At 42.9% G+C, this 72,089-nt stretch overlaps 1 long non-coding RNA gene across 1 annotated transcript; it reads right to left on the bottom strand.

Annotated features, from left to right (window-relative positions):
- Positions 1-14,930: 14,930 nt before the first annotated feature.
- On the bottom strand, positions 14,931-41,832 carry LOC132424996 (uncharacterized). The gene is made up of 3 exons (XR_009519321.1): positions 41,754-41,832; positions 23,303-23,407; positions 14,931-15,125 (listed from the first exon to the last, which is right to left on the bottom strand). It is a non-coding gene; the product is annotated as an uncharacterized lncRNA (long non-coding RNA).
- Positions 41,833-72,089: the final 30,257 nt, after the last annotated feature.

Consider the following 72,089-nt stretch of genomic DNA (forward strand, 5'->3'; position numbering starts at 1 on the left):
AAAAGAAAGGAAGCTAAAGAGGAAAGAAACTACAAAATGTGTAACAGGAAAGACACAATATTTTCCATTATAAACAAAATTCGGGCAAAGTAATTGATTTCACATGGTCAAAACTCAATAATATTTGTTGAATGAATAAGTAAATGAATGATTAATTTTGAAGCAACTGCAATAAAACTAAACTCATCATTTTCTCTTCAAAACTCAGTTTTTCTTCTGTTAATAATATAATCATTTTCTCTGTTGCCCAAACTCAGAACCTCTGGTATGACCTGTACTATCCATTTTGCTCTACCATGTCAACTTCAGCCTTTCAGGTATAATTAATTCTTTCCTCGTCAGGCCTTTTTATCCGTCCTTCCTGTGCACTCTGACCTACTCAGCCTGCATCTTAATTGTGGATTCAACGAGTGTTTAGTGTGTACACATTACACATTCTTGACCGCATCTTACACCACAAGATGCTCTCGCCTCCAACGAGTTCAAATCAGACATATAAGCAAATAATGCAACGTGACAAAAACCACCTGGGAGCTATTTACTAGAAACTGCCTGACCAGCTCATAACTGAATTATTATTATAATCCCACTCTCTAGAGCCTCTTCCCTTTGAAATAATATTTTCAGCTCCCCTATCCTGAGGGATTATTATGTGTCCAGCACTCAGGAAAGTACCAAGCGTTTTACATACTTCACCTCATTCACTTCTCACGATAACGCTAGAGTTGTTTAAAAATGAGGAAACAGTGTTTTTCACCACAATTAAAAATACAAAGTGATTAATTAAGTTTTGTTAATGAGGGAACTGAGGCCCAGAATGGTTCAACGTCTCGCCAAAGTTGACGCTGGAGCAGCAGTCCTGCTCTCATCCTCTGCGCGGACTGTTCATGGTCACCAGATGCATTTCCTTAAAACGCTGTGTCACTCGCTTCTCCAAAACCCACCCACTGCAGGACGCCAGGACTTCGATGCCCTCGACACCTAATCACAGCCTGCTTTACTAGCTTGACTCTCCCCAACACAAACTTCATTCCCTTCGGGATGAACTCCACCCACCCCTGCACCCCCTGCCACATTCCAGCTCATTCTAATCTGTTCCTTCCCCAAACCCCACGTGGCCTGCCCCTCTCCAACTACTTATATCTTGTCTGTGCTCCAAGACCCAGCTGAAGTCATAGCTCCTCCCTAAAAAATATTCTCCACCAGCAGAAGCCCACGCTCATGTCCTCTTCTCTGGAATCTCAAAATCTTGATACATAATTAACTTGTACAGAATCAGAGACTGCCTTGAATCGCTATTTAACCTTTTTTTTTTAATTGAAGGATGGTTGATCTACAATGTTGTGTTAGTTTCAGGTGTCTAGCAAAGTGATTCAGTTATACATACGTACATGTCTATTTTTTTCAGATTCTTTGCCCTTATAGGTTCCTATAAAATATTGAGTAGAGTTCCCTGTGCTGTACAGTAGGTCCTTGTTGGTTATCTATTTTATATCTAGCAGTACATTTTAATCCCAAACTCCGAATTTATCCCTGGCCCCCTTCCCCTTTGGTAATCATCAATTAGTTTTCTGTGCCCATGGGTCTATTCCTGTTTTGTACACAAGTTCATTTGTATCGTTTTTTTAGATTCCACACAGAAGCCGTATCATATAATATTTGTCTTTCCCTGTCTGGCTTACATCACCAAATTGCTATTATAATCTACAAGCATCTATCCTTCACTGTGAACTCCAAGAATCAAGGATCCTAATTTTGATATCTCTTTACATCTCTTACCTTTGCCTTTTACAAAGAAGCGACTTAACGAATAAATTGAACACTAGGACATCAATAAATGACTCATCACTCAGCTAACATTCTTTGGGGCTTATAGGAATCAGAAATATAAGAATTAATGCTTGTCGAAATGATAAAATGCATATCAGCAAGGAAAATGTCACAAATAGAGCACTGAAGTGCATAACTTATAATTAATTTTCCAGTGTATAAGTGTATTTTAATATATTAGCATAATCTCACTGATGAAAAAAGCTGTAAAAAAAAAATCCAGCCTAAAATAGTATTTCACCACAGAGTTACACATTTTTAATAACATCAAAATGTGCTCCACGATGTGCTAATTAACCCAACCCAGATTCGCTGTCAGCATCTAGACATCAGAAGAAAAGGAAAATAGAGGAGTAACTGCCACAAGATCCTTCTAATTCTTACTCCACTGAGGACAGAAGAAAAGGACAGAGGCAAAAGTGAGATATAAGGTAGAACTCCCTTACCTGACCTGGTGCTTCTGAGAAGTTATAGAACCAATTACTTTGGAAGTCTCTAAAACTACAGGAATAAGACGAGTCCTTTCAAACATCCGGATCATGGATTAAATGATTTCTCAAGGACCTTGCCAAATTATTCTTTTTTTCCTAAGACAGCAGAGTTAGAGACTTTTAAGGGGCTGTGCAACACCTCAACCCTTGCCCCGCTTTCCTTCCTGCTGCCAGCTCTCCACCCTCAGCTCCGGGAGAGCTTTGATCTTCCTAACGACACACCCAATACCCATCACCCCAGAAACAGTGTTAGCTGAGTTATGGACCTCTTAAAGTCCCCTGCAGCAAAATGGCAAATTCTGGTTCTGATTTTACTAAATCGTTAGTAGTACACCTGACACAGCGACCCAGGGTGAAGCCTCAGTACGAACGATGAAATGTATGCCCTACAGATAGAGCCAGCTTCCCGTGCGGTATCAGCGCACTCTATTTGCCCTGAAAATACTTTATTTGATCTGCAGGATATACTGCTATTCAGCCTTGCTTGGAAACAGCTTTCTATTTCATTAAGTGGTTAAAGACAGAGCTTTCATGACAAGAAGGATTGATGTGTGCCCCTCAACTACACTCTGAGAGCCATGAGTATGAAAATTAGGCCATTACAGCCGAACTCAATAGCACATTGTTTGCAGTCCCTGTCAGCAGTGTCAACCTGAGAAAGATTCATTCCCTGACACGCAGGAGAGAGGACAGCATGGTCGGGTCCAAAAGCGTATGGTATTAATGCCAGAACATCCTTGGCCAAATCGCAGCTGCACCACTTATGTCCTATGTGGCTTCGGGCAAGGAAATTGGCCCCTCTGAGATTCAGTATTTTCATCAGGAAAATGGGCAAGATAATTACCAACCTTGCATTGTTGAGTGGACTAGAGATCAATACGCGTGCAGTACTTGACAATTATTAGAAGCTACAAATATGGAAGATGGTATGATTGTTACTATTATGAGTGTCATGAGAATTAGAAAGGGCAGGAAGTGAGCACAAACCTACCCAGAGTGAAGTACAGTAAAAGGTGTCATAAATATACTTTCAGGAGTGTGTGGGGTTCAGAAGCTTCCTGCAAACTGATTTGATTGAAATTTTCTTTTCAAATTCCCAAGTGCCTCCTGGGCAGAATACAGGTGTGAGTGTTTTAAGAGACCAGCACAATAAGTAGACCAGGTAAGTGTAGTCTACCAGTACCATCAAGGTCCAATTTACAGTTCACAGTCGTCAATTTAAAGTGAAACCAGTCAGCAGAGTTATGTGTTAATATCAGAATATTTGTTTTTAAATACTTCAGCATTCTAGATGCTCACTCTATAGAGATTTAATTTAAAGGACTCTGTAGAATAATATTCTACTTTGAACAAAATGGTTAATATTATTAAAAATATCCAATACCTAGTATATTAGACGTATGAGCTTTTAGAAAGAGCCAAAAGTCTTTTCATCTACATTTCTGAAACATGTATTAATGATAAATTCAACTGTGTTTGGTTTTACTTTCATGTCAAAAAATGTCTCTATCTTGAATACCAATCTTACCCATCAATATAATTAGAGGAATCTCTAGAGATTATTAGTATGAAAAAAATAAGGAAGAGTTAGAGGAACGAATGAGGTTGCCAAATATATTTTATGAGTAAATTCTTGTACAACAGACTTGACAAATAAGATAACTCCTTACAGTTCAGAATCTGTGAAAGCTACGAGTTTAAACAAAAAGCTTGCTGAAATGTCTGCCATAGATTGTCAGTGATTTTCAGATACCGAGAACAATGGATTTTTGAGATCTCTCCAGGGTATGAATTCTAAAACTCATGTCACTGAAAAATAGTTTCCTAAATTACATTCTACTTTGTACAAAATGGTTAATATTACTAAAAATATACAATACCTTGTATTTTAGATGTATGAACTTTTAGAAACAGCCAGAAGTCTTTTGTCTACATTTCTGAACCACGTATTAACGATAAAGTCAACCGTGTTTGGTTTTACTTTCATGTCGAGAAACATTTCTATCTTGAATACCAATCTTACACATAAATATAATTAAAGGAATCTATGTAGAATGAGAAATAATGCCACTGACAATGGAACAAACAAGGCTCTGAGTGGCTTAGGAAGCACAGCCCTATGTCCAGTCCACACCCTTCAGTTGTGTGGGCTCAGGAAGTAACACAGCTGAGTGTAACAGAAATGCAGGCTGTGGGCAGGAAGATGGTGGCCACATCCCTCATTCTCCTGCGGGGCAAGACAACACGGCATGTAAGACATTTTGGAAATGCCTGACCAGCTACTCATACGACATGGCCAAACAATAAAGAACTGTAACTACTCAATGTCTTTAAAATAAAACAAAACAGGACTTCCCTGGTGGCACAGTGGTTAAGAATCCGCCTGCCGGGAGCTTCCGGGAAGATGGCAGAAGAGTAAGATGCGGAGATCATCGTCCTCCCCACAGATACACCAGAAATACATCTACACGTGGAACAACTCCTACAGAACACCTACTGAACGCTGGCAAAAGACCTCAGACCTCCCAAAAGGCAAGAAACTCCCCACGTACCTGGGTAGGGCAAAAGAAAAAAGAATAAACAGAGACAAAAGCATAGGGACGGCCCTGCACCAGTGGGAGGGAGCTGTGAAGGAGGAAAGGTTTCTAGACACTAGAAGCCCCTTCGCGGGCGGAGACTGCGGGTGGCGGAGGGGGGGAGCTTCGGAGCCGCGGAGGAGAGCGCAGCAACAGGGGTGCGGAGGGCAGAGCGGAGAGATTCCCGCACAGAGGATCAGGGCCGACCAGTACTCACCAGCCCGAGAGGCTTGTCTGCTCATTCGCCGGGGCGGGCGGGGCTGCGAGCTGAGGCTCGGGCTTCGCTCGGAGCGCCGGGAGAGGACTGGGGTTGGCGGCGTGAACACAGCCTGCAGGGGGCTGGTGCGCCACAGCTAGCTGGGAGGGAGTCCGGGGAAAAGTCTGGAGCTCCCGAAGAGGCAGGAGACTTTTTCTTCCCTCTTTGTTTCCTGATGCGCGAGGAGAGGGGATTAAGAGCGCCGCTTAAAGGAGCTCCAGAGACAGGCGCGAGCCGCGGCTAACATGGCGGCATGAGACGCTAAGGCTGCTGCCGCCGCCACCAGGAAGCCTGTGTGCGAGCACAGGTCACTGTCCACACACCCCCCCTTACGGGGAGGCTGTGCAGCCCGCCACTGCCGGGTTCCCGGTATCCAGGGACAACTTCCCCAGAAGAATGAACGGCGCGCCTCAGGCTGGTGCAACGTCACGCCGGCCTCTGCCGCCGCAGGCACGCCCCGCACTCTGTGCCCCTCCCTCCCCCACGGCCTGAGTGAGCCAGAGCCCCGGAAGCAGCTGCTCCTTTAAGCCCGTCCTGTCTGAGCGAAGAACAGCCGCCCTCCGGCGACCTACACGCAGAGGTGGGGCCAAATCCAAAACTGAGCCCCGGGAGCTGTGCGAACAAAGAAGAGAAAGGGAAATCTCTCCCAGCAGCCTCAGGGGCAGCGGATTAAAGCTCCACAATCAACTTGATATACCTGCACCTGTGGAATACATGAATAGACAAGGAATGATCTCAAATTGAGGAGGTGGACTTTGAGAGCAAGATTTATGGGTTTTTCCCCTTTTCCTCTTTTTGTGAGTGTGTATGTGTATGCTTGTGTCTGAGATTTTGTCTGTATAGCTCTGCTTCCACCATTTGTCCTACAGTTCTATCCGTCCGTTTTTTGTTTGTTTTTAATTTTTTTCTTTTTTTCTTAATAATTATTTTTTTATTTTAATAACTTTACTCTATTTTATCTTACTTTATCTTATTTCTTTTTTCCTTCCTTCCCTCCTTCCTTCCTTCCTCCCTCCGTGCCTCCCTCCCTCCCTTCTTTCTTTCTTTCTTTCTTTCTTTCTTTCTTTCTCCTTCTACTAATTCTTTCTTTCTACTTTTTCTCCCTTTTATTCTGAGCCGTGTGGATGAAAGGCTCTTGGTGCTGCAGCCAGGAGTCAGTGCTGTGCCTCTGAGGTGGGAGAGCCAACTTCAGGACACTGGTCCACAAGAGACCTCCCATAATATCAAACGGCAAAAATCTCCCAGAGATCTCCATCTCAACACCAGCACCCAGCCTCACTCAACGACCAGCAAGCTACAGTGCTGGACCTCCTATGCCAAACAACTAGCAAGACAGGAACACAACCCCATCCATTAGCAGAGATGCTGCCTAAAATCATAATAAGTCCACAGACACCCCAAAACACACCACCAAACGTGGACCTGCCCACCAGAAAGACAAGATCCAGCCTCATCCACCAGAACACAGGCACTAGTCCCCTCCACCAGGAAGCCTACACAACCCACTGAACCAGCCTTAGCCACTGGGGACAGACACCAAAAACAACGGGAATTACGAACCTGCAGCCTGCAAAAAGGAGACCCCAAACACAGTAAGGTAAGCAAAATGAGAAGACAGAAAAACACACAGCAGATGAAGGAGCAAGATAAAAACCCACCAGACCTAACAAACAAAGAGGAAATAGGCAGTCTACCTGAAAAAGAATTCAGAATAATAATAGTAAAGATGATCCAAAATCTTGGAAATAGAATAGACAAAATGCAAAAAACATTTAACAAGGACCTAGAAGAACTAAAGATGAAACAAACAATGATGAACAACACAATAAATGAAATGAAAAATACTCTGGATGGGATCAATAGCAGAATAACTGAGGCAGAAGAACGGATAAGTGACCTGGAAGATAAAATAGTGGAAATAACTACTGCAGAGCAGAATAAAGAAAAAAGAATGAAAAGAACTGAGGACAGTCTCAGAGACCTCTGGGACAACATTAAGCGCACCAACAATCGATTTATAGGGGTTCCAGAAGAAGAAGAGGAAAAGAAAGGGACTGAGAAAATATTTGAAGAGATTATAGTTGCAAACTTCCCTAATATGGGAAAGGAAATAGTTAATCAAGTCCAGGAAGCACAGAGAGTCCCATACAGGATAAATCCAAGGAGAAATATGCCAAGACACATTTTAATCAAACTGTCAAAAGTTAAATACAAAGAAAACATATGAAAAGCAGCAAGGGAAAAACAACAAGTAACACACAAGGGAATCCCCATAAGGTTAACAACTGATCTTTTAGCAGAAACTCTGCAAGCCAGAAGGGACTGGCAGGACATATTTAAAGTGATGAAGGAGAAAAAAAACCTGCAACCAAGATTGCTCTACCCAGCAAGGATCTCATTCAGATTTGATGGAGAAATTAAAACCTTTACAGACAAGCAAAAGCTGAGAGAGTTCAGCACCACCAAACCACCTTTACAACAACTGCTAAAGGAACTTCTCTAGACAAGAAACACAAGAGAAGGAAAAGACCTACAATAACGAACCCAAAACAATTAAGAAAATGGAAATAGGAACATACATATCAATAATTACCTTAAATGTAAATGGACTAAATGCTCCCACCAAAAGACACAGATTAGCTGAATGGATACAAAAACAAGATACATATATTTGCTGTCTACAAGACACCCAGTTTAGACCTAGAGACACATACAGACTGAAACTAAGGGGATGGAAAAAGATATTTCATGCAAATGGAAACCAAAAGAAAGCTGAAGTAGCAATTCTCATATCAGACAAAATAGACTTTAAAATAAAGAATATTAGAAGAGACAAAGAAGGACACTACGTAATGATCAAGGGATCGATCCAAGAAGAAGATATAACAATTGTAAATATTTATGCACCCAACATAGGAGCACCTCAATACATAAGGCAAATACTAACAGCCATAAAAGGGGAAATTGACAGTAACACATTCATAGTAGGGGACTTTAACACCCCACTTTCACCAATGGACAGATCATCCAAAATGAAAATAAATAAGGAAACACAAGCTTTAAATGATACATTAAACAAGATGGACTTAATTGATATCTATAGGACATTCCATCCAAAAACAACAGAATACACATTTTTCTCAAGTGCTCATGGATCATTCTACAGAATACATCATATCCTGGGTCACAAATCAAGCCTTGGTAAATTTAAGAAAATTGAAACTGTATCAAGTATCTTTTCCAACCACAACACTATGAGACTAGATATCAATTACAGGAAAAGATCTGTAAAAAATACAAACACATGGAGACTAAACAATACACTACTTAATAACGAAGTGATCACTGAAGAAACCAAAGAGGAAATCAAAAAATATCTAGAAACAAATGACAATGGAGACACAACGACCCAAAACCTATGGGGTGCAGCAAAAGCAGTTCTAAGAGGGAAGTTTATAGCAATACAATCCTACCTTAAGAAACAGGAAACATCTCGAATAAACAACCGAACCTTGCACCTAAAGCAATTAGAGAAAGAAGATCAAAAAAACCCCAAAGTTAGCAGAAGGAAAGAAATCATAAAAATCAGATCAGAACTAAATGAAAAAGAAATGAAGGAAACAATAGCAAAGATCAATAAAACTAAAAGCTGGTTCTTTGAGAAGATAAACAAAATTGATAAACCATTAGCCAGACTCATCAAGAAAAAAAGGGAGAAGACTCAAATCAATAGAATTAGAAATGAAAAAGGAGAAGTAACAACTGACACTGCAGAAATACAAAAGATCATGCGAGATTACTACAAGCAACTGTATACCAATAAAATGGACAACCTGGAAGAAATGGACAAATTCTTAGAAATGTACAACCTGCCAAGACTGAATCAGGAAGAAATAGAAAATATGAACAGATCAATCACAAGCACTGAAATTGAAACTGTGATTTAGAATCTTCCAACAAACAAAAGCCCAGGACCAGATGGCTTCACAGGCGAATTCTATCAAACATTTAGAGAAGAGCTAACACCTGTCCTTCTCAAACTCTTCCAGAATACAGCAGAGGGTGGAACACTCCCAAACTCATTCTACGAGGCCACCATCACCTTGATACCAAAACCAGATAAGAATGTCACAAAGAAAGAAAACTACAGGCCAATATCACTGATGAACATAGATACAAAAATCCTCAACAAAATACTAGCAAACAGAATCCAACAGCACATTAAAAGGATCATACACCATGATCAAGTGGGGTTTATTCCAGGAATGCAAGAATTCTTCAATATACGCAAATCAATCAACGTGATACACCATATTAACAAATTGAAGGAGAAAAACCATATGATCATCTCAATAGATGCAGAGAAAGCTTTCGACAAAATTCAACACCCATTTATGATAAAAACCCTGCAGAAAGTAGGCATAGAGGGAACTTTCCTCAACATAATAAAGGCCATATATGACAAACCCACAGCCAACATCGTCCTCAATGGTGAAAAACTGAAAGCATTTCCACTAAGATCAGGAAAAAGACAAGGTTGCCCACTCTCACCACTCGTATTCAACATAGTTTTGGAAGTTTTAGCCACAGCAACCGAAGAAGAAAAGGAAATAAAAGGAATCTAAATCAGAAAAGAAGAAGTAAAGCTGTCACTGTTTGCAGATGACATGATACTCTACATAGAGAATCCTAAAGATGCTACCAGAAAACTACTAGAGCTAATCAATGAATTTAGTAAAGTAGAAGGATACAAAATGAATGCACAGAAATCTCTGGCATTCCTATACACTAATGATGAAAAATCTGAAAGTGAAATCAAGAAAACACTCCCACTTACTATTGCAACAAAAAGAATAAAATATCTAGGAATAAACCTACCTAAGGAGACAAAAGACCTGTATGCAGAAAATAAGACACTGATGAAAGAAATTAAAGGTGATACAAATAGATGGAGAGATATACCATGTTCTTGGATTGGAAGAATCAACATTGTGAAAATGACTCTACTACCCAAAGCAATCTATAGATTCAATGCAATCCCTATCAAACTACCACTGGTATTTTTCACAGAACTAGAACAAAGTATTTCACAGTTTGTATGGAAACACAGAAGACCCTGAATAGCCAAAGCAATCTTGAGAACAACAAACGGAGCTGGAGGAATCAGGAATATAATAAAGGAATATAATACGGATAAAGACACAGAGCTGGAGGAATCAGGAATATAATAAAGGAATATAATAGGAATAAAGACACAGACCGACTAGAGAATGGACTTGAGGATATGGGGAGGGGGAAGGGTAAGCTGTGACAAAGCGAGAGAGTGGCATGGACATATATACACTACCAAACGTAAAATAGATAGCTAGTGGGAAGCAGCCGCATAGCACAGGGAGATCAGCTCGGTGCTTTGTGACTGCCTGGAGGGGTGGGATAGGGAGGGTGGGAGGAAGGGAGACGCAAGAGGGAAGAGATATGGGAACATATGTATATGTATAACTGATTCACTTTGTTATAAAGCAGAAACTAACACACCATTGTAAAGCAATTATACTCCAATAAAGATGTAAAAAAAAAAAGAAAAAAGAATCCGCCTGCCAATGTAGAGGACACGGGTTTGAGCCCTGGTCCGGGAAGATCCCACATGCCGCGGGAACAACTAAACGCACGTGCTACAACTAACTACTGAAGCCCCCGCGCCACAACTACTGAAGCCTGTGCGCCTAGACCCCGTGCTCCACAATTAGAGAAGCCACCACAATGAGAAGCCCGCGCACCGCAACAAAGAGTAGCCCCCGCTCGCTGCAACTAGAGAAAGCCCGCGAGCAGCAACGAAGACCCAACGCAGCCATAAATAAATAAATAATTTTTTTAAAAAAAAAGGAAAAACATTTTTAAACTGTTTTCCGAAAGAAAGCCTTCGCATTGTACTTTGTAGCGATGAATATCTACAGCGCAGAATCCACTGACAGCTACTGGTTCCTTGCAGAAAAAGCAGTTTGTTGGCTGGAACGGTTACGAGAGGGTACGTATCCCATGGGGATGCCTGCTGCGAAGAGCTTCAGGTCGCGATGCTCCAGGAAGACGCAGAGAGAGCTGAGAGGCAGATGGAAAGTCAGAGGCGATGTTGCTTCACTGAAAGGCAATTACATTGCCCCACTGCTACATTTCTAGGTCCAAGACTTAAGAACAAAGTTTGCCCAACTGATTATGTAAAACATCATGTGTATACAAAAATTTTTAATAAAAAATACACATTATTCATTAAGTATTTTTTTCTCCCCCGAAAAAAGAGACCTGCTCTTTGTGGCTCCTGCATGCTGACCCCGGGTCCCTGCTGCCTCACAGGACCTCTCAGGGTGCCCTTGCATCCCCGGCAGATGGGAACTTCTGGATCTCCTGCACACTATGCTGTGTGTTGAATAAAGGCCGCCTCCTGGGACACCTCTCTCTGCCAATGGCATTTCTATATTTTTACCGTTAGCCCAAGTGTTGTCAGGTGTAGTCGTGTGTGTGTGTGTGTGTGTGTGTGTGTGTGTATGTTTGTCTGGGTGAATAAAAGGGACAAGACATACATGCTGTCGCGTGATTTCTTTTTTCTTTTTCTTTTTGGCCACACCACACGACATGCAGGATCTTGGTTCCCCAGCCAGGAATCAAACCCAGGCCCCCTGCAATGGAAGTACAGAGTCTTAACCACTAGACCACTAGGGAAGTCCCTGTCACCTGATTTCTTGCTGGTCTCCAGCTGCAATGTCCTGCTGCTGTTCCCTGGGGAGTATAGCCTCTATCTTCCCTAAGCCACCATTGATGTCACTAGTCTTACCTGGTGTTTGGTAGTGTCAGCCTCCACTGTTGAATTCAAATGGCCTCAGGGACACCCCAGTAAAGATGCCCAGGAGGCCATTGGAAATCCTTTTTCTTCTTTCTTTTTTTAAAGCTATTTTTTCTGCATCTATTGAGATGATCATATGGGTTGTTGTTTTCTGTTTGTTTGTTTTGTTTTTTTGCGGTACGCGGGCCTCTCACTGTTGTGGCCTCTCCCGTTGCGGAGCACAGGCTCCGGACGCGCAGGCTCAGCGGCCATGGCTCACGGGCCCAGCCACTCCGCGGCATGTGGGATCTTCCTGCACCGGGGCACGAACCCGTGTCCCCTGCATCGTCAGGCGGACTCTCAACCTCTGCGCCACCAGGGAAGCCCTGGGTTGTTTTTTTAATAAATTTTTGAATTAATTAATTTATTTATTTTGGCTGCATTGGGTCTTCGTTGCTGCGCGCGGGCTTTCTCTAGTTGCGGCGAGCGGGGGCTGTTCTTCGTTGCGGTGCACAGGCTTCTCATTGCGGTGGCTTCTCGTTGCAGAGCACGGGCTCTAGGCACTCAGGCTTCAGTAGTTGTGGCACGCGGGCTCAGTAGTTGTGGTGCATGGGCTTAGCTGCTCCGTGGCATGTGGGATCTTCCCGGACCAGGGCTCGAACCCATGTCCCCTGCGTTGGCAGGCAGATTCTTAAGCACTGCACACCAGGGAAGTCCCAGCCGTTGGAATTTCTGATTCAGAAAAAAAAGTTCTGGAAGTCTTCAAAGTGCACAGTATATTTGATACTGATGGGAATGACTGAGATCACTTAAGGAAAGCAAGGCTGAATTCCTGTGCTCTTACACCCAACTCTGTGTAATCAATCCCCATCTTTCTGTGAACTCCAAGAGGATAAAGAACATGTCTTGTCGATGTCCAATTCTCCTTGAACTGTGCTGAGCACGGGAACAGGCTCAGTAGATCCCCAAGACTGAATTGCTACGTCCTTCCTTTCTTGGTGGGTGGTAAACAGGAAGTCCCATCGGTCCGTCTTTCCAGCGTAGGAAGCATATCAGCTTGGCAGAGATGGGTCTTCTCTTTGTGAGCCTTCTCTTAAGGTGATCAAGAGCCTGGTACCCGGAAAACAATGTCCGGAGACCTTGGGTGTGTGGGTGTGAATCAAGGTCTGCCCTGGAAGCCAGGGGTCCGGAGTTATGTCCCCTCCAGAATGAGTCACTCACTGATCTTTCTGCTTCAGCCCTCTCCCGGCCGCCACCACCACAAGCAAATAGGAACAGAATGCTTCTCCTTTGTCTCAGTCAATATGCTGTGAGTGCTTTAACAGGGTGGTTTATAAACATGCTAGAGAGTCAATGTAACCGACATTGACAACAGCTACAACAGCATGGAGGCTCCTGGGTGCAGAGTTTGTCTCCAATCACTGTTCATTTAACTCTTCAGGAAGCAAGAGACAGGAGACACCATAGGGTATCCTCAGAAGTAAAATGTAAGTGGGAGTCAAGCCAAAACAGTCACCCACTCTTTTAATTTAATTATTCAGAACAGTTTGCATTTCTCCCAAACCTCTTAGCTCCCCAAAGCTTTTTCACATGCTGCTCTCTCTGGCTGAAAGACCTTTAGGTTTCTCCTTCCCCTAGCAAGTTCCAGCTCGTTCCTCAAGGCCCAGATCAAAGTTTCTCCCTTCTGGGAAGGGGACCTGTGACACAGTGCTTCAATTGAGCATATTTTTAACCTTACATTCACACCTATTCATACTGGCTTCCCCCACTTACACTTTGAACTCTTCAAGACTGGGACTATATCATTCATTGTTTTAAACCCAGAACCTGAGTCTCAGAATTAATACACACTGTTTACAGAAAGTACTCAATAGTTTTAACGACACCTCTGGTCCTTTGCACGTGGTCTATAGTCTGATGCTTCAGAATATTCTCACGCAGCAGGAAAAAGTGAACCCGGGTATGAGCTGTACAACTCACGGGCTGGAACCCCTCCCTCCCTTTGTGGTAGGCGATATAGGATACTGGGCTGAAAGACCATAATGTCAATTTTTGGCAGGTTCAAACCCAAAGCTAAGTTTCCGGAGAAGCATCTCTGGTACTTTTTCAAGCATTTAATCTTCTGAGAATTTGAAGACAATAGAAGGATGTTTCTGGCATTAGCTGATCGTAAAGTTGTCATGATGCATTCTGGCATTTTCTAAATGTATTCAAAGCTGATGAAATGGAGATTTTAGATTTTGGCATTGAAAAAGGACCTTGAATTTCAGCCAGCAAGAGAAATAAAAGTGGTTTATATTGAAACCTAGGTAGGAAAATGTATTGGACATTCAAGAAAGATTTCAAGGTCCATAATCATTGACTTCACCATCAGGGGCTAAAACATCGTCCCAGTGGCCCGACGGGTTATAGTTCATTACAGTGTCACTTTAGAGTGACGGCTGTCAACCACTGTCTGCATCGGAACCAATGGGGAGGGGAAGAACTTATTACAAATAATAAAGTACTAACATTTGCGAACGATGTTTCTATATTAAATTACTGTTTAGGTTCAAGATATTTCCCATCGATATGCTATCGTAAGTATTCCCTGGCATTTTTCTGAGTTGCAGATGAAAATTACAGTTTCAGATAATTCTAAGGGATCAAACGTAAACTGCCGTCTACCTTGTCTGTATCACGATCCACGGTTAATAAGCTTTAAAGGGAATTAGGAATCACTTCCGTGCTTCATTTCTCCACAAATTGGAGGTAAGGAGGAGATTTGTCAAAATGTAAATATGCTCACGAGCATATGGTGTACCTTTGAATGTTACTTAATGTGTGTTAGGACAGAAAAAAGCATGTGCTTCTGAATTCCAGAATGTCTACCAGACTCATGAGAATAACGGCATAAAGAACTAAAGTCGACACCTCCTTGAGTCAACGTCCTGATTCCAGGTTTCTAGTGTTTTAGGATTGGAAGGAGAATCATCTTGAAGGAAGGTGTCTAAACTCAGTTAAAGTCAAGTTAAGATCTGCCAACTCCAAAAATGTCCTTTTTTCTCCCAGGAGGAGGGTTTGTAGTCATGCTTCAGGAATTTTATATGAGTAGAAGCTTCATAGTTATTTATAGGGATGCTTGATAGGTTTCGGTCTCTCCAAATATGTCCATTCTCCTGAAAAAAATAACAAAGGCAAACAAATTTGATATGCTGGGAAGATGGTGCTTTCATTTTTCATCAGTGATATCTTGAAGTTATCTGTGCACTTAACAGATCACAGTTATTACTGTAGAAATGTTCCCTCCTCACTCTTTGGGGCCTGGTTCTTTGGCCTCTTCCGTCCCTGTCGTCTTTGCTGCTCTCACTGTCATTCTTCCCTTGCCGCTTGGTCAATCACACACCCTTTTCCTTTTTGACCCATCCTTCCTGCTCTTGGTCTGAAATTAACATCCTCAAGCCCCAGTTACACCACGACTCTTCATTTTCAACCACCTTGCCTTCTTGCGCACTTTTTTGCCCTCTATATCCTGTATCTTCTATAAAATCCGTGAGGTCAACACTGAGACTCAAGTGGCAAGAGATGATGAGTTTTAAATGTCAGACGTTCTGAGCAAAAGAGCACTTTAAAGATGTGTTTTGACTCAATCTCCTTTCCTTGATATTTTTCTGCCGTCACAAGAAGTTACAATTCCAGATCTATTTTAATCCATGAGAGATGTCTAATCCTACAGGAGTCATGAAGCCTGCGTGACCTTAGGAAACATTAGGAGATGGAAAATTATGCTTTTGAGACCACGATAAACATATTCAATTAAAAACAAATTTTTTATGCTTCTCCCAGGTCTTTGTTTATGATTACTACTTAATATGTATTGATATTTTAACTAAAATTTCACCATGCAACAGCCAGCTTCCTTTCATATTGGAAAAGCAGTCATTTATCAACCACCTACTCTATACTTGACATTGCACAAAGCACTGGGAGATACAAAAAATATCCGATCTCATAGCTCTCAGCCTAATAAGACAGACCTACAAATATATAAGCGGTGCAATGTGATACCTGCATAACCCAGTATCTGCCAAAACAGTGAATGAACCATGGCAGGTAGGTGGGGAATTCAGAGATAAATCAGATATGGACCCTGCCCTTAAGGAATTTACAGTCTAGCAAAGAAGAAAAGATAGGTACACGAAAAATAAAACAGGTTAGAAAATGAAAATCTTGAGAAACAAGAGAAGTCACTGCAAAATGAAGGCTATCCGGCGCTTTTGCTCCTCCACCCACTCTGCATGGCCAAAACAGCTCTACTGCCTGGATCTTGATTTTAGGAGCCAGCTCTCTCTATTATTTCAAAATAATAATAAAGCTATTTTACAGAACGTGCTTGCCTTCTTTGAACGGTCGCTTAGAACACATCAACACCAATGGACAGATGCATCCAACACACACGGTGACAAAGATTCAAGTTGCTCCCTTCCCGGCGCCTGCCGGAAACTACATCAGTCTCACCACCATCCTCCACCCTAAACCAATGGCTAGAACGTGCCTTAGGAATCCTTTACGTAAATGCTTCCAGTACCTCCAGGAGCCCCTTATTTCAGGGGTTGGATGGGGCTTGTGGCAGTCACTGGGCTTGCTAGCTTAAGTCTCTTGTCGTCACGTATGTCACTTAGGTGACAAAAATCTGCCCATTTGTTACCAACCACTCTAACAATGCAAGTGCATTCTACAAAATGTCACTTTATTTTTATGGTGAAATATCTGATAGGAAAACATTTTACAGAAATCATATTATCATAAGAAGTCTCAGCATTAAATACATTTATAAGTGGAAGAGAAGGAAAATGTGTTGTTTCCAACAGAATTCAAGTGTCATAATTTTTTTTAATAATTGTAAAGAGTGGCTTAAAATTTTCATCATAGGGACCTCCCTGGTGGCGCAGTGGTTAAGACTCCACGCTCCCAATGCAGGGAGCCCGGGTTCGATTCCTGGTCAGGGAACTAGATCCCACATGCATGCCACAACTAAGAGTTTGCATGCCACAACTAAGGAGCCAGTGAGCCGCAACTGACCCAGTGCAACCAAATAAATAAATAAATTCTTAAAAAAATTGTTTATCATATAGTTGTGGGAAGAGAGTCTACTATCAAGGTTGACTAAATATCTTGAAGAGACTATTACTAAAAAGTCAGAAATTGCATAGAGCCATTTTAACTATAAATATTAATCTGATATTAAAAATGTATGATCAAGGGTACAAATGAACTTATTTACAAAACAGAAGTAGAGTCACAGATTTAGAAAACAAACTATGGTTACCGGGGGATAAGAGGGGGAGGGATAAATTGGGAGATTGGGACTGACATATACACACTACTATATATAAAATAGATAACTAATAAGAACCTGCTGTATAGCACAGGGAACTCTACTCAATAGTCTATAATGGCCTATACAGGAAAAGAATCTAAAAGAAAGATACATGTATATGTATAACTTATTCACTTTGCTGTACACCTGAAAGTAACATAACAATGTAAATCAACTATACTACAATAAATTTTTTTTAATTTATGATCATGAATGTAAGTTTCTCATTGACATTTTTGAAAATATTTTATTTGGTGGCTTTATATGTAATAGTTCCCCTAATGCTTTGTCATTTCTTTTCTTCTTGTAATCATTTAACACAAAATATAATGAACCCCCCTCCCCCCCATTTATTCCAGCGTGCAGTACAACTGTCACTTCTCTGTGTGTGCCGTGACAGCGAAAAAGGTTGACAGGCACCTGATTTACCAACTGAACATAAGATTTGCAGAAAATGCACAAAGGAGGAGCTGTTGATAGAGCATGGTGTCTCCATCAGAGCATTCCAGAAAAAAGACACACCCCTCTCTCACAGCTACAGGGAAATGGAAGAGAATTCCTGAGGAGTTACAGAAGAAACTCGATTCTTAAATTCTTCTTCCACGGGCTTCCCTGGTGGCGCAGTGGTTGAGAGTTCGCCTGCCGATGCAGGGGACACGGGTTCGTACCCCGGTCCGGGAGGATCCCACATGCCGCGGAGCGGCTGGGCCCGTGAGCCATGGCCGCGGAGCCTGCGCGTCCGGAGCCTGTGTTCCGCAACGGGAGAGGCCACAACAGTGAGAGGCCCGCGTACGCAGAAAAAAAAAAAATTTCTTCCTCCTCCTAATTCCTTAATGGTGCATTCTCACGTAATTCTCTGTGGCCTTTCAAGTACTACCAGGAAACTAAATTAATGTAGTATCTGCTCATCTAAAACAGCATCAAATACGTGTCTCGGGAAGAATGAAAGAGAAACTGCACTACAGATACATGGGCTCTGAACCACCGCAAGGGTTACGATTTCCCAGAGGAGGTTCAGAATGGTCCAAAATGGAAAAGGTCCACAGAAAGAGGTTGGGCCATCTTGGAAGCAGCTTTACACAAAGGATGAGGGCGAGGCGGGCCAGAGCACACAGAGAAGAGCCTCCGATCTTGACCTGTATAATCTTTTGTGACTCCAAGATCAAGTAAATAAACAACAGGCAATAACAGGTTCGTTTGGGTCCATTTAAGCTGATCGCCTCAGTCCTCAGCCCCGTAGATGCCCCGACGCAGATGGGACCTGACCACAGGCGTCTGCCAGCCAGGCTGTGGGTAGGAGGGCACGTACAGGAAGCCGTCGCCTGATCGCCAAAGCTTTCTCCATGGATGCCTGTTTTAAAACTCCCAGAGCCTTTCTGTGAACGATTAAGGGCGAGCAGAGTTACCCAAGGCGGCTGTTAAATCCATTAGCATGTGCTTGGTCTAGCTCAGCTTCACGCGGGGCAGGGAGCTGAGGTTGCTGTCAGAGGTCATAGTCCATAGCAACACGGTCGCTCCATCCCAAGCCACAGGGAGAGGCGGAAGGCTCCTCCTACACCATCTCTTTGAAAATAAAGATTCATTACTGTCTTTTGTATCTGCAGCTCCGCCAGCTGATCAGGATGTGCTGTAATGAACCCGCCTCAGGCTATGAGCTGATGACCTGAGGGGGCTGAGGAATGATGGTCTCCATCCAAGTCTGGGGATTTCACACATCCTGAAGTGTGCTAGGAAGTTGGGAAATTGTTCATGATTTAGGCCAAGTTCCTCACTGTAGGCAAGCTAAGCTGGATCTCATGTTCAGAACTGTGCCAGAGTTTGCTAATCTACATATTGCCAAACGCAGCATTACTTGGGTAAAATACTACTTAATCACGACTGGATCCCAACTGATTTATAAGGCTCTACCAAAATGCATGCATCTTGGGCACCTCCATTCAAGTCTATTTTTCCTATTATCAGAAAAAAAGACAGTGATGGATAATAAGTAGTCTTACGGTAGTGGTCACTGTGTTGTGTATACAATTATTATGTTTTACACCTGAAACTTATACGGTATATACCAATTGTACCTCAACTTTTTGAAAAAAGGAAAAAAAAGATAAAAAGCACTTCTGCTCTCTCTATAAAGACAATGATATCCTAAATATTCTTTAAGTAGGATTCTTCCAATTTTCTCAAATCTTGGGGTCTCAAGTTGTATGCTAATCACTTCATGGGAATGGAACTCGCTTTGTACTAACGCTTTCTTTAATTTCAATTGTATGTTGTATAAAGTAAATGGCCTAAAAGATAGTAACCTATATCTATGTGGAAATTTTAAAAGTAAAAACAAAAAAAATCGATCAGTCATTTAGAAAACTGGCAAAGGAATGTTACTACTCATCCAGAGATTTCTAAATATTATTTTTTTACTTCTCATCTGGAATTTGGGTTTGGATAGACTTCTCTTAGTTGTTTTGAGTATTTCCTTTCATCAGGTAAATTGTTATCATTGTTTAACCAGTTGCAACTTTGTTGCATGGGTCCCAGCAAGACTTGGGGGAAAGAATTTGAACACACTGGGATTTTTGTTATCCTTGGGAGGTGGGGACAGTTGTTTGCATTTCATTTTATTCCTTAAGAGTTTTTTTTTTTAAAAACTCCTAAATTCCATCCTCTGATCTCTCTCTCTCCTGCGTCCTTTCCTTCTCCTTCTTTGTTTTCTCATCTTCGCTGTTCTTTTATACCCTAGCCAATAATTATAATAGCTGTCCTCTAGTAAATGCGTAATATGATACAACCACTTATGCAGAAAAGCCATTTATCTGAAGTGTTAACCTAAATGACGCCAACCAGAAAAGTTACATAATGGGATCAATGTCGTTAGTTTCTGAGTTTTCTGCATATAGAATTTGAACCCAGGGCACTTTTATTGCACTGCCTAAGCCATCTCTGCTTCTGCTTTTTTTCTATTTCTTGACCTCAACTCAGATCCAATACAACTCACTTCATATATATGTTGCTCTAAAAGAGTTTGCACAACTCACTGGAAGTTGGGAGGCTTGAAACTATGCTGTAGAAAGAGAAGAAAATCACTCCCGTCCTCCGCACCAGCCTTTACGTGGTGCCCTGTTAGACTCTTCAGTTTTTTTCAGGTTTTTGAATCATGCTGTGTTGCTAGTGCATCTAAACAGAATTTCTGTGCCCATATTTTCGGTTCACAAGGAACTTTTGCATATATCATCTAACAGGGGTCACTTTTGATGCCAAAAAAGAGAAATGTTGCTTACAAACTGAAATTTTGTAGTAAGATGTTTAATAAATACCTTAAGATTTTCTTCTATCTGGTAAGTCGCCAGATTTAGCAAATAAAAATACAAGACATCCACTTAAACTTGAACTTCCGACAAATAACCAATACTTAGTTTAGTACAAATATGTTCATGTAACATTTGGGACACACTATACTAAAAATTATCTGTTTTTTATCTGAAATTCTAATGTAATTGGGCATTCCTTATTTTACCTGGCAACCCCATTGGTAAAGAATAACTTAAAAATTCTCTTCTAGCCATGCTTTTTTTTTAAATTTTATTTTATATTTTTATACAGCAGGTTCTTATTAGTCATCAATTTTATACACATCAGTGTATACATGTCAACCCCAATCTCCCAATTCATCCCACCACCACCACCCCCACCCGCTTTCCCCCCTTGGTGTCCATACATTTGTTCTCTACATCTGTGTCTCTATTTCTGCCCTGCAAATCGGTTCATCTGTATCATTTTTCTAGGTTCCACATATATGCATTAATATACGGTATTTGCTTTTCTCTTTCTGACTTACTTCACTCTGTATGACAGTCTCTAGGTCCATCCACGTCTCTACAAATGACCCAATTTTGTTCCTTTTTACACTAGCCATGCTTTCTAACAAGTCATTTTTTGAGTAGAGAACAGTAGGAAGCCTCCCTTTTTAAAGGAAGTCTGGGTAAGTATGTACGGAGCAAGGACTCCCTCTGTATAATAATCCTGCCCCAAAGTGTCATTTTTGCACAGTTGAATTTTTGTTTAGTGTTTTTCTCAAAGCATCTTACACCTTTGAAAGTGTAATTTTAAAATAGGGAGAAAGAGGGCTTCCCTGGTGGCGCAGTGGTTGAGAGTCCGCCTGCCGATGCAGGGGACACGAGTTCGTGCCCTGGTCCGGGAAGATCCCACATGCCGCAGAGCGGCTGGGCCCGTGAGCCATGGCCGCTGAGCCTGCGCGTCCGGAGCCTGTGCTCCGCAACGGGAGAGGCCACAACAGTGAGAGGCCCGCGTACCGCCAAAAAAAAAAGGGAAAAAGACTCGTCTTATCAGTTTCAGACCCAAACAACACAGAAATGCATATTCATAAAAGGATTAAGGCGGCAAAGAAAGTGACGAGCTTCAAGTATCATAAAGACAAAGACATCAGAACAAATGCGGAAGAAAAACTGCCTTTGCCAGACATCATTTTAATCAACCAGAATATGACGGACTCCACGGTATTCTGCTCTTTAAATATGATATACTAAGGTTTTACTCTGTTCTTGGCAGCAGGGATAATATGTATGTGAGATAAGCTTAAAGACTGTAGAAGCTAGGTGATTCAGAATTTGCAACACTGTGTTTCAGGGCAGATAACTAGACAGGTCTTAAGAGGAAATCCAAAATGATATGGAGGTTGGAATACTCAACATAAAGGGTTGAGGGACTGGGCTGCACTGGTGGTGCAGCAGTTAAGAATCTGAATCTGCCTACCAACACAGTGGACACGGGTTCGATCCCTGTCTGGGAAGATCCCACATGCCACGGAGCAACTAAGCCCGTGCACCACATCTACTGAGCCTGCGCTCCAGAGCCCGTGAGTCACAACTACTGAGCCCGTGTGCCACAACTACTGAAGCCTGCGCACCTAGAGCCCGTGCTCCGCAACAGGGGAAGCCACCAGGCCCACGCACCGCAACGAAGAGTAGCCCCCGCTTGCCACAACTAGAGAAAGCCCGCATGCAGCAACAAAGACCCGATGCAGCCATAAATAAATAAGTAAGTAATAAATTAATTTAGGAAAAAAAAAGAGTTGAGGGACCACTAGCAGAGGCCGTGTTATTCATCCTGCAGAGCATCCCTGACATCTGTTTCCATGGAATCCTTCATCACTGATGTCAGAAAAACAGCTTTCACTGTGACGTAGTGCTGAGTTCACCCAGCTTGACACACCAGGGTTGGTCAGGGTCTCGTATTCAGATTAAAAGTTACTTTTGCTGAAATTATTATTCTAGAATTCTATACGCAGAACTGACTTGGAGAAGGAAAAACTGAGGTCACATTCACCTCAGACCTAAACAGTGTTTAGAAAAGATAAGAGCAATGGCATTCTCCCAAGGCATCCTTGGGAAAGCCCAGCCACCTCCAGGGTATAAACAGGGCAGCTTCCCTCCCCAGGGGACTTATAGAATGAGTGTCCTCATCAATCATGGCTGCAAGAGGCTGCAATTGCATTGTTTTGAGGCTGAAGGTCATCAGTATTCTTACCAAATTATCACAGTTGTGATTTGATTTTCCTAGAACTTGGTTATTTAGAAAGGTTGTTCCATAATTGTTTCCATCTGTTTAGGACATGAAGCTCATGTCTGACCAACAGAAACCACCAAAGGGCAGGTCATTTATGAGAGATAAACCCAGAATAGGGGCAAAACTCACAATATTTAGGATCCAGATATCTTCTCTATGTAACAGTGTGAGACAGAAGGGGCTCTTGTTATGCCACGGTGGCTCCCAGAAATCTAAAATCTGTGGCTATTTCTGACGGACTGAATTATTTAAGTAACAGAGCGTAAAAAACTAAAACCTCATCTTTTCCTTCCTCAACCGTCTCTCTTTTTTAATTCTTTGAGTTCCAATACGCCTGCTTCTGACCCACTAGGAGTAGATAAAGATCATCGAACCAACCAAAAAGTACTTAGCACTTACCTTGAACTTGACCACAGGATGGGTGCAGCGAGGGAATAAAAAGGTAAACAAGGTATCGTTCTTGACCTCTCAGAGCGTAAGTTTACATTCTCGTAAAGGGTTGGCCTACAAAACAGAAATAGTTATGGTATAAATGAGAATGTGGTAAGTGCCAAGGAGAGAAGGAAAGTGCTGTGAGAACACACAGAAGGAAAATTTCATTTAGGTTTTCCAGAGAGATGGGTTCTGAGTCTTAGGAAGTGGGTAAGATCTCATTAGGCAGGTTTGGGGAAGAAACAAAAATTCTAAACGTTGGGTGTAGAATGGGTGAAGAACAGGAAGGATAATTCTGAGGACAGATTGTAAATAACAGATAGATTGCCCATCGGGAGGGAATTGTAGTCTGTGTTTTGTTTTGTGTTGCCGTTCCCTTACCCAGTATCTGTTTCCAGTATCCATTTTCCTTTTTCTGGCAACAGCATCTGAGTTTTCCTTTAAGGAACCTCTCCTCCCCGTAATCAGTCACAGCCCTAGTCAGGCTAAGAGAGAATAGATTGGGAAGAGGGGTGTTCCAGGAGAGAGCCTCTAATGTCCTCCAGCATCTAATGACTGCATGGAAGAAGGCAACCCACAGCGGGGATGGAGCAGACATGGCAGAAGATGGGGCAGCAGGATCAGGAGGGTTGGTACCATGGAGGCCAAAGTGTTCCTAGGCGTGGAAGGTCAACAAGTCACCGTAGGTGAGAGCCCAAGTACATGGTAACTGAAACATATTCGTTGGATTCGCTGACAGGATAATGTCATCGATAATGTAAGAGAAAAGAGGGAGAGGTGTTTCTACCCGGTGCTAAGGCTGGAAGCAGGGTCGAAGTGGGCTGGCAAGTAAGTAGGAGGTGAGGAAATGGAGACTGCAGGATGGACAATTCTTTCCAATCTTTAAGGGAATTCAGCTGTGAAAGAAAGAAGACGGATCGGGCAGGGACCCGGAGGGACGTGGGGATTGGTTTGTTTTTACTTGGATGTACGTAGGCATGATTAAAAATGGATGGGAAGAATCTGATTGAGACAAAGGGTGAAGATGCCTGAGAAAGAATAATCAAAATCATCAACAGTGTGAGGTTTCTGAAGGTGGGAGGGGATGTGACGCCGAGCAGAGGTTGGCAAGTCCTTTGACAGGATAGGGACAAGAAACAGGTGCAGATGTAGAGAGAGCAATATGTTTGGTATCCAGAAAAAGAGGGCATTCTCCAGCGACGACACCTATTTGCTCTCTTCAGCAGGAGGGGCGAGAGGGGTGTGGGATCAGGGGCCACGGTGGACAAGAGAGAAGAGGGGGAAATAAAGTTGGAGGAGAGGAATAAGCCGTGACAAGAGCCTCCAGAGGTTGATGTTTTAGTTTTTTTTAAGTCTGCATTGAATTTGTTACAATATTGCTTCTGTTCCATGTTTTAGCTTTTTGGCCTCGAGGCGTGTGGGATCCCAGCTCCCTGACCAGGGATCAAATCCATGCCCCCCACATTGGAAGGCAAAGTCTCAACCACCGGACCGCCAGGGAAGTCCCCAGAGGTTGATTTTTTCGATACAAGTTTTTACCTGCACATTGACTTGGAATACCCGGCAAAGCAGCTGAATGGAAGAAACATATCTGGGGATACTTCAAAGTGTTTCTCTCACTCTTAAAAATAATAGCACGTGTGCTGCCAAAGGCAGCTGGACCCACCCTTGAACACAGGTAAAATGTAAAGTAAAGTGAAATGATGTTCTTAACCCTCTAGCTTTAGACAATGTTCAGAGATCTGGGTAAATACACTTTGAAATGACAAACTGAAAACGAGTTTCGAAGACAACTAGAGTCAGAATTGCCCATTGGTTCGTATTCTCATGGTGTGAGATGGCTTCATTTTGATAAGTTATATGGACTGCAGCTACCGGCAACCACACCAAACATTCCAATTTAATCAGTATGGGTTAAGCAGATTGTTTAAATAAATAAAAGAATGGCTTTGTCTTTGGTGCTTGTTTATAAAAGACTTATTCCATCACAAATATTTTAAAGGTATCATAAACAACCATCCACTAACAGAAATCCTAGCACATACCTTGCAAAGCAATATCACTGATGTCTATTACCTGGCTGTGATTATCTGTTTACCCCAAACTCATCTAAGTGCCAAACCAGACTGCACACTTCTAGCAGGTTTGGTTCTAAAAATAGGGGGAAACATTTTTTTAAAGCCAATGCATTCATGGTTTATAATTTTTAATTTCTCGTCGTAAACCTATTCACCACTGGGAATAAAGGTAATTGTTAGGTTATAGCATCATGGTATCCAGAGTAACATGGGAGATGGCCAAGATGTCCGCATGATGCTCTGGAAGGAGGTTCCTGGGATACAATTTTAAAGGAAGCTTTGTTAGGGACTTCCCTGGTGGTCCAGCGGCTAAGACTCCGCGGTCCCAATGCAGGGAGCCAGGGTTCGATCCCTGGTCAGGGAACTAGATCCTGCGTGCCACAACGAAGACCCAGAGCAGTCAAATAAATAAATAAATATTTTAAAAACAAATAAATAAAGGCAGCTTTGTTAAATTGACCTTCAGTAAAGACCAAGAAACGGCTACTATTCAAAGTGCCAGGCGCGTACTAAACTTGCCGCGTATCAATTTTTCACCAAATCAATCATTTTATCACTAGTTTTTAAAAAATCTGTCAGTGATTATGTGCTATATTTAAATGTTCTGACTTTTACTCCTCTCTCTTGTTTAGATTTTTTTTTTTTCCCCTTTGGCTGAGCCACGCAACCTATGGGATCTTAGTTCCCCAACCAGGGGTGGAACTCGTGCCCCTTGCAGTGGAAGTGTGGAGTCTTTAACCACTGGACCACCAGGGAAGTCCCTTGTTTAGATTCTTTCATCTGTCTTCTCATTCGTGATTATCTTTTCATCATCTGTCAAAACCCAGTTTAAAATGCCATCTCCTTGGTGAAGCCTTCCCCAACTCCAATTAGAACGTTAACCCCACCTGCTCCTCCAATGTTGTTATGTATATAGTTATGTACGTCCCTCTGCCACTAGACCTTTTTGTATCCCTAGCACTGCAATTGTCATCTCAATAAATGGAGGATTTTGAAAGTCACAAGGATATATGTAGGCACTAAAATAACTGTTACAAGACATCTTAAGCAGTTACTTTAACTCCACCCGAGTTACCCATCACGTCTCCTCAGTCACACCCAAAATGCAAGCCCTTCCAGACACACTTCCTCTTGTGGACTCAAACAATTCTTTTTTTTTTACGATTTAATTTTATTTATTTATTTATTTTGGCTGCGTTGGGTCTTTGTTTCTGCACGTAGGCTTTCTCTAGTTGTGGCGAGCAGGGGATACTCTTTGTTGCGGTGCATGGGCTTCTCATTGTGGTGGCTTCTCTTGCTGCGGAGCACGGGCTCTAGGCACGCAGGCTTCAGTAGTTGTGGCACACAGGCTCAGTAGTTGTGGCACTGAGGCTCTAGAGCACAGGCTCAGTAGTTGTGGGGCACAGGCTTAGCTGCTGCGCGGCACATGGGATCTTCCAGGATCAGGGCTCAAACCCGTGTCCCCTGCATTGGCAGGCGGATTCTTAACCACTGTCCCACCAGGGAAGTCTCGGACTCAAACAATTCTGTATGTACAACCGTGTCCTCTCATATTCGTACCCGTGTTCCTCATGTTTCTCTCTCTCTCCCTCTCTCTCTTTCTCTCTCCAGAATTTATATCTCTACATCCGCAGGGAAGAGGTCAGTATTCTCTTAGCTTCTTTCCACTCTCAGACTATTCTCTTGCCCTTTTATCCACAAAACCCTCTTCCCCTGAAGCTCGTGCTTCTCCCTCTCCTTATCAATTTCAATTACCTGTGTGGAGCCACCCCCCAAAAGTCATGGATGCCTTTGGCACCCAGTTCACGCTTTTCCTTTCATCTCTTACATGATTGCAGGTGACTTCAACAATTGTGTGGAAGCGTTAAAGAAACAGCAAAAATACTAGCTAACACTTCTGAGCACCTTCTACGAGCCAAGCACTGTGTGAGTGTGTTCCTGAATTATCTTGTAGAATCCTCCCACCAATCCCATAAGGTGTGCTACAATTAAGCCCACTTTACAGATGAAAGGATGGAGGCTTACACACTCCATCTGACACTTGGCCAAGGTCACACAGCTAGTAGGTAGCAGAGCTGGGAGTGAAGCCCAGGCAGCCTGAGCACCAAGCTGCACGTTGAACTACCTCCTACACTGTCTCAAAATTAACCGAACGGCGTGGCCACACAGCTCCTGGGCTTCCCGACCATAGTGCTCTCTACATCCACGACAAGCTACTGCTCCAGACCCAGGAGTCTGTGGACACTGGGAACCGCTCCACACACGAAACCTTAATCTTCCAAATTGCAGGGCACGTTATCCTTCCACCACCCCCTCCCACTTGTTCCCCTCTCCCACGAGGGGCTCCAGTCCTTTTAACCACTCCCTCCTGGTGTTGAAAGTTTGGCTTCTGTGCACTGGTGCCAAGTAGGATCTCAGAGACAGAGTTCTGGGTGAAGCAGAAAGGAATAGCTTTAGAGCTGTGCCGGGCAAAGCGAGACACAGCGGCTCCTGTACCAAAAAATGATGTGTCCCAACCCAGGAGGATCTGATGAAGAGTTTCACAGCAGCGGTTGCTCCGGACGCACAGGCTCAGCGGTTATGGCTCACGGGCCCAGCCACTCCACGGCATGTGGGATCTTCCCAGACCGGGGCATGAACCCGTGTCTCCTGCATCAGCAGGCGGACTCTCAACCACTGCGCCACCAGGGAAGCCCTCAGATAACCTTCTTGATGAGCTTTTCTGGTTCCTGGCCTCAGGTGGTCTTTTTCTGGTAATCTTCCATTTATTGGGCTTTAATTCTATAAAGAGCTTGAAGACATTGTTATGTGTATCCCTTGAGGTGGAACCAGGGCCCTGCCCCAAGGCTGCACTGTTGTTTTTTGGCTGCCCCTCCCTTGTTTTTGCATCCCCTCTCTTCCTTGATTAGTAATTGTCTGAATCTGCCCTTTGGAACTCAGGGAAGGTCATAGAGGCTGGAGTCTGTTCCCTACAAGAATTGGGGACAGAAAGGCTTACATCCCCAGAAGCCCCACAGTGTCGTGCTTGGTTTCACTACTGAATCTCCCTTACTTTTACTTTCTGAACCATTAGTAACCATGTAACCAGCACCTTCAACAAGCTAAGCCCCTGTCCTCCAGCCTTACCTGCTCCCGGAACTGCTAACCATTCATTTTAACCACTTGCCTTTCCCATTCCGCATCAGGTCTCACTCCACCCCACCGCTCAGCAGCATCTAACTGGGATGCGGTCCCAGCACCGTACACTGCTTGGGCTGTCCTGGGTTTTCTTCTACTTCCTGCCCTCTCTTCCTAATAATCCTTATTTGGTTCTGCGGCCCAATCTTTTGATGTTGGTTTCTCAGGGTTTCTTCACTGGTTCTTTTACAAATTACAAACACAATAGAATTCTTCTGGGTGCCCCTCACTTACACTATTCTCTTGCTTCACTTCCCAGAGGTAGCCACCATTTTCACACTGGTGTTCACCACCCTCATGCTTATGTTTAGAATTCATGGCATTATTAACTATTTATGTACACATTTGGTAATTTTGCAGGTTTTTCAATTTTATGGTACCAGTGCTAAAAAGAAGTGAGCTGTCAAGTCTTGAAAACACATGGAGGAACTTGAAATGCATATGACTGAGTGAAAGAAGCCAGTCTGAAAAAGCTACACACTGCATGATTTCAGCTATATGACATCTGGAAAAGGCAAAATTACAGAGACAGTAAAAATATCAGTGGTTGCCAGGGATTGGGAGTGGGGAGGAGGTGAATAGGTGAAACACAGAGGAGTTTTAGGGCAGTGAAAACACTTTGTATGTTACTACAATGGTGGATCCCTGTCCTTATACATTTGCCCAAACCCATGGAGTGTACAACACCAAGAGTGAGCACGAATGTCAGCTATGGACTTGGGGTGATGAGCATGTATCAGTGCACATGCATCACTTGTAACAAATGTACCCTCTGTGAGGGATGATGGTAACGGGGGAAGCCGTGCATGTGTGGGGCAGGGGGTATTAAAGACTTAAAAAATCTTTATAGTACAAATTATGCATGTCTCTCCACAACTTGTCCTTTTCATTCAGATTTTCAACATTATTTTTTAGAAATCTAAAACAATTGATCTTTTCTCCTACTAGTGGATTTGGGCTGTTCCGTGCCTTTTGCAACTGCAAATAATGCTACAGTGAGCATTCCTTTCTTTTTGCGCATGTGAGAATTTTCCAAGGATTTTCAAACTGCTTGGGCTCAGGACACCTTTATACTCTTAAAGAAATTACTGAGGAGGGGCTTCCCTGGTGGCGCAGTGGTTGGGAGTCTGCCTGCCGATGCAGCGGACAGGGGTTTGTGCCCCAGTCCGGGAAGATCCCACATGCCGCGGAGCGGCTGGGCCCGTGAGCCATGGCCGCTGAGCCTGCGCGTCCGGAGCCTGTGCTCCGCGACGGGAGAGGCCACAACAGTGAAAGGCCCGCGTACCGCAAAAACACTTACTGAGGACCCCAAAGAACTATTTTCTTAATGTGGATTATATTTATCAATATTTATCATATTAGAAATTGAGAGAGAAATGTTCTCAACACAAGAACTCACAAGCACACCAGCCATTAACCATCACAACAATGACGATCGCACACACTATGTAGTCTCTGAACAACTCCACCATACTGGTGAGGGAACGAGAGTGAAAATAAATAACTTCATAATAGTATTATGAAAAGCTTTGATCTTCCAGACTCTCCAAAGGGTCTCAGGGGCCACCAAGGGTCCCAGGCCATTTTGAGAGGTGCTGTTCTCCGGTACACAGAAGGTGAGGAGCTCTGTGTTTACATGATGCTGTCAAATTTCTCTCCAAAGGGGCTGTATCAGGTACACTCCCAGCATCTGGCAGTTCTGCTTTTTAATTTCGCCTAACTGATGGGTATGAGTGACCTCTCATCTTAATTTGCATTCCTCTGATTTTCAAGGAGATGGTTTATATATGTCTGTGTATAATACATTAGCTTATATATGTGTGTGTATATCCTTGCTGCCTTGCTAGAACTTGAAGGCCTCCAAACAGATTTTTTAATATTTAGTCGAGTTTTTCTAATGTGGTCAGCAGATTTTTTTTCTACAAGAATGTCTACTGTGGGAATCCCCAGTGGTCCAGTGGTTAGGACTCCACACTTTCACTGCCAAGGGCCTGGGTTCCATCCCTGGTCAGGGAACTAAGATCCTGCAAGCCACCTAACACAGCCAAAAAAAAAGGAAAAAAAAGAATATCTACTGTTACCACAAGCAGAAATTAGGTTGCATGTACCTTTTAATATTCATAATACTATTTAATATTCATATTTGAGTTTACAAAATATAAAATTAATCAACAGTTCTATCGTCCTGAACAATACAATGACTTAAAAACACTTTAATTTTAATCTCTCTTTTATTTTACCAGCTGTGTTTGTCCAGAATTTTAGTACTAACTTATTTTTATATTTCCCATATTAGTCATTGTTGTGTGTATATATCCATATATACAATATATGAATATATATTATATATACATATATTTATATGTGAATTATATATATAAAATTTCCCTAGTTTAAGGAAATTATATACATAATATAGTACATATAATATGATTATATTTTCACATTTTATATTTATGTTTATGTTTTATATATTATATAATTTTATAATATTATTTATTATATTATTGTACATGTTCATGTTTTATATATTATATATGTTACATACATAATATGTATAATTTCTCTAAACTGTTTTCTGGGTTATTTTCACAAAAATACCTTCCAGGTCACTAATCTTCTCTTCAGCTGTAGATTATTTGTCATTTCATCCATTCACTGAGTTTTCTATTCTGCAGACCATATTTTTTATTCCTAGAAGTTACTTTTTTCTTTTTCAATCTATCTGCTCTTTTCTCAGACTGTCTTATTTTTTTATATTTTCAGTAATTTATTTTGTGAGTTTAGTCATTTCAAAAATTCTTGTTTTGGCTTCTACCAGATTATTTCATTACTTAAAGTTCTGGGGAGTATAATCCTGACTTTTTGTGTCCACTGTCTTTTTCTTTTGATGACTCTTTTTTTGGAATTCCTATGAACTTTTTGAGGTGATGTAAATGTTCTATATCTTTATTGATTATTGACTATGGGGCTGTTATACATTTGTCAAAACTCATCAAAATGTTCACTTTCAAAGAATGAAATTTACAGTCTGTAAATCATACCTCAAAAGTAACTTAAGAATGTTTTAACCCCAAACCCATATTGGTAGAAACTATTATGTAAAAATTCCCACATGAGACTTTCTTTTTTAATCTCAAAACCAGAATGAGACCATTTAATTGTCTTCTTTCTATGCCAGAGGGTATCTTTTTCCTAATCCACCCTTTGAAGTGCATAAATCCATTCACGGGTCCCAGATGGGTTTGAGTCTTAATTCCTTACTTCAGTGGGGACAGAAGCTTCATCCCCTGATCCCACATGTATGTTACGACCCAATCTTCTAGGTTATTGGGAACCACAAAACCTCCACTTCACCCCAGCAGGCAGGCACCATCTCAGCTTATCCATTTACCATGCCAGTCATTTTCAGGGAGGTAACCTGGAGGGAGTGGGGCGGTTTTCCACCCCCTCCTCATGTCTGGCCCCTGGAAATGCCCATTACTTTCTTTTTTTTTAATTTATTTATTTTTATTGAAGTCTAGTTGATTTACAATGTTGTATTAATTTCTTCTGTACAGCAAAGTGACTCAGTTATGCACATATATACATTCTTTTTTTTTATATTCTTTTCCATTAGGGTTTATCCCAGGAGATTGGATATAGCTCCCTGTACCACACACTAGGACCTTGTTGTTTATCCATTCTAAATGTAATAGTTTGTGTCTACTAAACCCAAACTCCCCATGCATCCATTACTTTCTGAGTGCAGCTCTGCTCTAATAAGCTTTGCTGCCTTGTATCTTACGTGTTTGTGTGTTTGCAGTGGGTGGGTTCTCGAGCTCCCGATCTGCCGTATTTCAGAACCATAAATGCTCTCCTTCCCTTTTCTATAAACCGTCAGGGGGAGGCATTTATTCCCATGGCTTCAGCTGCTGTCCCATGGCTGATTAACTCCCAAATCTCTATCTCTGGCATGGACATCTCATTTCGGTCCCAGAAATATACTTCTAATGGACAAGCAGACATTCCCACCTGAATATCCCATAAAAATCTCAAACTCTGTATGTTCAGATTTATACTCACTCAACACTGCATTTATTTGTTCAACTGATGGTATCACCATCCCATCAGTTCTCCATGCCACACATCTGCCAGTCTTCCTTTACTTTTCCACTCCCTTATCCCCTGTCAACTCCACAATTCCATTCCTTAACGTTCCCCAAATGTCTCGTCCTCTCCATTCCCACTGCCTTAATTCATGCCTTCCTGTATAGTCTCCCCCATACTATTTTTTACAGTTAACAATCCACCTTTTTGGGGAATTTCCTCTTAGTCCAGTGGTTAGGACTCTCACTGCCAAGGGCCTGGGTTCGATCCCTGGTCAGGGAACTGACTCCACATGCTGTATGGTGCAGCCAAAAAAACAAAACAAAACAAACAAAAAAATCCACCTTTTTTCACTTTTACCAGAAAATGACAAATCTGAATGGCTCCCCAAAATCCCAAGTCATTCCCCAATGGCATCTATGTGGAAGTCCACACATGCTTCCTAATTTTTAATGTTGCCTCTTCTCATGACCTAGAGATTCTAGGTCACGAGAGGAGAAATTCTTATTTTTTTCAGCCTCCACGCCTGTTAACTCCCTCATGATCTCTAGCCTTATTGAACTTCTTACTTCCCTAAACGCAAAGTGCTCTTTGCCGCTACCAAACCTTTGCACTTGAGACTCAAGCTGCCTACAATACCGTCCCCACCAGAGATTTCCCGGCGTCCTTCAAATATCCGTTCAAGAGGCATTTCCTCTCTGACACCTTTCCCAACTCTACAGAACCCTGCCCCAGGCAGTCCGAGGGCCCCTCTGAACTCCCAGGGTACCATGATGCCACATGACACATCACATGCTTTTGAAAAACTATTTAAATTTCTGTCTCCTCTACTATATATTGTGAACTCCTTGAGGGAAGGGGTACTGTGTAGCATTCATCTTATCCTAATGCCTAGTGTCGTTCCTGTCCCATCATAAACATTCTGCTGACTCATTGATAAAAACTGTCATACTTGCCATTTAATAAAGACTACATGGACCTCCCTGGTGGCGCAGTGGTTAAGAATCCGGCTGCCAATGCAGGGGACACGGGTTCGAGCCCTGCTCCGGGAGGATCCCACATGCCACGGAGCAACTAAGCCCGTGTGCCACAACTACCGAGCCTGAGCTCTAGAGCCCATGCGCCACAACTACTGAGCCCACGTGCCACAACTACTGAGCCCACGTGCCACAACTACTGAGCCCATGTGCCTAGAGCCCGAGCTCCGCAACAAGAGAAGCCACCACAATGAGAAGCCCGAGCACCGTAATGAGGAGTAGCCCCTGCTCGCCACAACTAGAGAAAGCCCACGTGCAGCAACGAAGACCCAACGCAGCCAAAATAAATAAATAAAATAAATTTATAAAAAAAAAAAAGAAAGACTACATGATTTATCATCTTACATCACCCATCAAGCGTCCGAATAATTTTCCCTAGAACCCCACAGGCAAAATATGCATATTCTTTTCCTCTTAGTAAGCCCCGGATTATAGACATCCTCAAATGTAGCTGTGACTACAGAGGCTGCCGCCTCCAGCTTCAGTCTGTTCTTCAGAATTCACAGGGATACGTGGACATTATCCTCTCTTGGAGCAAATGGTACTTCAGCTTGACCAGATTTAATGTCCATATAAAAATCAGAAATGCTACACATCGAGGCATGTAGAAACATTTGCCATCTCTCCTTCAAGCTCTGCCTGCCATCTGCATCCCACATCACCCCTGCTACCCCACGTCTGACCACTTTCCGTCTAGAAACCTCATTCTCTGTGGAATACTTGAATCAGAACAAATTACAGCAATAATGAAAATGGTCCTCTGAATGCACGCACTGCACAACAAGCATACTTTGACCGGATTACTTAGCCGTGGCAGGCGGGGTCTGTTAATGTCCTCTGCCTGGCTTCCCTGCAGACAGGCTTCAGAAAATGTAAGCCTGCAGGTAAAGCCATAAAGGCCAAAGAAACCTGGACACATAAAGAGTCAAAGTCATCTCCTTGGGAATATGTTTTAAAACAATCCGCTAGCGGGAAGGAGAGATTTCAGAGGTTCATTTCAGAGCAGATGTCAAGCCGAACGCAGGGTCACTTTTGTAGTTTTTGTTCACTCGCTGGCTTTCTGCTGTCTCCATTTTCCACTGTAGTTTAGAAAAGCAGCCTGAGACGGCGCTCAGAGCGGAAAGTTGAGCTGGGTCTCGTGATGGTCAAGCTCGTCTTCTGTATAGCACGCCACTGAGATGGGAGGGATGGACCAGGGCTTTCCCTGGCTGTCTCTCTCCCTCAGTTATAAACTGTCTGAAGAGAAAATGGCATAAGAAATCTTAATTCATTATGGCGCTTCCAAAGCATAAAAGTAATCCCACGTGGTCTTTATCTAATCCTACCAAGACAGAAGGAAATATGGTAATAAACAGAACAATGTCTCAAGCCAGAAGGCATATTTCATGGTAGTTAATACGCTGGACATGACTCAAGACAGAGCTGGGCTTAAACATAGCTCTTCCATTCACAGCTGTAAGAACTGACCCTCTCAGAGCCTTGGGCCTCTGTCTATAAGAATGGACTGCAGTACACCTGAAACTAACACAACATTGTAAATTAACTATAACTCCAATATAAAATAAAAATTAAAAAAACAAAGAATGGAGCTTTTAAGTAAGCTCCAAAGAGACATATTCATCAGTGAATTAAAATTATCTTAGCATCTGTCCATTGGTAGTACAAGGTAACAGGTAGTATAGGAACAAGAGGATGGGTCTATTATTTCCTTCTTTGGTGAATAATGCAAAAAACTTTAAACATCGAAAGAGGTCTCCCAGGCACCATGCAACTTTTTCTCTGACTCATGACCTCACCTTCAGTGAACCCTGAGTGAATCTAGTCTATGACAGGATTTTTCAACCTATATGATAAGGATAATATATTTGAAATGCTGTTTGTAAACTTTGGCAACATTCCTCTGATCTTCGGACACAAGGTTCTACCAAATTATCATCAACGCTAAGCATGAAGAACATGAAAGAAAGCATTTCAGCTATCAAAGTAGAAGTCAGGAGCTCAAACCAAATTTAATTTAGGTCTGATTTGAAAACATTTTGGTGTTATGGTTCTGTGGGTTTAGAAAAAAAATACTCACAACCAGTTCTGGTTTAAACAGGTTGAGTAGGTTAAAACTGAAACATTTCTCCCTTGGTTTGTGGTTAACCGATTCATTTATTGTTTCAGAAATTGAAGTCGGTTAACCAGCCTCTGGTTTGGGCTCCTGGCTCGATTCAGTCCAAGGTTCTGTCAAATGTATACTCAGAAAAATGTACAATTCCTAAATTACCATGTGCTAAATATCCCAGCCTCCTCAAAACCCACAAGTCTTCCACAAACCTCCCTTCCACTGGTAGGATAACAGAGAAATGTCCTAGCCAGAGGCTGCCCAGTATAACCCAAAGTAGGACAGAGGGCAGGCATCACGTAGTCTGAGAGCCGAGAGGACCCTATGGGTCCACTTTCAACAGAGGGTGATAACTGAACTAAAACATGCACCTTTCTTGAGCATCAGAAATCTCTACGTTGGAAGCTCTCAACAGTGATGTCTGTTGACATCGGTGTTGAGGACACAACAGTGATGAGGACACAAAGGTGGCTTCTTTTAGTTAGGCAACATGTGTCAATTAGTCATTTATAAATGACTGATTTTTTTTCAAGTGGATATGTTCATACACACACATACACATTCATACAGATACTGATTGTAGATAAGGACGCATTAACAAATTATTCTCAGTCATCTGCGTTCTGATGGGCGTTCTTGTCTAGGAGCAAAATGCATAGGCTACAGGGTCCATGTTTGGGAACGTGTCCTACATATGGGCATAAAGTGCTGTGTGTGACAGCAGGAAAATGTGACATGTGACGGCAGATACTTTGCTGGACACTCCCTTCTTCCTGTTCATGCCATAAGTTAAACTTGGAAATCAAGACAAGAAATGTGGACAAGGCTAAGGACTGAGGCGTGCCCCAGGCATCCCACGTCTTGGAATCCCTGAAGCATGGGCGTGGCTATGAGAGCAGCTCAGCCCATTAAGCCAATCTGCCCTGAGAACAACCAGCTCTGACAAGAGCACGGTGCCTTGAAGTGACCGCTCACGAGTCTAGATTCTTAGCTTGATTCTGGCTTAAGAGAAAGACGGGACTGTTTTGTTTCCTCAGTCAGGTCCCTGTCTGTGTTCTCAGTTAGATTTCAAGTCCTCCCACGTCGAGAGCGGGCACAATACCAGGTGACCTCGGTTCATGCAAATTTGCAAGGAGCTCGAGCAGAAAATACTGAGAAAGGAACCTTCCCAGTATTCCAAATGGTGCAGCTGAGAGGGAATTTAGATATCTCCTCCTCTAGTGGTTTCTAAACTTAGCCGGCCACCAGAACGAGTTGCAGAGCTTTATTAAAAAGTAAAATAAAATAAATCTATTGAATAAGAATCACCAGTGCCGCAACCTGGAAATCTAGGATTTTAGGACGCGCCTCCTGAAATTCTGATGACCAGTAGGCTGTGGGCCCCACTGATCTAGCTCCACCCCCTTCCTCCATTCAGAAGGACGCAAATGCAGACAACCCCTCGGTTGTGGGAATCACAGCTAATACGTGTGGGGTGCCCACTGTGCACCAGACACCTTAACCTGCGTTATCTCCAGTCCTTACAACTCCTCCGAGATTCCCGCTGGGAGCAGACAACTTCCTACAGTCTCCTCTCTCTAGATGTTCGGCGCTGTTCTCCGGTAGTTAATCCTCGATGGACATTATGAAGTTTCCACGTGTTGCCCCGGCAAGTCCTGCCATATAAGCCAAGAAGATAAAGCGATTAAGCTGCATTTCTCAGCAGCAGCAGGTTCTCAGGGACCTTAAGGGATACACGGTACTGTCCTCAGGCTGGTGGCACGGCAGAGATGAACGAACTCGTAGGAAATGAATGTACTCATGATTCTCAAGCCAGTACGAATAACCCCATGCAAAGCCGCGTGCTTGACCACCAGGGTTCCCAGAATTCAACGACCCCGTCTGACTCTCAGCCATTTCCACGAGGGGTCAACTCACGATCTGAATTGATGGGACCACCCAAAGCATTAAGACGCCTGGCTATAAGACTGGCTTTCATACACAAAATGGTTTGGCTCTTATAAAGAAAATGCACAACAAAACAAGTTTAACTTCAAGCAATTTTGTTGCTGCTTTTTCCACCGCTGCTTGCTTCCAGAATTGCTAGCAAAAAAACACTTTCACTTTAATCAAAATGCATGTATTCAATTCACATTTCACTTTTCAAATGGCTGTATGGCCTCCTCCAGAGAATTTACCTATTGAGCACAGTTTCCCAGAATGATAAAATGAAGTAAGTCAGCGTCCGACCCCACCCCTGGCATCACTGCCACCGGCACATGCCACTCGCCCTCCTCTCCTTTACATCATTTCTGAACCCCAATCAAAGCCTCCCAAGGGAAAATTCTGGCAGCCTGAAGACATAGCTAATCCCCTTATACATAGTTGTTCTTCTACATTGCCAGAAATTTGAATGGATTACAATACAACAGAGCTATAAAAGTTAGCGCCTCCATAATAAATGTCAACTACACTTCTCTTGTGATTATTTAATCTCCTTCAGTCGGTTTTATAAACCTTGTTACCCAGTGGACGAAACAGGAAGGAGATACAAAAGATTCTTCTACAAAGTAACAACTTCATGAGCTCTGCAGGCATTTCCTGGAGATATTTCCAGTTCAGTTCCAGACTACCACAATAAAGCTAGTCGCATGAATTTTTTGGTTTCCCAGTACATATAAAAGTTACGCTTATACTATACTGTAGTCTGTTACACGGAAAATAGCACTATGTCTAAAAAAAAAGGTACATACTTTAATTAAAAAATGCTTTATTGGGCTTCCCTGGTGGCGCAGTGGTTGAGCGTCCGCCTGCCGATGCAGGGGACATGGGTTCGTGCCCCGGTCTGGGAAGATCCCACATGCCGCGGAGCGGCTGGGCCTGTGAGCCATGGCCGCTGAGCCTGCGCGTCCGGAGCCTGTGCTCCGCAACGGGAGAGGCCACAACAGTGAGAGGCCCGCGTACTGCAAAAAAAAAAAAAAAAAAAAAAGCTTTACTGCTAAAAAATGCTAACCTGAGCCTTCAGTGAATCATGTTTTGCAATAAGAGCATCAAAGATCACTGATCACAGGTCGCCACGGCAAACGTGATAATAATGAAAACGTTTTAAATTTTGCAAGAACTACCAAAATGTGACACAGGGACACGAAATGAGCAAATTCTGTTGGAAACATGGCGCCAGTAGTCTTACTCAACATAGGGTTGCCACCAACCTTCAATGTGTAAAAAGCACAGTAAAGCAAAGCACAGTTAAAATGAGACATGCCTGTATTTACAGAAACATGGATACTTAGAGGACTTCAAAATCACTGGGTCTTAGCTCACTTTGATTCTCCGGGCCCATTCATGGACACCGTCGTGCTTGAGCCTTATGGCAATTATCAAAGGAAGCAGCCCTGGACGAGTGGAAGATGCGGACTTGAAGCAGAATGCTTAAGTTTGAGCCCAGGTTCTCACCGTACTTGCTACCTGATAAAAAGTTACAGTCGGCCCTCGGTATCCATGGGTTCCACATCCACGGATTCAACCCACCTCACATGGAAGATATTCAGAAAAAAAATTCTGGAAAGTTCCCCAAAGCAAAACTTGAATTTGCCACCTGCAGGCAGCCATTTACATCTATTTACATAACAGTTACATTGTATTAGGTATCATAACTAATTGAGAGATGATGTAACGTATACAGGAGGATGTGTGTAGGTTACATGCAAAACTGTACCACCTTCATTGAGGGAGTTGATCGTCCACGGATTTGGGTATTCGCAGGGGTCCCAGAACCAATCTCCCCACAGATACCAAAAGATGACTGTATTTAATCTGTCTGAACCTCAGTGTCATTACCTGTGAAATGGGGGTGGTGATAGCTACTTTCATTTACTGAAAAGACCAAATGACATGAATACCTAAAAACATCTAGCTCAGTATTCAATTTATACTTTCTGTCCATGCAAATCCCAGTGGGCTTTTTTTTTTTTTTTTTTTTTTTTTGCGGTACACGGGCCTCTCACTGTTGTGGCCCCTCCCGTTGCGGAGCACAGGCTCCGGATGCGCAGGCTCAGCGGCCATGGCTCACGGGCCCAGCCGCTCCGCGGCATGTGGGATCTTCCCAGACCGGGGCACGAACCTGCGTCCCCTACATCGGCAGGCGGACTCTCAATCACTGCGCCACCAGGGAAGCCCCCAGTGGGCATTTTTCATCTTGACAAAATGATTCCAAAACATAACACATTTCCAGGAAGAGCCAGTAAAAAAGCTTTAAAGATTAATAATAGGAGACTATCACGGTGGTACATTACCTTAATGGTCTCAATTTCTCTATCCCTCCCTGCATGCAACTTCTTTGCAAGGTGCCTCTGCAGTTTCTTCCATCAAAAGGTAAAGTATACTTCCCTGCCCCTCAGGGCTGAGTTCAGTCATGTGACTTGTTTTGGCCAATGAGATGTTAGCAAACTTGCTGCAAACAGAGGTTTGAAAATGCTCTGTGTTTGCTTCCTGTCCCGCCCTCTGTCCCTCATGGTACAAATGCCTGGGCTGGCACGTGGAGGATAAAAGACGTGCAACCTGGTTGAGTGCATCTCCCCAGCCCACGGCCAGCAAACCACCAGACGAGGAATGAGCCCAGCTAAAACCAGTTTAGCCTAGCCTAAATCGAGCTGCAGACTCATGAGCTAAATAAATGTTTACTGTTTTAAGCCGTACCTTCTCAAAGGGGTTTCCATGAGAAAATTACGTCCTATAGAAAAAATATTGGAGTGAAAATTTTCTCAATTCTCCCCCATGGAGCACAGTTAATTTGTTACGTGTAATAAACGCCTTGGGGCATTAAGGCTTAACTGCTTGCTGACACCCTGTCAAAAAGGGCTATTTTAAGCCATTGGATTTTGGATTGTTGTTATACAGCATAATTGCAGCAATAGATAACCGTCACAACCATATATTAAATAAATCTATATATAAATATGTCAATATATATTTAAATGCTTTAGAAAGTCACCATTACTAAAATACAGTGGATCCTTGAACAACATGGGTTTGAACTGCACAGGTCCACTTATATCCAGATTTGCTTTCAATAGTAAACACTACAGGATATGCAAATTGCGGCTGGTTGAATCTGCAGAGGGGGTAGGCGCCCTAACTTCCTCATTGTTCAAAGGTCGACTCTAATGTGTCACCAAAATGACAGAGCAATAGGTCACCGAAATGACAGAGCAGCAGGGCAAAATTAAATCTCAAAAAAGTCTGAAATATACATAAAATAAAAAGTAAAAGTGGCATGATAAGTCTTTGGGGAAGAGGTGGTGCGTTCAATAAGGTCTGTCGGGAAAATTAGGTATTATACGGAGAACAGAAACTTCACTACCTGACATCTCGCCATCAAATACACTCCGTATGGTTAAAAATCTGATATTTTGGGGACTTCCCTGGTGGCACAGTGGTTAAGAATCCACCTGCCAATGCAGCGGACACGGGTTCAAGCCCCGGTCCGGGAAGATCCCACATGCCACGGAGCAACTAAGCCCGTGTGCCACAACTACTGAGCCTGCGCTATAGAGCCCGTGAGCCACAAGTACTGAGCCCCCGTGCCACAACTACTGAAGCCTGTGCGCCTAGAGCCTGTGCTCCGCAACAAGAGAAGCCACCACAACGAGAAGCCTGCGCACTGCAACGAAGAGTAGCCCCAGCTCTCCACAACTAGAGAAAGCCTGCGCGCAGCAGCGAAGACCCAACGCAGCCAACAATAAATAAATAAATAGAAGATTCTTAAAAAAAATAAAATTAATAATTTGTTAAAGAAAGAGCTATATCATAAAAAATAGATGAAAATTTATATCATCCTCTACTGAGAGAGTCCTATTTAAGCATGGTGCCAATAAAACCAAAGCAGAGAGACCGACAGAGCTAACGATATAAAAGGCAAACAGAAAATGGAATTTGGTCATAGGTATTACCTATATATGCTTTCAAGGCAAGTATTTATTGAGCTTCTTCTGTATGTCAGAACTGCATCTGGAGATAAAAGAATAAGCAGAAACAGGCATAGCTCTTATCTGCATGGTACCTAAGGTCTAGCAATGGAGCCAGACTACAAGGAAGTAAAAAACGGGCAGCGGAGCATTCCAGTAAGAAGAAACCACAAGTGCAAAGGTCCTGTGGTGGGAGGGGCTTTGGTGTGTTTGAGAGACTGAAATAAGGTCACAGGGTCAGAAGCGCAGGAAACAGATGGGAGACTGGTTTCAAATGAACTAAAGAGAAAACCAGGGGCCACAAGTTGCAAAGTTTTACAAGCCGTGAGAAAGACTGGATCTTTCTCCTAAAAATAAAGTCACCGGAAGGGTTTTAATTAAGCCGGCGACATGATCAGATTTGCGTTTTGTGAAAACCTTCTGACTGCGGAAGAGGTAAATGATTCAAGCGTTTGAAGTTAGTGAGTTACGAAGGAAAGACACATTAGGAGTCTGGTCTGGAGTGGGTGGGAGTGAGGACAGGTGACTGGATTCAAAGATGCTTTAATGACTGAAACAAACAAACAAACAAACATAACACTGGAGTTAGGGAGGGAAGGAAAGATAATTGTTCCTTGTGCCAGAATATGGGGTAGGGGCACCCCTGTAGGGAAACCAGGTGGGGGAAGATTGTATCTTAAACATAGTAAGGCTGAATTGTCTGTGAGGCCTTCACTTAGAGGACTGCAGGCAGCCCTTCAGTATGGAGCAGTGACATGAGGCAGCTAGAAAAGCAAACCTGGGTCTCGCCAGCATCTGACAGATGGCTGAACTGGAAGTGTGTGTTTGAAGCTGTGAAAAGGGCCCTCAGAAGAGAGCCCTTGAGTAAGATGAGTGGTCCCCAGGCAGAGCCTTTAAGAACCCCAGGGACTGATGGCTGGGTAGAGTCTAGACTTGAGAAGGGATGGGCCAGGGTGGGAGGGGCCAGCCTGGAGAGACCGAAGTCACCACAGCCAACAGCAGAAAGAACATTGGGAAGGAGTGGCAGCCATGTCCAGCTCCATGGAGAAGCCAGCGGAAGGAGGGTCTTGAGTCGGTGACAAGGCAGGATCCCGGGCAAGAGCGACGAAGGAGCTCAGGGGGGAGGCTGCAAGAGCGGCTTGGGAGGATGAGGCGAGATTATCGAGGATGTGTATAACTTGCCCCGGCTGCTCTGACCGCACTGCTCTGCCCGGAGTCTGCCATAGGTGCTATTTTTATAAACAAAATCCCCAAGGCTATGAATACTGTCAAATTCAGTACTCCAAGATGTCTTGTCAACAAGGAAAAATACGTATTAGTTTAAAATCTATGGGAGTACGTGTCACTCTCCTCATGAGAGTTTGTAAGAAATAAAAATTAAAAGTAAATTTTTTTATTGAGATATAGTTCATTTACAATGCTGTGTTAGTTTCAAGTGTACAGCAAAGTGATTCAGATATATGTATATATATTTATTCTTTTTCAGATTCTTTTCCATTATAAGTTATGATAAAATACTGAGTGTAGTTCCCTGTGCTATACAGTAGGTCCTTGTTACCTCTTTTATATATGGTAGTGTGTTTATGTTAATCCCAAACTCCTAATTTATCTTTCCCTTCCCCCCGCCACCCTGCTTTCCCCTTTGGTAACCATAAGTTTGTTCTCTATGTCTGTGAGTCTCTTTTTGTTTTATAAATAAGTTCATTTGTACCATTTTTTTTAATTCCACAAGTAAGTGATATCATATGACATTTGTCTTTCTCTGTCTGACCTACTTCACTTAGTATGACAATCTCTAGGTCCATCCATGTTGCTGTAAATGGCATTATTTCATTCTTTTTAATGGCTGAGTAGTATTCCATTGTATGTATGTACCACATCTTCTTTATTCATTCCTCTGTCGATGGACATCTAGGTTGCTTCCATGTCTTGGCTGTTTTATTTAAAAGGACGTTTTATTTATTTATTTGTTTATTTATTTCTGGCTGCCTTGGGTCTTTGTTGCTGTGCACGGGCTTTCTCTAGTCACATCAAGCGGGGGCTACTCTTTGTTGCGGTGCGCGGGCTTCTTATTGCGGTGGCTTCTCTTGTTGCAGAGCATGACTCCAGTCATGTGGGCTTCAGTCGTTTTGGCTCACAGGCTCTAAAGTGCAGGCTCAGTAGTTGTGGCACGCGGGCTCAGTAGTTGTGGCTCGCAGGCTCTAGAGCACATGCTCAATAGCTGTGGTGCACGGGCTTAGTTGCTCTGCGGCGTGTGGGATCTTCCCGGACCAGGGCTTGAACCCGAGTGCCCTGCATTGGCAGGCAGATTCTTAACCACTGTGCCACCAGGGAAGTCCCCATGTCTTGGCTATTGAGGTGAATTTAACGTAAATGGCCATATGAGATAAGGTACATAAAGTTCTTAGTTCAGTGCCTGACACAAATATCCGTCTTCTCTTTTCTCTTTTATATGAATGATACTAAAGTCTAAGACAATTGAAAATGTTTGTGTGATGTTGAGTGTTCTGCTCTATCAATATTAATATCAATTAGATAAATTCTACTTATTTCACCTCTTTCATACCCCTTTAGTACTTATACTCTTCTATTATAATTAAGTTAATAGAGATTTAATAATCAAATATTTTATGATATTATTTAATAGTTTTGGTTGTGGTGTTTTTTTTAAAAAGGCATCCAGGCCACAGTTTATGCAGATACCCATATGATGACTGGGGAAATGGATGCAGAAAAATATTTAACCTGTTTAAGGTCAATAATAAAATCGAAAGAAGCAGCAAATAAGTTCTTTTCTTCCTGAAAATCTGCCTTAGCCTGAAAAGCAAGAGGCATCCACTTGCCACTTGGCATTAAGAATGCATTTCATCAGGGACCTCTGGCACAAGAAGATTAGATGTTCCTGGTTTGCTCATTTACTGGACATAAACCAACACCACACTGCAGCAAAGGCTCCCTACGGAAGGAATCTATTGAATCCCTTCCAAAATGTCCTAAATAAGAAAGTACGATAGGTAGAATTAAAGCTGTCCTGAGCTAGGGCACATTTCTATTTCTGACAAGTATAGATTATTCAGGAATACCTCTCAGCGCACCAGTTAGGAGGGAAGTACGGAGAGCTCATAAAAGTAATGAAGCCTTTGTCGTATGTGAACTCCCTGCTGTTAAATCTCTTCTGCGAAGTAGGATGAGCCCGCCAAGTCCGTGGGAGCACGGCTGGATCGTGGGCCACTGAAGTGAAAATACGTAAAGGCCTGTGGTCACCGTGGCTAAGATCACGGGTGTTCAAGCTCAGAAGTGGAGAGCTTTATCTAGCCTTCAACTTTAAGGAAAAGCGATGATGACATAAAGTCGGGCTCATTGTAGTTGTACATTTCAGCAGAATCTAGAGATAAAGACCATCGTTTGATAATATCCAAAGCTTGGATGTACCATGCGGTTTCCAACACTGAGCCACATCGTGTAAACTTCGCATTCTTCATGCAGCAACTGATAGCATCCCCCCCCCACCCCCGTTTAAGGCCTGTTGGAGTTCACCCAGGGTCCCTGAAAAGCCATGATGAGGTTGAGGTCTATGGAAGGTGGTCTGTGGAGTGATGGGTCAGGGACCAAGCAGAAACCGGCACACGGCAACTGAGGACGGCTTAATCCACACAGGTGTGGGCGGAGTGCAGGGAAACTTCAGGACTATGCAGGACCCCAGGGGGTGGTGACACCCGGCACATCCCTCACCCCTGCGACAGAAGTGTCAAGGCAAGGGAGAGGTCACTGGAAACTTGGGATAGAAAAGGCTCTGCAGAAAAGAGCTTCCTCCAGGAGCTGGGACTTCAGAAGAGGGACATGGCCAACCTACAGCCACCTGCAGGAGGAGGAGGGAGGGGTCCCCAGCCTCCCTTCCCTCTGCTCTCCAGCAGATGACATTGACTGAACCCCACCAACATCCGGGGGACATGGGGGCCCTTTGAAGTCGCCTTCAGGGGCACAGAGCAGGACGGAGTAGCAGGGAGAGCAGATAGAAAGGGGCCAATGAAAGATGCCCAGTATAAGTGGAAAGACAGAATTATTGTTTTAAATAATCTCTGGTGTCGCCTAAGTCTTTATATCAGTAATTCCCAAGGTGACATATTTGCTCGGTTCCCCCTCCAGGAGGACGAGTATTTTTTTGGTTTGTTTTTGTTTTTGCTTTCTCATGTATCTATCTATCTATCTATCTTTATTTATTTATGGCCACGCCTCACAGCATGTGGGATCTTACTTCCCTGCGGTGGAAGCGCGGAGTCCTAACCACTGGACCACAAGGGAAGTCCCAAGGAGGACCAGTTTTAACACAAGAGTGCGTGAAGGACATCACTTTCCACTAGTCAATTTCCTTAAGCATTTCCAGGTCACATTATCTCCCACTTCCCCTCCGCCCAAAATCAAGCATTCTCACTTCAGTCCCCAGAAGAATATTTATTTTCATCCCACAAGGAACACCTATTGTCGATCGGTGACGTTTTTTTTTTTAAAGAGAATAATCAGAGCTCTCAGTTTTTCCTTTTACACGTCAGGTGAGCAATGTACTTATTCTGAACGACGGCAGTTTTTTGGCTGCTTGAGAACCCTGGAAATATCGATCCGTTAAAAATATTCGGACGCTTGCATCTCCTGAATCTGCTTACCGCAGCCCTTCTTCCTGGTCTGTCAGGAGAGCTCCAGCAATTTTGTTATCATGATAAATTATCCTCCCTGGTAGGTCACTGTTTTTTACCTAAAGTCACAATTTGCTCCTTCCTCTAGGTCACAACCTGATTTTTCAGGGTGACAGATTTATTGCTTGCTTTGTGCTCCAAAAAGCAAATAGGCAACATTGCTCAAAATACCGTCCTGTCACAATAACTTTGGCTATTTCCCAACGGGAATGAGACCCAGAATTCATGCTCCCGTTTGCATGCGGTGGAGAGAAAGAGGCTGTTTCCACATTTCTGTGGCTCTGGGTTGAAAGGACAGTAGTTAGGTTTAAGCCAAGCTGCCAGTTTCAGCAACAGATAAGCAAGTATTTGTTGGCATGGTCTTGGGGGAGCTTTTCTTCTTTGGAAGAAGCTCAAACAGCAAAGCAAACAGCTACTTGTGACCTCCAAAGCAAGCCTTTTCAGGAATGGCACATTTTCTTCAGCTCTTGTCCCCCATAAAATGTCCCTAAAACCTGAGAATGAAACTGTGATGTTTCCACGGTCAGGTCAGGTCACGAAGCAGAGCTCACACAATGGAATGTGGACCAAAGTGATGAGCAACGCTCCCAGGCCCGTACATCACTCACTCACGCTCCGTCGTCCAGGCTTCCTCCGCCACCTGCCTTCTGGGTGTGCCGTCACTGCAGCCCCCCACCCAGCCCAGCTCTGGCACCCAGCACCGCTAAAGGCACTGCTTCTGCAGGAAGTCCCAGCCCCCTGCATACGGGGCTCTAATCTGGCTGGTGTCTGACCCAGCCTAGCACCCTTGGTTCTGATCTCCATCCACTAGCCCAAGTTCATCCTCTTCCCCCAGAGAACCCATCCTTTTCTTACAGTTCGGATCCCAGTTCAATGGCATCACAGGCAACTAGAAAAACCTTCCAGAGCCTTCTCTCTTCCTTGACTCATCCATCTGAAAAATTATCAAATGTCCCAAACGTGCCTCAGATGCATAAGGGGGTGGCGCCTTCGTACAACGAAATACCGCACCGTGGTTAAAAAAAAACGTCAGGGAGTTCCCTGGTGGCGCAGTGGTTACGAATCTGCCTGCCAATGCAGGGGACATGGGTTCGAGCCCCGGTCCGGGAAGATCCCACATACCACGGAGCAACTAAGCCCGTGCACCACGACTACTGAACCTGCGCTCTAGAGCCAGCAAGCCACAACTACTGAGCGCCTGTGCCACAACTACTGAAGCCCATGCGCCTAGAGCCCGTGCTCCCCAACAAGAGAAGCCACCGCAATGAGAAGCCCACGCACCGCAATGAAGAGTATCCCCGACTCGCCACAGCTATAGAAAGCCTGCGCACAGCAGCAAAGACCCAATGCAGCCAAAAATAAATAAATAAATTAATTAATTAATTAAAAAAGTAAGTCAATGATAAAATTTTAAAAATAAAGTCTAATATTAAATGAGTGAAATATAGTTGCATGCTTCGTTGTGGAGGATCCTCAACAACATGATATTGAAAGGGGAGAAGGCACAATGCATACATACTGTAGGATTCTGTTTATACATAGCATGAAACAGGAAAGAGGAAGCCGTACTTTGCTCTGTGGTGAATGGTATGCATAGAAGGCTGTGTGACAAAGCCAAATAGAGATGGCCATTATCCGTATCTTTTCTCTTCCATGTTATTACGGGATTCTTAAAACTGGAGCATCCCTCAATGGTTGACACCAGTGGCTACACAGGTGGGACCCTGAAAATTCTGTGGGTAGAATGCTGAAAATCCAGTCGAACTCTCTATGCGATGCCATAAAAACCAAAAACACCTGGAACAAAAATTAAAATCACTACTCTAGGGCTTCCCTGGTGGCGCAGTGGTTGAGAGTCCGCCTGCCGATGCAGGGGACGCGGGTTCGTGCCCCGGTCCGGGAGGATCCCACGTGCCGCGGAGCGGCTGGGCCCGTGAGCTATGGCCGCTGAGCCTGCGCGTCCGGAGCCTGTGCTCCGCAACAGGAGAGGCCACAGCGGTGAGAGGCCCGCGTACAGAAAAAAAAATATATATATATCTCAAATTAAAAGGTAATAATATCATTTTCAGGTGTTACATGCACCACTGTACGGATCATCATAATTCATTCCTATGTTCAGGAAACTCATTTCGTACGTCACACCAACAAAGAAAGCAAAAGGATGAACAACTCATTTCCTGCCCTGTTGATGGGGACCCTTGAAACGTCATAGTTTACAATGTCCAAACCACAAAAGAACAGACTTGTTGAATTAGTGGTCCACGGCTGGGGACGTTGCTATAGGTTCTGTGTCTGAGAGGTCAGCCTGCAGCTAAACCCCTGCTGTCTCATCCTTCCCATTCATTTATGGTTCCAAACTTATCGTGCCTGTTGGGCAACTCTTGGCCTTTACAAAACCTCATTATCTCATTTCTTGTGAACATGATGATTTCTTCATGAGAGTTACTTGGGCTGTTCAAGGATCTTCCCATACAAGTCTTCAGTGACAAATGAAGTATTTTTATTCTTCATTATTTTGTGATTCAAATATGGCCTCTGTGGACCCGAAATATTTAAAGTCTACAGTGTTCATTTCAATCATTCCAACCTTGGTCCTGAGTTCAAAATCAGTAATCAGAGCACAAGAAAAATGTTAAAACACAGTTTTCTCAGGACATTAAAAATATCATGTTTTAGTCGTGTGTATATGTCAATCCCAATCTCCCAACTTATCCCTTCCCCCCTCCTTACCTGCCCTGGTAATCATAAGTTTGTTTTCTATACCTGTGGCTCTATCTCTGTTTTGTAGAACTCTGCTCAATACTCTGTAATGACCTATATGGGAAAAGAATCTGAAAAAGAGTCTATATATGTATACATATAACTGTGCTGTATAGTGCTGTGCACCTGAAACTAACACAACATTGTAAATCAACTATACTCCAATAAAGATTTTTTTAAATATCATACTTTAATCATCAAAACTTACTCCAGAGTTCTTACAGTAATTGATAGAAGCCAAAAGACCAGTTGGAAGGACAAGCATTTAAGTTCTGATTTATTGTTTCAGTTAATATTTACATTAATAATAATAATAGCTAATATTAAACGAGGGTCTTTGTGCCCAGCCCTGAGCAGAACACTTTATAGCAATTATTTTCATTTATTTTAACAGTCACCCTATATGCTAGACATTATTAGCATCCCTGTTTTACGGTATGTATATCTCAATCAGGACTTATCTATTCAGGTCAATAAACATTTCTCATGCACCTGTTATACAGGAAGCAGTCCTAGACAGTTTGGAGGCTATAACGATTGCAACACAAGCGATTATGCTACAAGATAGCACACAGCCGTGAGGAGTCGTAGGGGAAACACAACTGCTCTGATAACTCAGAGACAGGAGTGACCATATCTCCAGAGGAATCAGGAAAGATTTCATTGAGCAGATGTTAGCATATTATGGCTTTAAAACCAAGGAAGCCCCTCTCCTTCCTGCCCTCCCCACGCAGACCACAAGGGCTCTGCCCTGGGCCTTTAGCAAAGGCAACTTGGCAGTGGAACACGGTCCACAGCACTCCATGTGTACCCTGGCACAGGATCTCTAACCTCTATACGCCTGACCGTATGCTCTTGGTGACTCTGATTTTGTGTCTCTATTCTGCTTGTTGGTGGTGTCACCTGCCCGTGAATTGGTTCTTGGTCATGGCCCATTCTGACCTCAGCCTGTCCCACATTCACAGAAAGATCTGTTAGGCCCAACAGATCATGTCCATATAGATCTTTATGTAAGGAAACATGCAAGGATTTAAAGGTATATCAGGAATTCCCTGGCGGTCCAGTGGTTAGGACTTGGCACTTCCACTGCCGAGGACGCGGGTTCAATCCCTGGTCAGGGAACTAAGATCCCTCAAGGTGTGAGGCATGCCAAAAAAAAATTAAAAATTAAAAATTACTAAATAAATTTTAAAAGGTATATCATTATACCCCTGAAACTAGGTAGAAAAAACTACAGATAGCAAAATACATTGGACTGTAGTAGTGACATGCAAGACATTTGGGGGAAATTTCTTGCGCACATAATGACACCCATGACTCCAACCCACTCATATTTTTTCCATTTCCATTTTGTAGATGATCTGTAATAACATGCCACCAGAAAAATAAGTACTTCCACAGGAATCAGCAGAATTTTCCAAGGTCCCATCCAAACCACTCTGTACACATTCATAATCTGAATCACAGAATTCCTTTTCTTCTGTCAATCACTGCGTTTGTTTTCTTTTTGTGGCCATCAGAAGCTACCAGTGAGATAACCCAGAAAACATCAGGCACGGAGAGCTAATTGGAATGGACTTTCCCTGGCTTGCTTGAAGAAACCCGCCTCGGGCAAGGAGTTTCAGAGGATGGAGTATGACTCAACCAGCCAGATGTCGCCTCCTCTGGGTGTGATCGACTCACAGGGAAGTAATAAAACTACTGCTGATTCTCAGTGGCGGGTACCGGGGGTCTGTAATCATCTTCACTTGGGGAGACGTGTGGGCCAGTGGACAGATGGGTAAACTCAAAGCAGAAAGGGCTGAGACCCAGTCTGCCGTTATATCCCCATAATCCTCACCTAAGTCAATCCTTTGCTTTCTTCTGCTGCAAAGGGGTGAGGAGTTCATGAAATAATCTTTGAGATTCTCCACAGTTTTGACATTGTCTGACTAGATGACTTTCCATTCTCCCACGATACGCATCAGGTGTAGAGGAAGTGCTCTGAGAAGTGGCAGAAGTTAAATTTCAGGTCAAAATCATTATTAAAAATTAGAGGTTTTCTCTGTGCACCAAGATAAAGCACCACTTCCCAGTCTGACAGGGACAAATTGACTCTCTCCGTGACAAATACAAATCAAGCTCATAAACATTTTCATAGTCACATGGAAAAGCCTTTGGGCCAACCCTGTTACTGTATCCTTGAGCCATTCAAATACTTAGGAATAAAACGCCCTTATAAGGGACCAGATAAAGATGCCTCCTGCAAAGGCTGAGGAAGTGTTCCAGATTTAAGAGACATGACAACTAAAAAAAAAAAAAGATGCCTCTTGCAAGACTGCCCACACCCCCCTTTCCTATGGACTCCAGGCCGGGAGTCCGGGCAGCGCCTTCCCTGGCCGCCCTTCCCAACACCCCTCCCCCCAGGTCCCATCCTCTCTCTGCGCCATTTTCCTTTTTAGTCCTTATCAACACCTAACATAGGATATATTCCATTCATTTAACTTATTCTCTGTCTCCTCTCCATGAAAGCAGAGTTTTGTCTGTTTCATTCACTGCTGAATTTGTAGCACCCAGAAAAGTACCCGCCCCATAATAGGCATTCAGCAAACACTGGTTGAATGCACAAATGAATATCATTTACTGTTACGATATGACAATTGTCAGTTAAAAGAGGGATATGTCTCAGGCATATAACCAAAGTAAAGACAGCCCCTGGCTTCCGGATGCTTTCCATCTTCAGATTACAGCAAAGACCCACTGACCTCCCACTGAAAAAATGAAAGAAATGAACACATGGCCAACTATGACATAGAAGCCTATGACATAAATCAGGGGATGTGGCCTCAAGATGATAAGAGAATCAGATAAACGCATTATTCTAGAGTGTTTTCAGTCCAGGCTCAGGTGACACACAGAGTAAACACAGGTATCTTAAAGCCTTTTCTGCTGGAGAAGCGTCCGTCTGCTTGCAGCCTGGGCTCTCCTTAAGTCCAAATTGTAATGAATCGCCCCACAGCAAAGTATTACTTGGGTTCTGTCCTACAGTCCAGGAGAGAAGAAAACAAGAATCTCTTCTAAATTAGCCCCAAACAACAGCGCCGGATGCAAGCTGAAGGGGCCAGGCAGTGAGAGGCCCCCTCCAGAGCAGGATGGCCGCTCTGATGTCATGTACACCCCCCATGGCGCCACTGCCACCCCCAGCTCTCAGCTCCCAGGCAGCCTTCCTGGATCAAAATCACCGTCTTCTTTTTCCTCCCAAAGATCCAAACTACCTTGTCAGCTACTGATACACAGAGGTTTGTTTGTTTGTTTGTTTGTTTGTTTTTTCCCTCTCCCCTTGCTCAGAAAATATTGGTTGATCACTTCTGGGAAGCTCAGACCTGGAAGCTCAACGACATTATTTACTATCCTGCAGCCCCCGTCCTCCCCACTACACACTCATTCATTTAACAAGTCTCCTTCACCCCTCTATCCCCAAACTAAGTCTTCGTTGCTTCCCTGGCAACAGCAACTCAGGTGGCTCTCAAGTGGCCCCATTTTCCTGTTTACTGTCTGGAAGTCAGGCTTTCTGTCTCGTTGCCAATTTCCCACCTCCGGCCTCATCCTTTTGGTTGGCAGAGTTCAGAGCCTTGCAGTTGTGGGACTGGGGATCCCACTTCCAGGCTGGTTGCCAGATAGGGGGCCCTCTCAGCTGCTAGACACTGACCACCTGTGTGCCACGTGGTCCTCTCCATGTCCAAGCCAGCAAGAGGGCCTCCAGTCCTTCTCAGGTGGCCTAGAAGGACATGGCAACCCACCACAGTTGCCCGAGCCAAGAATTTGGCCATCTTCCTTAATTCCGCCTTCCCCCTCAAGTCTATTCAATTCTATCTCCATATATGTATCGAAGGTATCCACTTAGCCCCACCCCACTGTCACCATTCTGGTCCAAGCAGCCATCATCTGTCCCTTGATATTTTGCCACAGCATAATGACTCTCCTTGCCTCCCTACAATCCAGTCACCTTAGCGCATCCCAAATGTTTCTTGCTACCATAGATCTGATCTGATATTTTGGGGGGGGCCTCACCGCGCAGCATGTGGGATCTTAGTTCCCTGACCAGGGACCGAATCCGTGCCCCCTTCATTAGAAGCACAGAGTCTTAACCACTGGACAAGGGAAGTCCCCTGATCTGATCTTTTTAATTGCCTTCCTAATTCTATCCTCAAGATAAAGACCAAATTCCCTAGCCTAGTTTACAAATGGCATTCCTAATCTAAGCCCTGTTGATCTCTCTGATTTCATCTCTTACTCTCAATGCAAAGTAGAAGAAAACCCAGAATCTCCCTCCTGAGGTTTCTTCTAATCACTCACAAAATTTCTCCCTGCCTCTCGGCTCCGGCCTTTCAGAACTCCTTTTTGTTCACTCGACACGCTGTACACTCTGCCACCACCACCGAGCCTTTGCACACACAGTTTCATTTTCCTAGAACATTCCGTCCTGCCCATCAGCTTTCTTGGATATCACCTTAGAAACCATGTCTTTCAGAAATCTTCCCTGACTTCCCCAAATCTTCAGTTCCGCCATCCTGCTGTACTTACCTCCCCATGCCACTCACCACACTCTGGCATCATTGCCTATCTGTCTGTACCCCCATCCGATGATAATATGCCCTTTTAGGTGGGACCTGTATCTTGCTCTTTAGTGTATCTCTTGTAATAAGAAAGTGACTAGCAAATACGAGGCACAACATTTTTTTTAAAATGAATGCATGACTGTGTTACCAATTGTCACACGTTGGTTTCTGTGGAAAGTAAACAATAAAAGGTTAGAAGCCCAAGGTATGTACTGGGGAGTAACACCTATGAAGCAAAGGAGGAAAAGCCAGGTGGGCAGAGGGAGATGTCAGGCTGAGATGCACACCTGACCATGTCTCTGCCAGCTCAGCAGGGAGTGTGGGGTAGTGATTGCTCATCCAAGGAGACTCACACTGGGCAGAGCAGGTGGACTTGAGGCCTTGCTTAGGCATTGGTGGGGACCTCTCTAAGAAGAGGCTGACTTCAATTTGAAAGCTGAAGCCAATTCTGAAAAGCCACCAAGTGGAGCTGTCAGCTAACCACACCCACAGCAGCTGGGTAACAAACAAGTCCTTTCCTGAAGGGGGGTCCTAGTTCCCACACTAATAAAAGAATCCAAGGGTTGTGCCTTGGACTTTGGAAAAATATCAAAATATGGGTTCCAAAAATAGCTTGTACGTTGATAACATCATTATACTAAGTAAATTTCTTCCAAAGTAACTATTTTTGAGGAAAGAGCATTATTTGAACGCATCAGTTCTGGCGTATTTGGTTTTCAAAAATTTAGTGCTATTACTTTAGACTCACAACTCCTACACATACAGGATGTTGGTATTTGTTTTGTTTTTTTCCATTTCATTAACATAGATTGGTGGAATATCTTGAATGGACTTTTTGGACCCAATATTTCTTTTTTAACAACTTGTATAGGAATACTAAAATGGTAAAATTGTCATACTGTCATAGCATCGTACCATGCTAATAAAATCTAATTTGAACTCATGCAACCCAGACCCTGCAAAACATTGATTGTTTAGTGGTAGTTTGATAAACTGAGTAGAATATACAAATTCCGCTAGATATAATGAGAAGAAAATACTTGAATTTTTGCTTTTAGCATTTCATGTGTATATTCAACTTTCTAACTATAAATTATTAAATGAGGTTTAATAGAATCTAAAAACAAATTTTGCTAAATTTTCAGAAGCCACAGGTAACGGAAACCACCAGAGACTTTTCAGGAAAATATTCTATGTGAGCCAGGTTTTTTCATGAGACCTAGATTAGAAAATGCTATTTTAAACATCTTGTGTAGAAATACTATGACCATACATATGCAGTTTCACTAAACTTAATAAGATATGGAGAAAATAGTTCAAAGATTCCCAGAAGGTTTTTTCCCAAACATTAAACATTTTGTGCTCCCCTTCCCAAATCACCTTTGTAATTTGTTCAGCCATTTTTAGAAATTTTAAAATCTTGGTTTTTCTATGCACTGTACACATACTCAAACCTTGCTTCTAAAAGGATAGCGTCCACATCTTCCCTCATAAGGGAAGGATTCTGTTGGTCACCTACAATGTTTGGAAGATAAAATTATCGGTGGGGGGATGGGCAAAGTTGATTCCACCCTACCAGCAGGTACTGAGCAGTAAGTGACACCAGGACATGAAGCTAGAATCTGGCCTCTAGTGTCTGCACCTTAGTGAAGAAGAAAAAGACACTTAACTAGTGAAGAGTGAGTCTGTTGTTACCAAAAGCATATCTGAAGTAAGAAGAGGTGATTTTAACAAAATGTTTATGTGTGAGGTAAGGATACATAACATGAGGTCGGCCCTCTTAATAGATGTTTATGGGTACAATCCAGTGCGTTGTCTACAGACACAGTGTTGTACTGGCCTTAAAACACAAAGGATATAAAACAGCTGCCTTCCCTGACAGGCAGGGTCAACGCCCCTACTCAGCCTTGAAGCAGTTACAGAAGACGGCCCATCGCCCTTCTGCTTCCCATAAGAATATGGGAGTAAAATCTCTGAGGGGAGAATGAAACAGGAGGGAAGGGGGCAGGACACAACCTTTGAAAGAATGACATAGCCCGAGGACATGACATAAACTGATTAGAGCCAAGTGGGTCCAAGATGGCAGACGAGTGGACTTCCACTAGACCGTGAGCCTCAGGATACGCTCACTGTAACACATCAGCAAGCTGAATGACACGCCCACAGGTGCCATGACAGTTCCAAGGCCGACCAGAAGGATCAAAAAGTGGGCGGTGGCCCAATTCCTGGAAATCCCCGCCCCTTCCTGAAATAGCTGGAATGCTCCTCCCCCTCATTAGCCTATGAAATTACCCACCCCTATAAAAGCTGACAGCCCCAGACCCTGGTGCCTTTCTCACCTTCTAAGATGGCCCACTCTGTCTGTGGAGTGTGTTTCTCTCTAAGTAAATCCACTTCTTACCTAGCAAAAAAATAAAATAAAAAAAAAACAGCTGCCTTTTGAAGGTGTGGTTGAAAAATGGCTACTATTATCATCACCTTCCAAAAATGTCCCCCCCACCAAATGTTTGCTATGTTGCTATCAGCCCGTGATTATCTTGTGAGATTCTCTGGGTTGTTCACACCTTTAGGAGTCATATCACCTCTTTCAGAACCCTAAACTCTTACTGTGGATTAACACACTTCAGATAGTTCTTCACTTAATGGTTAACTTCTCAGAGCAGTGGGTCATGGATCAAGAGAATGCTCTTCACCCAATGACCATTTATTGAGAGCCTACTGGGTGTCGGGCTCTCAAGAAAAACAATTATGTCAACTCTCTAGGAGAGTTCATCTTTTCCTCCAGTTTGCAGTTAAATACGTGTTTGTGTCATCACTTATTTGAAGTCCGGCTCCCACGTTACACTGTAACTTCCTTGAGGAAATATAACACAGTGGCTAAGTTGCAAGACTACGAAATTACACTGTCTGCATCTAAATCCTGGCTCTACCGCTTCCTTGCTGTGTGAACTTGGGCAAGTCTCTCAACCTCTCTGCACCTTAGTTTCACTATCTGAAAAATATCTACCTCTTAGGGTTGTTGTGAGAATTAAATAAAATCTTTAAAACCCTTAGTATTTCTATGTGCTTGCCACACAGAAATGCTCAATAACTGTGAGATATTTTTAGGGCGGCAGCCATTTCTCCTTAGCTTACCAGTTTATCCCTTGTGCCTGACACCCGTAGGTGCTAATGAAACAAATTAGTTCATTTTGGTCACATAATGGGACATAGAGCAGGTGCTGAAAGCACAGCTGACTTCCTTAATTCATTCGTGAACATTTGAGTGCCTAATAGGTGTCAGGCACTGGAAATACACCAACCAATAAAACAGTCAAATACCCCTGTTCTTGTGGATCTATTAATATAATGGAAGAAAGAGCAAAAACAATGTACATGGAAATGCTATACTATGTTTGAAAGTGACAAGTGCTGGGGGACAAGACAGAAGAGGCTAAGGGGGATTTGGGATGGGGGATTGGGATGGGGTTGCAGGTTTCAATAGGGTGGTCAGGGTAAGCCTCCTTGAAAAGGTACCATCTGAGCAAAGACTTAAAGGAGGTGAAAGAGCAAGTCATGCAATTATTAGGCAGGGGCAAAGGGCCTGTGGGAGCAGCATATCCAACCAGAAGCAGCATATCCAACCAGAAAAGCACCAGGAGATGGGCAGCAGGTAAGGGTGGAATGGGAAGGGGCAGAGACCTTGTGGGGGCCTGGAGACCATCGTGAGGCTCTGGCTTTTACTGAGTCAAACAGGAGCCACTGTGAAACAGAAGGACATGATCCATCTGACACAGACACAGATGTAGATACTTACCTGGATATTTTAAGAATCAATCTGGACTTCCCTGGTGGCACAGTGGTTAAGAATCTGCTTGCCAGTGCAGGGGACACAGGTTCAAGCCCTGGTCCAGGAAGATCCCACATGCAGCAGAGCAACTAAGCCCTGTGTGCCACAACTACCGAGCCTGCATTCTAGATCCCGTGAGCCACAGCTACTGAGCCCGCATGCTGCAACTACTGGAGCCCGTGCTCCACAACAAGAGAAGCCACCACGATAAGAAGCCCTCGCACCGCAAGAATAGTTCCCACTAGCTGCAACTAGGGAAAGCCCATGCACAGCAAGGAAGATGTAACTCAGCCAAAAATGTAAAACTAAAATTAATTAATTAATTTTTTAAAAATCTATCTGGTTGTTTTCTTGAGAATAAATCGGATGAGGAAATGAGACCAGTTAGGCAGCGGTCATAATAAACCAGATGAGAGAGGATGGCGGCTTGGACGAGAGACGGTAGTGAGTGATCGAATTCTGGATGAAGACACGGTTATCAGGATCCCCTGACAGATTGATGTGTGTTATGAGAGAAAGTGGGAGTCAAGGACGTCACCAAAGTTTTCAACGTGAGCAAGAAAAGAGATGAGGTTGTCATGACCCCGCGGAAGCTGTGAGCTGTCAGAACGGGGGAGGGGGTGGCGGGAGGGGGTAAGGGAGACCCAGAGCTCAGTTTGGGATCCGTGAAGTTGGAGCAATTAGACTTTCAAGTAGAGAAGCTGAGAAGGCATTTCGGAGTTCAGGGGCGAGTTCACCTGGGATTTATAAATGGGAAGGAAAGATGTATGATAAAAAATAAAGGCACGAAAACGTTACAGGATAGGAGCCAAATGCCACCAGACTTCAGAATAAGCAGCTCTGTCCAGGAGAGGAGAGGCAAACGGTAGAATCTTGGAGAATGAGCAAGTTCCCTGTGAGGGAGGGAGACAGGAGATTCCCTGAGGAGAGCACAGCCGGGAGTCATGGGGAGGTTGGAGAGGGGTAGGGGGCAGGGGACAGCCAGAGGCTTCAGGGTCTGGAAGGTCAGACAAGGCGATGGGCAGGGGGCAGGGGAGAAGACAGGCAGGACTGTAGCCAGGTTACAAGGGAAATGGAGAAACTAATAGCAATTTAAGACTCATGTTTCTGACTGTCTACTCTTTGCTTTATACATCCTTTCATTCTGGTTGTTTTATGATTATTGAAAATAATGCTAAGGGCTTCTGGTTTCTGGTTCTACCTGTAAGGAGCTTGGGAGTCAGCAGTCTACTGGGGAAAAAAAAGGTAAAAACCTGAACATACTGAGAAATCAACGACTCTTCTTGGATCCGTAAGAGAGGGGAAGACAAAGGACAAACCCTAGAACTTAAGATCAGAGAGACAGGCAATTGGCTACAGGGAGTCAGAGCTTGGGGCGGTGGAGAGGGAGGAATGGCCATGGGAACCAGTGCTGGAGGAACCCCTGAGCTGAGATTGACAAATTGCTGATGGCTCAGTGCAGACGTCTCTGAGAGGTAAAAACTCCAGGGGACACAATATTGTAAGACTTTCCTCCAGGACTCAACCTGATTCCTACAGTAAATGTTGGAGAAAAATCCCCTCTGTTCCGGCAGGGGGAGGGGCAAAGGAGCCATTTGAAATAGACCAGAGCTCTGCTCTTCTTAACCAGGCTGCCCTCAAGAGAGACTAGTTAACCAGAGGCTAACCTGCTGGGGGTTATCAGAGCCTAACTGACCCAGGGAAAGGAAATAACGAAATCCAGCCCGCTCTAACCATCTTGTTGCACCTAAAAAGGCCCGGGGGTGGCGGGGGGGGAGAAGATATAGGAATTCTTTAAAATCAAAAAGAAAATAGACAATCTAAAAGAAAGATGTACAAATGAACAAGGCATCTCCTAGAAGAAGGAACCAATGGCAACTATACATGGAAGAAGATATACAAGACTCATTAGTTTTCAGGAAAATGTAAATTAAGACCACATTGAAATTCCGTTTCACACCTTCCAGCTTGCAAAAAATTAAGAAGTCTGAAAATGTGTGATCTCTGATGTTACTATGTAATTGTTTGGGGACACCACAAACCATGCCCATATAAGACGATGAACTTAAATGATAAAAAGAGTGAGCCCAGATCACAGGGCTGTGGAACACTTCCCCTCACCCACACCTCTCCCCACATTCCTAAAGGCTCATTTACAGCAATTCCTTTAACCTCGTATATCAGACCAGTTATCAAGAAAAACTTACAAGGCATACCAAAAGGCACAAAACACAATTTGAAACCACACAGCAAGCATCATACCCAGATATTGCAGGGATGTTGGAATTATCAGACCAGGAATTTGAAACACTGTGATTGATATGCTAAGGACGCTAATGGATAAAGTAGCCAGGCCGCAGGAGCAGATGGTCAGTGTTAGCAGGGAAATGGAAATCCTAAGAATCAAAAAAGAAACACTACTGATCCAAAACACTGCAACAGAATTGCAGAACGCCTTTGATGGACTTCTTAAAGGAGGCAGAACACAGCTGAGGGAAGAATCTCTGAGGTACAGGATACATCAATAGAAATATTTCAAAATCCAAAAAGCAAGGGAAACAGAGACTGAGGAAAAAAACGGAACAGAATATCCAACATCTATGGGATAGCTACAGAAAGTATAACATATGTGTATTGCGAATACCAGAAGGAGAGGAAAAAGAGAAAGGAACAGAAGAAATATTTGAAACAACAATAACTGAGAATCTCCCCCAAATCAGACACCAATGTCAGACACCAAACCACATATTCAGGAAGCTCAGAAAACACCATGCGGGATAAATGCCCCCAAAAAACTACACTTCAACCTATCATTTTCAAATTACAGAATGATTAAAAAAAAAAAAAAAAAAAGCCTGAAAGAAGCCAGAGGAAAAAACTTAACTACAGAGGAATTAACATAAAAATTACACCCAACTTCTCCTTAGAAACCCTGGAAGCAAGAGTGGAATGAAATATTTAAAGTGGTGAGAGAAAAACCCATCAACCTAGAATTCTGCGTCCTGTGAAGTTATCCTTCAAAAGGGAAGAATAAATAATGACTTTCTCAAACAAAAATTGAGAGAATTTGTTGCAAGTAGACCTACCTTGCAAGAAATATTAAAAGAAGTTCTCAAGAAAGAAGGAAACTAACACAAGTCAGATCTACATGAAGAAAGGAAGACATTGAAGAAGGAATACGTGAAGGTAAAATGAAAACTTTTATTTTTCTTATTCTTCACTGATCTACCAGGTAACAGTTTGTTCAAAATAATACCAACAATGTGTTTGATTATGTATGCTTATGTATATATCATTATATTTATATATATTTATGCTTATGTAAGCTTATATATGTGAAATGATTGACAGCAATGATGAGAGGGAGGAATTAGGGTTACTTTGTTATTACAAGGTACTTGCACTACTGATACTGCTACAGCGTTATTTGAGAATGAACTTGGATTAGTTGTAAATATATATTGCAAACTCTAGCGCAACCACTAAACAAAGTAAAAAAGTATAACAGGTATGCTAAGAAAGGAGAGATAATGGAATCTTATAAAATGCTCAATTAAAACCACAAAAGGCAGAGACGGGGCAAAATGGTAAAGGGGGTTAAAGGTACAAACTTCCAGTAATAAAAATAAATAAATAAGTCATGAGGATCTAATGTGCAGCATGGTGACTATAGTTAACAATACCGTATTACATATTTGAAAGTTGCTAAGAGAGCAAATCTTGAAGTTCTCACAAGAGGGACTTCCCTGGTGGCACAGTGGTTAAGTTAAGACTCTGCCTTCCAATGCAGGGGATGCGGGTTCGATCCCTGGTCGGGGAACTAAGATCCCACACGCCAGGAGCAACTAAGCCCCCACTCCACAACTACTGAGCCTGCGTGCCTCTACTAGAGAGCCCGCATGCTGCAACTTAGACCCGACACAGCCAAAAAGAAAAAGTTCTTAAAAGAAAAAAAGAAAATGTGTGGGAATTCCCTGGTGGTCCAGGGGTTAGGACTCTGCGCTTTCACTGCCGAGGGCCTGGGTTCAATCCCTGATCTGGGAACTAAGATCCCGGAAGCCACATGGCACGGCCAAAATAAAATAAAATTAAAAACAAAAAAGTGTAACTATGTATGGTGATGGATATTAAGAAGACTTGAGGTGATCCTTTCACAATATATACAACTATCAAATCATTATGTTGTATGCCTGAAACGAATATGACAGTATGTGTCAACTATACCTCAATTTTTAAAAATAAATACTAAAATTAAATTAAAAACCATGAAAGGAAGAAAGAATGGGGAACAAAAGTAGGAACAAAGAACAGCAAATTGAAAACAGTAAGGAATATGGTAGATATTAATCCAACTATATTAATCATCACTTTGAATGTCAATTAAAAGATTGTCTGAGTGGATCAGAAAGCATGACCCAACTGTATACTGTCTACAAGAAACCCACTTTAAATCTAAAAACACATAGAAATTAAAATAATGCTAGAGACTGAGATTTCTCATGAAATCGAATATCCACAAGGACAAAACATTTCATCTGCTCCTGATGTGCTGAATTTTCACCCGTAATTTGAATATGGATAAAAATGAATCTATTTCTTACCATCCAGCTCACTTTGGCCTTCAGTAGTAAAAGTAGAACAAAGGGTCCACAGTGGCCCTCCTCTAGGTGACTACATCAGGAACCTCTCCAGATTGTCACCCCTGAAGGAGAAGATCATATGAAGGAGTTGGGAAAAGATATCGTTTAGATCCTTGTAGCTTTAATTTATTCATCTGACATCTGTTTTATTATTTTTTTAATTTTTAAAAATTTTATTTATTTATTTTTGGTCGCTGTTGGGTCTTCATTGCTGCACGTGGGCTTTCTCTAGTTGTGGCGAGCGGGGGCTACTCTTCGTGGCGGTGCGCGGGCTTCTCATCGCGGTGGCTTCTTTTGTTGCGGAGCACGGGCTCTAGGTGCACGGACTTCAGTAGTTGTGGCACGAGGGCTCAGTAGTTGTGGCCCCGTGGGCTCTAGAGCGCAGGCTCAGTAGTTGTGGCACACGGGCTTAGTTGCTCCGCAGCATGTGGGATTTTCCTGGACCAGGGCTCAAACCCATGTCCCCTGCATTGGCAGGCGGATTCTTAACCACTGTGCCACGAGGGAAGTCCCTGGTAGCTATTTCACTGAGGGCCTTTTATGTGTCAGGCACTATTAAAGCTGCTGATACAAACATAAAGAAGAAAACAATACAAACCTCTGCCCTCGTGGGATGAGTTTCTTCTTCTCCAAGTCCACGATTCCGCAGAACGACCCATCCAAAGGCAGAGCTAAAACCCTGAGCATTCCCAAGGGTGAGTCCTTGAGTTAAAAATAAGTGAGCTGGTAACAAGATTTCTCTGGCTTTTCCTTTGCTTGTTAGGTCTTTTTTTCTTTTTTTTCTTTTAATCCTTCAGTGGAGAATTTGAAACAAGTGGTCAACCTGATCGCTTTCTAGAGCATCAACAGGTGAGAAATCAAGGTGGAACATAATTCTCACAAAACTTCCCTCCCTAGGGAGCTCCCCGGAGGAAAGGGCCAGAGGTGAGTTTCATAGTTAAAAGGAAAAAATGTTGCAACTACTGGAATCAATAAATGCCGACCTCCACCATCTCCACTGCCACGTGTGTGGAAGCATCCTGGCAGCACGGGCAGTGTTGGTGCTAGCATGAGCACACTCAAGCAAAACCAAAATGTGCTCTTTAAGGCTGTCGGGCCTTTTCAAAGCGTCCCCCTCCCGCCTTCTCTTCTGTGAGATTGACGTGTATGCAGGGTAATGGAAGAGAGGTCCCAGCCCCTTCCATCTACAAGAACCACGGCTAAAATTATCTATACCATCTCCTCCCCAGGTAATTGTAGATCACCTCTGCCCAGCTTCACACACAGAAGGTCGAGAAATGGGGGGAGACCCAGTAGATCACACAGCCAGCCTTTTTGGATCACAGACCGTGGGCACCTTGTGTTCCGTTTCCTGAAACCCCATCCCCAAGATGTTTACTTAGCTGGCTGCTTCTCCCAGAAGCTTCTGACGCTCTTACTTCACGACAGAAGAGCCTTCCACAGCCACCCCTTCTAAAGCGGGGTCTACCCTCACCCTGCCATTCCCCCCACCCTGGCCCCGCCGTGAGACGACAGCCCTCCTGATGCAGCTGCACCTGTCACTCTGAAATGATCTTGATTATTCGTTTTTTGCAATCTTCCTGGAATATAGGCTCCGTGAGGGCAAGCGGCAGGTCCATCTGGTCCTCCACTGCAGTGCCGGGGCCAGCACGGTGCCCAATGAAGATTTATTATCCAATGAGCAAAGGCTGGACCTGCATTGCCTGAGTGGCGGAAGTCTGAAGGTCATTTTTCCAATTGCTGCATTTCAATGGGTTAAATCCCTCATAAGCAAGTCAAAAGCAAAGACTGTGGCAATTAACCCGAGAGTTCAGGTGCAAAAACCCCACTTCGACTTCAAATCTCCATTTCAAGAGAAAGTGCGGGTTTCCAGTTCCTTCAGTTCTGGACTTGACTTTGTGTAAATCTGCCCACAAACGGCTCCTTTCTTTCTGCCAGTGGGCAAGGGGTTTTCTCCTTCCTCAACAACAAGTTTCAAATGAGTGAAGCGCTAATGCGTTATGGATTTGTGGGCAGCAGGTTCGGGGTGTTGGTTTTGTTTTTTACTCTTTACTTAGGAAAGGATTGGAACGAAAATGGACTGGTCTGCTTCCCAGTTCTGAGACCCCATCCACTCCTCACCCCAATCCCCTCAGTCTTTTGAATAACAAGGGTTAACTAATAATAGGTAAAGTTTCTTCCACCTCTAATAATTACATATTTTTCTATAATTCTAAGATGTTTTTTGAGCAAGTGTCTATCTTTTTATTTCAATATTAGGGGAGAACGCATAGGGATTTTTTTTTAACCATTTCTAAAAAATGTTTCCCCCTCTGCTGAATTTTGTTCACCACAAAGTAAGGAAGAGTTTTGTAAACAGGCTTTCCTGAAAGGATTTTATAATTATCATTTACACACCCAAAGGCTTCAATCAGATTAAAGAGGTAAATGTGCGATTAACAATGACCCCCATTTATTTGCCTTGCACTTACCGTGTGTTTCAAAGTATCTCACAGATACTTTCACACAATCCCCACCTCAACTTTAGGAAGCAGGTGATAATATAAATCATTTCTGTTTTACAGATGAAGAAACTGAGGCACAAAGAGGTTAACGATCTGGCTTCAAGTCACAAAGCTTGTACGTGCCCCGTGAGGATGTAAGCTAGGCACAAGGCTCCGGGGCTCACAGACTTATTCACCCTGGTATATCGCCTCCGAGTGCAAGACATTTTCAAACCTTGAAAGCAGAAAGAGGACACAAGCCTTAAAAAACAGGGGGGAAAAAAGATTTTTTTGTTGTTTCTTTTGGTGATTTTTTTTTATTTTTTATTTTTTTTGCCAAGCCGAAACGCTTGCGGTATCTTAGTTTCCCATCCAGGGATCGAACCCGGTACCTCTGCTGTGAGAGCACGGAGTCCGGACCACCAGGGAATTCCCTCAAATGCTTTGATATGTGGAGACATCTACCTAAAAATGAAAACTGCTGTCTTTCAGAAAACAGCATACATATAACTAAAAATGCAAATAAAATCTGGGGGAAATATGTGTAACATTTATGGCAGACAAACTACTATCGTTTTTATATAGCGCTCTTTAAATAAGTAAAGGATCAATACCAGAAAAGAAAAATGGGCAAAGGATATGAATATACAATCCAAAAAGAACAAATACTAACTGTAGACAAAATTTGAAAGTACCTTCAAACTCTTGGCTCTCAATTTAAATGCAAATCAAAGCAAAACAATAATTGTTTTGCCTATAAAATTTACTTCTTTACACTCATATTTTTAACAAGGTAGCTCTTGGAAATATAATAAATTGGCACAACCTTTCAAAACCTGAAATTTTTTTAATGAGTATCTGGAACAGTAAAAGTAATCATTCATAAATGTGGAGAAATATTGATAACTGTGAAAATCTTGATAACTCGAAACTCGGTGGCAGATATCCAGGGATTCATTGTATTAGAGTCGACTTCTGTGTTTGAATTTTTTCATATTAAAAGCATTTTCAAGGAATATTTTTGTGTGTCTCTTTTTATCCACTGAAGTACAGTTGATATTCAATGTTGTGTTAGTTTCTGGTATACAGCAAAGCGATTCAGATATATATTTTTTTTTCAGATTCTTTTCCATTATAGGTTATTACAAGATATTGAATATAGTTCCCTGTGCTATACAGTAGGTCCTTGTTGTTTATCTATTTTACATATAGTAGTTTGTATCTGCTAATCCCAACAAGAAATTTTTTTAAATTTAAAAACACTTTTTTTTTTTTTTTTTGCGTTACGCGGGCCTCTCACTGTTGTGGCCTCTCCCGTTGCGGAGCACAGGCTCCGGACGCGCAGGCTCAGCGGCCCTGGCTCACGGGCCCAGCCGCTCCGCGGCATGTGGGATCTTCCCGGACCGGGGCACTATATTTGGCTTGATTAAAAAAAGAAACAGGGCTTCCCTGGTGGTGCAGTGGTTGAGAGTCCGCCTGCCAATGCAGGGCACACGGGTTCGTGCCCGGTCCGGGAAGATCCCACATGCCGCGGAGCGGCTGGGCCCGTGAGCCAGGGCCGCTGAGCCTGCGCGTCCGGAGCCTGTGCTCCGCAACGGGAGAGGCCACAACAGTGAGAGGCCCGCGTAACGCAAAAAAAAAAAAAAAAGGCTGTAAAGGCCACCTCTTTATGCTTTGGGTGAACTAGAACAGAGCCATAAACCTGAACTGGTTTGATTCACAATGACTAACCCAGATTTATCTCCAAGCAAAGCTGCCCACCAAGAACCAAGCACAGTGATTCCACCTTCACTAGATAATTAAATAACCTACAGCTAACCAGGCCGGCGTTCCCTCAAACTCCACACCCAACTGTCTCTCCACGTTGCTGCACAGATATCTGGAATTGTACACGACAGATAAATTATTAGCACTGCGCTATATGTCCTCTAAACCAACTTGCCCTGCCACGCCTTATCAAAAGGCAGCTCCTGGTCCATCTGGAAAATAAAGTGCTTTAAAAATATTTTTGTAGAAGCAAATGTATTTTTGACATAATCTCTCACGGAGTTCTATAGAGTGGAAACAATTATAGCATAAAAGGACGGAATTGAAAAAGACATGTTTGTGTAATGAGGATACACTGTCTTGGTTGACATAAGGCTATTTTTTGCTTAAAAGCTGTTTTAGTGCTGTTGTAAGAACCCTGCCCCCCTTTTCTTTTTCAAGCCCATCCCTTAGAAGAAAAGAAAATACAGTCGGTGATCATTAGCCAGTTTTATTTTATTTACTAAGATAAGATTTACAGCTTTTGAGTACGACTAAGCTCTTGTGTACTATCCACAATTACCTTGTGACACACAATATGGTGAGCAGCTTCTTTGTAAAGGCTGGACTCTCCCAAGACAGTGAAAATTCCTGGACACCGCTTGCCCCAGTGACCTCAAAGAAATAGTCAAATCATAGCTCATTACTGATTAGAACAGTCACATAACAGAAGGTAAGGTGTGGAAAATCAGTTATCACAAGACAATAGAAAAGGGAAGATTATTTTTAAATGGTATTATGATAACTAGATAACTGTGTGGACAGGAAAAAGGAGGCAGACAATGATTTATATTAATGCACGAAATCGAACTCCAAGATAGAGTACATTAAATAGTTTTTAAATCATTAAAAATTAGCAGAAAACCAATTAGGTCTTTGGAAGAATGATCATATGTTCCTCATTTTTGACACAATGGAAGAAAATCTGAAAGAAAAGATAACTGGATCAAATAAAATATTTAAATTTCTATACAATAAAAAATTCAAGATCAGAGGAAATTAGTATAAATGTCAAATAAGGAGTGTCATAAATATCTCATCTTAAGGTTTAAGAATAACAGAACCCCCAAAACAAAAAGACAAAAGACGGAAACAGCTAAGTCACACAAAAGAAAATGAAAATTATAAAGCAGTACATGTTAGTAGTTAAGGAAATAAAAATAAATACTAATAGCAACAGTAAAAATAATTAACTTTTGCTATGTGCTGGGCACTGGGCTGTAGATGTTATATTATTTAATCTTAGCAATAAACCTAAGAGTATACACTTCCCTTCCCATTTTATAGATAATAAAACTGAGGCTTAAAAATGTTATCCAGATCACATAACCAGTATCTGGGGACACAGAAACGTGAACAAGCAATTGCATACATTACAGATCTGCATACATTCAGGATCTCTATTTACAACTGATTTTTTGTCATGTAGGCAGATGGTGGTGAAAACAGTCAGCTTATATGTTGATCAGTACAAACCTATGTAACTCTCGTGAGAGAAACGGTGACAGGCATCAAGCTGTAATGGCACTTGTCCCATTTGTACCGATAATCTCATTTCTTAGGAATTCATCCTAATAATTTAAAAGAAGAAGAAAAAAGATGATTTCATAAAGAGGTCTACTGCATATTAATTCAAAGTAACAAATTATTGGAAACCACCATTCTCAGGAAGATAGAGATTATCAAGTAAATGTTGGCACAGATGCACGGTGGAGCACAGTGGACCATTAGGCAACTTTTAAAAACATCTTTATAAATACAAAGTAGCAACATAGAACAGCATAGGAAAATGTTCCAATATAAGGTAACACCAAGATAAACAAGTGTTATTTTTAATCCTTATGATTACAATGTTCTAAAATGTAAATAAAGATTGAAAGGAAATACAGAAAAGAAGGAAACGTCTATAGTATTTGAATGTTTCCTAAGCATCTCAAACTATAGCCAAGCTACACTTAGAATCTTTATCCAAATTTTGCAAAATTAAAAAAAAAAAAAACTACATAAAAAATTCTAAAGTTTTCATAGAAACACAGGTAAGCATGATCTTATATCCTAGTCATCCTTCTTTTCTTGTTTCATTTGAGCCAATGCATTTAAAAACTAACTGGGAGGGCTTCCCTGGTGGCGCAGTGGTTGAGAGTCCGCCTGCCGATGCAGGGGACATGGGTTCGTGCCCCGGTCCGGGAAGATCCCACATGCCGCGGAGTGGCTGGGCCCGTGAGCTATGGCCGCTGAGCCTGCGCGTCCGGAGCCTGTGCTCCACAACGGTGGAGGCCACAGCAGTGAGAGGCCCGCGTACCGCAAAAAAAAATAAAAAACTAAGTGGGGTAGAGTTAAAAGGTCCTACAAAATGCCTTAGATTTAGTGACAGCCAAGGTATCAGCAAAGAGCTGGAACATTTTTCTTCCACTGCCCATTATGGGGCAATCTTGGTTTTCAACTTGCTGCAAGAGATGACAGACTGTGTCAGAGATCACATACTAGATAGCGGGCCTCTGGAATCCACTGAAAATAAAAACGGTAGCAACAGTATAAGCACCCCAATATTTTCAAACAGTCTCCAAAATGACACTGACGAGTTTCTAGAACAACGGCACTCAACAGTCCAATCAAGGCCATCATGTGTTAGATCTCCTGATACCGGAAGAACGAGTCTCATCTGATTTGAGCCCAGTTCTGATCTTTAACATGAACGTAATATATATATATATATGTGATCCAATATACTGGTCCATAACATGCGCCAGTGTTCACTTCCTGCTAACTTGATTCTGACCCCTTCTTCTGGTATCTTGTTCATCTTTGTCATCAGAATGTATCCATTCCTTTAATATAATATTTTGGCAATAATATTAAATGTGAAAGTGAATGCAGCACATTATTTGACTACTTCAGCTTGGTTCTCCCTCAAGAGTAAACGCAGTGCAGTCCAGCTGAGCTCCCTGCAAAGGTGGTAGTGTTCCCCTCCCACATTGTCCATTATGGTAGGCACGAGCCATGAAGGGCTATGAAGCCCTTGAAATGTGGTGAGTGCAACTGAGGAAATAAATCTCATATTAAATGATTTAAATTTAAATCGCCGGTAACTGCTGTATTGGGCAATACCAGTTTAGAGAATCCTCTGCCATTGCTACACTGATCGCTTGTTATCTTTTCATACTTGAGCTTCTCATCTCTGGAACCAGAAAAGCCATCTTCAATATCAAATAAACACATATTAAAACAATTCCAGTTCCCACTTCAAAGACACAGCCAAAGTCCCAGGTTAAATGAATGGTATTCCACGTATACACTGGCTTCAGTTTCATCACAATTCAGTCGATTTGTTCATTCCAGTAGAAGCCTACTAATTTATGAGGTAGCATCACATTTAAAACTTAGATTAAATGCTTTGGAATGAGCCAGGGCAATATACAGAACTAATTTTAGTGTTAAATTAGTCCGGCCAACTTATGCATCTCTGCCGCGCCATTGAAAACCACCATCCTGCAGTACACTGCTGGCTGCATACCATGCTCAAACTGAGACAGTGGTTTGCACCAGACTGCATGGATTTGGATGTTCTCTGGAGAAACCCAGTGCTCTGTAACAGCTATAATTTAGTCCTGCAGCACCATCATATCTTGCCCCAGTGGTAGCAAGAGTCTTCGAGTTGGCCCAGAATGTCGGAAACTGCTACTTGTCTCCAAATATCCCCTCTGTCTTCTCATTGTGAGTAAAATCCTCCTACTGAACTAGAAATTAACCACAGAAAAAGAAATGAGAAAAAAACGAGGACATGGAGACTAAAAAACATGCTACTAAAAAAAAAAAAAAAAAAGATCAACGATGAAATCAAAGAAATTTAAAAATGCCTTGAGACAAATGACAATGAAAACACATCCATACAAAATCTATGGGATGCAGCAAAAGCACTTCTTAGTGCAAAGTTCATAGCAATACAGGCATCCCTCAAAAAAGAAAAATCTCAAACAATCTAACCTACCACGTAAAAGAATCAGAAAAAGAAGAACAAACAAAACCTAAAGTCAGCAGAAATAATAAAGATCAGAGAGGAAATAAATAAAATAGAGATTAAAAGCTAGATATATGATCGTTACAATAAATAACTGTTTTGCCCAGCCACCTTTGCTGCCACATGGCTGTATATCTAAGATCTAGCCAGTGGGATACAAGCAGAAGTAGTGTGTACAAACCCCAGGATGCACCATGCTCTAATTCACTCTTAACTTTCTGCTGGGTGGAATGTGTCTGTATCATCGTATCTTTGACTGTGTGGTGAAAGGCACATATTGAGAGAAACAAGAACCCTGGGTCCCTGATGTTCGTGGTGTGGCCATAGCAGACGAAGATCACCCACATTTGTATGAGAGAAAAAGGAAGTGCTGCCTGGTTTGGCATAGGTGAGCCAAGTCCTAACTAGTACACTCATTACACTGGACGCAAAAAAAATGTTGCATTTCTCAGAGTTTCTTTAGGACTATCTTCAATGTAGAAGCCATCTTTTTTACTATCAGAAGAAACTATATCAATACTTTGGTCCAGGATATCTGTAGTAATCAAAGCTGCATTGATAAAACTGGAAAGGCTGCTTCTGATTCCCTGAAGTTTCTGTGGAAGGCCGCAAAACAGACATCTCAGCAATGGATGTAAAGCAAAGCTATTTTCTGGCCCACAGTGTGGGCATTCTCTGGGAACTCCAAGAAAGTTGAAGACTTTGTCCTGAGAGCAGCCTTTGATTTGTAAATATTCTGCAGGGCCGGGGCTCACCCAGGCATTTCCCCCGCCAGCCGGGGATGGTAGGAGGTGGGGGGGGGAACGGATGGCTGAGGGCTGGAAGCCTCCCTTTCAGGTTGGTATTTCCCCCACAAACTCCTCGGAGCTTCCCTCTCCCTACAGTTGACCCTTGAACAATACGGGTCTGAGCTGCGTCTGTCCACTTATATGCGTTTTTTTTTTTTCAATAGTAAACATCACAGTACACGATCGGCAGTTGGTTGAATCCGCGGATTTGGAATCGCGAATATGGAGAACACGCAGAAGGGAGGAACTGCGGAGAGCAGGGCCAACTGTCAATTCTACATGGATCTTCCACTGCACAGAGGGCAGGCGCCGCTGACGGCTGCTTTGTTCAAGGGTCAACTGTGCTTCCATCCCTGCCTCCAGGGCAAAGAACCAATGACCCCTGGAGCTTGAGGAGCAAGTGGGAGAGAAGAAGAGGCTGAACACACCTGGAATTTCAATCCTAGTTTGTTTGCCATCTCCTCCCCTGGGCTTTAAGCTCCATGACGGAAGGGCTAAGTCTGGGTTCTTTACTGAAGCATCCTCATGCTTACAACAGTGTCTGCCCATGGTAGGAACTCTTAAACACTTTTTGAAATTTTACTCATTTCCTCATGAATGTTAACTCATTAATGAATGAGGTATGCTCCTGGGATCATGTGTTATAACCCTTTTTCTTTTATGATATTATAATATTCTTCTTACAGGATTAAAATTGGAGGCTTGGGG

The sequence above is a fragment of the Delphinus delphis genome, chromosome 1 (genome assembly GCF_949987515.2).
Source record: "Delphinus delphis chromosome 1, mDelDel1.2, whole genome shotgun sequence".
Lineage (NCBI taxonomy): Eukaryota > Metazoa > Chordata > Mammalia > Artiodactyla > Delphinidae > Delphinus > Delphinus delphis.